The following is a 70,161-nucleotide window of genomic DNA, read 5'->3' as shown; positions in this document are numbered from 1 at the left end:
TGTGTGTGTGTGTGTGTGTGAGAGATAGTGTGTTTTCTGGAACCTGAACTGTGCAGGACCACCTGTCTGTGTAATAACAATTATTGCACTAGAACTTGAAGAAAGCCAGAAAAGCTCCTGAAAGTGAATCAGCATAACGAACATCAGAACATTTTCAGCATCTTATTGAATCATCTTGTCTCTTTGTTGCAGCAAGTGAAATATGTATAAATGTGTGTTTTATGGCTGCGTCCATCAGATGGAAATATTCTGGATATCTTGTGTTTCTGTCCCCAAACTTCAGCCTGACAGATTTGGTCATTTTATGAGTGAAATTCTGTGAATTTGAGCAAAGTTTAATGGTTTCATGTCATCAGAGAGGTTAAACATCATTTAGTTATTTGTTCAGTGTTTTGTTCTTTTCTGTCTTTTCTGTCTTTAGATGTTTCATCAAAACTTATCTCAAAGGACAGTTTTCTTTTACATAATGTTACTTTTGGAATAAGCTGCATGTGATAACGTGCAATACAACGAGTTGTGGGTAAATAATAATTAACTTTATTTTAAGGACGATAAATCCATGAGATGCAACACAAAGTACTCTGCATAAAAGTAAATGACAAGAAAAACAAGCAATCGTGACATCATAGCAACGAAGCCGCTGCAAACGTGTGTTTCTGACGTCAGCGTTGCAGTTCAGAGACGCTGCTGAGTCCTTTTCTTAAAGGGTTTTTGTATAAATCCTGGCAGAAGCCGTTCGATCACTCTACTGATTCAACTGACCAGTTTCATTTTCAAACCATGTTTATTGTAAATCTGCTTTCTCTGCTTTTGCCAAACATGACCTCATCAGTCATGTTTTATTGATCAGCTGAAGAGAAACGAAGGTCTCTGCACTGAGTGAGAGAATAATGAGCTCTGATGAACCAGAGTCCATCTTAAAAACAGGATTTTCCAGTAGAAATCATTGTGAAGAGCTTTCTGTCAGCGAGCAGGAGGATTCCTCCGAAACAAACCTCCACTGCGCCGAACCCCCTCCTCCTCCACCTCCTCCACCTCCTCCTCCCTCTGCCCTGCTGGACCAATCACAGCCCAACATCCCTGTCGGCCAATCAGATCGCTCCTGGGTGATGTCATGCAGCAGGCTGCTTTTTGGTGCTGATGCTGCTGAGCTGCAGATCTTCAGTCTGAACAGAGAGAGCGAGCATCACTGCAGGGTGAGTACACACACACACACACACACACACACCCACACACACACACACACACACACATCTATATCCTCATGTCTTCATGTCTTTGTGATTATTGTTTGTTATTTTTGAGCTTTCTGCATGTTTGCAGCTCAGACGGCTGCAGCCTGCAGCAGAAACGTGAACAGATGAAATCCGGTTTCACTCATCTGATTCTTTCTTCTTCTTCATTCTTTTGTCCGTCTGCAGATTCTGTTCATCTTTTGATCTTTTCTTTCTTTCTGTCTTTGTTTCCTGCGTCTTTCCTCCGTCTTCATGATTACTTTAGTGTTTGAGCTGCGTGCTCGACTCGCTCTTCTCTGCAGAACGTGATGTGCTTATTGGCAACAATGACATCATCGCTTAGTGCCTGCACACACACACACACACACACACACACAAAGTTTTAACATTGTGTTTGCATGATTATAAAACTAGGTGGCCATTCTGATAACAGATTGATGTTTTGTAGTCTTTTCCTGCAGAAAAACTGTAAATCTAATCCGGTTTCTGTTCCTCCAGAGTGAAGATTTTCTGTTTGTAATCTGAATCTCTTTGTGTTTTTGTGACTGAAACCATTTAAGTTTGTCAGTTTAGATTTTGAGACCTCAACATGGATATTTGGCTTCATTTTGGACTTTTCAGAGATTAAACAATAATGGAAAATATGCTTGATAATTGAATAGATGATAGAAAACTATCTTAAGCTGCAGCTCTAGCGTTTGTGTAGGAAGGATTTGTTTTATCTTTAAATTAATGTTTCTCTGAAGTTCCTTTGTATTCTGCTCTAAATGAGGAAACTGAAGGTTCATGATGAGGGAGAAGCTGCTGCTGCTGTTAGAGTGTTTGTGCAGCAGCTGGATGATCTGTAACATGAGAAGAGTTTGAACTCCTGCAGCGCGTCATGTCTCTGTGTTTGTTGCTGCTAAAACTCATATTGGTACGAATGACTCAACCTGCTTCAAACAAGCTGGCAAAATCTGATGATGATATTCTTTCAGAGGTGAATAATATAATATAATATCATTGTTTAACATGAAAAGGGTCCAGGGAGCTGCAGATGAAACAGGCAAAATTGACCAAATGACCAAATGATGCATTAAAGATAAACAAAAATGACATCTTCATCTGAAACAAATGCCAAAAGAAGTTGAAGTGACCTTAAAGTCCAGAAGGTTAAGATCTCATGTTTAGGTGGGAGTTTCTCCTCTTTCTTCCACTTTTCTTTTATTGTCTTTTGTTTCATATTTGTCCTTTTGTTTAGCTTCTTCAGTTTTCTGAACACATTCCTCCCTGCATGGGTTAGGGTTAGGGTTAGGAGACTAACTCTACTGAACTGATCCACTGGATTTACTTTGATTTGACTCCTCTGTCTCTCTATGTCCTCAGGAACAGACTCTACCTCACCACAGTGTCTTTGGCAGGAAACAACAGCAGCAGCAGAATGACTCTAGCAGGTAAAAATTCAGTGATTATTATTAATGTGGTTTTTGGTTCTGTGATGTGTTCGTTTGACTGAATCTTTTTTTCTCTCTTTCTGAATGTTCCAGCATACAGAGAGAAGATGAGAGAGCTCCCCCTGGTGTCTCTCTTCTGCTCCTGCATCCTCCCTGAACTCAGAGACACCGCAGCCGACAAGAAGGAAGGTCAGCAGCACTCTTTCATCCTGTGGTTTCCAAACGGGAGACGCACTTAATTGCTGCATTACAGAACAGTAGTTGCTACAGAGCCATCATTCATGTTATTAGTTCCAGCTGTGAAGTCAAAAAGAATCATCATTTGGAAAGAACCGAAAACCACACTGACGTTGTCAGGATTCAGAGAGATAACTGACAGAAACAGATGATTGATCAAACATGTCATTATGTTCAGGTTTACTGTGTCGATACAGCAGGAAAGCCTTTGGTGTGTAAAAACTCTGGCAGTTTGGACAAGATTTTTAATTTGAACAACCAAAGAATACTACTTTCCCAATATTGTTGTGGTATTATTGGGGCTTCTGTTTGTTTATTGGTCCAACACATTGTCATGGTTATTGATTTAGAATAACCATGAAATCTAGTATCTTCGTGGTCTTCCTCAGAATATGCATCCTACTGACATGTGTCAGCCTATCCCAGCATGCATTGGAGATGGTGGGATAGGCTGACAGTATCTAAAACCCACACAGACATGATTCAAACCATCAAAATCAAAGTTTCCTGCTGCAGAAGAAACAGAAGAACGAGTTTGTGGTAATTATATGGTCTCGTGTTCTTCTTGCAGCGGGCGTGGTGGACTTGAACCTGTGCAACATCCGGGACATGGAGGTGATCGAGCTGAGCAAGCGGACGAGCGGCCAGGCCTTCGAGGTCATCCTGAAGCCACCCACCTTCGATGGTGGCCCCGAACTGAGGGCGACCACACCGCCCCGCCAGAAACCCTCACTGGAAGAGATCCAGAAGAAACTGGACGCCGCCCAGGAGAGGAGGAAGGTGTGTGGGATGTTGGGGTGGATTTCAAGAAAATTAAGGCAACGGCGGTCAACAGTTTTAATTGTTGTTGTAAGGTCACACTAGTTGATGATGGTTCTCACATGAGCGACACCTTTCACGTTACACACAGTCTTTTGATCTACGGCAGCTAGCAGCTCTGTGAGGCTGCACTAAGGCAGCGCTTTCAGGTAAATGCTAACATCGCCATGCTAACATGCTCACAAAGACAATGCTAACATGCAGATGTTTAGCAGCATTACCCTTAGGTTAACGTGTTAGCATGCTAACATTAGCTAACTAGCAGTAAACACAGAGTCCAGCTGAGGCTGATGAACGTCATCAGTTCTGCAGATATTTGGTCATAAACCAAAGTATTGGACACATGAACATGTTGACCTGATGATGGCGCTGATGAAGAGTCAGAGGATCACCAGAGTTCATCCTGAGGGGACCATGAATGTTTAAACAAAATTTCATGGAAACCTAATAGTTGTTGAGATATTTAAGTCTGGATCAAAGTGGTGGACCGGCCGACCTACTGAAGGTTATTTTACAGTGTTATGAGTGACGATTGTCTATTGAGACATAAACTTTCAAAGAATTCATGTAAATATGGCCACAGCGCTCTTTTAGCCAGATTTTCTGACCATCAGAATTAAGTCTGCCACCTAGTTTGATTGGAGAAGATCTTTTGAGTTTTTATTGGCATTCAAATCGACCAATCACATTTTTTGTGACATCATGCAGTGGTCCAAGAAAATAAGAACACCAAGAAACTAGTGTTTATGCTCAACAGACTCATAATGACACAGTAGAGAGTAAATTGGCCTCTGTTCTGTAAAATCTGAAAAAAAAAGACTATTGCTATTGGAAAGGCATAATTAAAAACATGCACACACAGTAAAAGCTCACTGTCTCCCTCTAGTGTCAGGAGGCAGAGCTGCTGAAGCACCTGGCCGAGAGGAGGGAGCACGAGCGTGAAGTCGCTCAGAAAGCTCTGACCAAAGAGCGTAAGGAGCAGCGGCAGATGCACCTGAACGCCTCTCAGGAGCGGCTGCAGGAGGAGGTGAGGACGCTGGTTTTATTGTCAGGCTTCACTTTCATTTACTGAGACGATTCACATTCAGGTGTCGTGGAAATGAAACACTAAAGGGAGTTTGTGATGTTTCTGTCTTTCAGGACAAGCACAGTGTGGAGGTGAGGACGAGCTGGAGGAGGAGGAGGAGGAGGAGGGGTAGATGTACTGAGACAAAACATGATGACATGGTGCAATAACAAATATACCAAGGGTTTAACAAAAAGATGTTAAATGGAGTCAGATCGATATCAATGTCATGTCTGTGTTTTAAGTACAGAGCTGGAGTCAGGATGTGGTTAGCCTAGCTTAGCATAAAGACTGGAAACAGGGGGAAACAGCTAGCCTGGCTATACTCCTACCAGCACCTCTAAAGATCACTGATTAACACATTATATCCTGTTTGTTAAATCTGTACAAACTGAATTGTAAAAAATAGTTTACGTTACGTGCTGGAACTATTTCTTGTCAAACAACAGTCGGCTCAGACTTTGCACAGATTTTATCGTCATAGTGAGGTCGCCAGGTTTTGTACCATTGTGCCTGTACAGAGACCAAAAACAAAACCTGCACTCACCAGCCGCATCTGGCAACCAGAATTATACTGGGAAGTACTGGGCGGATGGATACACTGTTGTTTGTCAAGAAATAGTTCCAGTACATAACTCCTCCTATTACCACAAATTGTTGCTTTTACATTTCTGTTTCTGTCCAGATTAAACAAACAGGATATGAGATGTTAATCAGTGATCTTTAGACATGCTGGTAAGTGTATTTTTGAACTTTGCACAGAGGCTGGCTTGCTGTTTCCCACAGCTCCCAGTCTTTCTCTAACAGCAATACACCTACCAGCATCTCTAAAGCTCACTGATTAACACGTTACATCTTGTTTGTTTAAGTTATACAAAAACCAAAGTGTAACAATGGAAAATTCCATTATGTTCCAGACTTGTTCTCGTCTTGGTGGTAGATTCATATTTACAGACATGAGAACGGTGTCCTCTCATAACTCTCGAAAAAGTATGCAAACAAGCGTAAATTCAAAACTTTCCCTTTAGATTTATAGATCTCACTTTGAACGTTTCAAACAGAATAAGATAAAATGGGTCTCCTCCCAGAGTATCTGACAGTTTGCTCTTTAGAGAACTTTAGAGTTCTCAATTTACAAATAACAAACAATGTGAATTAAAGCACACACCATTATAGTTTCCACTGTTTTAGTTTCAGTCTTTCCATCCAATGTTGGAACCTGTGCTCTGCTTTGAAACAGTAAAGGGTTTCCCCCAAACTATTGCCACCATGTTGGAAACTCGCTCTTGTCTAAAATGATGTTGCATCAAGATTTCCCGACTCAGACCAGGAAAAACTTGAGTGCTCCACATACTTTTGGCCTCAAATGTATAATCATGTTTACACTTCTATTGAGTGTAAGCATGATAATTGCGTCATTATCCTGAAAGTGCTAAATTGTCATTGGTGCGCAAACCAACCATTTCAGCATGATCCACAGAGAGTCAGGTAGTCTCAACTTCTTCTGCTGTGTGTATGAGTTAGCATGTGTTAGCACTGTGCTAACTCCACCCCCATTTTTCTGCTTCCAGGTGTCTTGATGGCCTGATCACAACACAAGCTGAACTTTATTTGGAAGCCATTTTGGAGGGCTGATGAGCTGAGGATTGTTGTGCCGGCAACCGGGCGCTGCTCCGACTGGGAGACTGACAGGAAGAGACTCTGACAAGAGCGAGAGAAGAAGAGGAGGAGGAGGACTGAGGGCGAGTCCGACTGCTCGACCTCCTCTGTACAACCAGGACTCTTCTTAATGAGATAAACTCTTTATGACAAGAAAAACTTGTGGAACTGAAGGACGCTGCAGATTCAGTCATCATTAGATGTTCACGGGGTTTTACTGTGCTTTGTTGCCATGCCAACAGTGCCAATGTGTTCATGTGTGTGTGATTGTGTACATATCAAGGATTCAACATATTCACAAGTTGGAAAAGTTGTACCCCACCCAACCAAACCAGACCTACCAGAAACCGGACCTGAACCCAAAGGAAACGCTGCAGGTTTTGCACTGGTCCTCTTCTACTACGTGGATATGGAGCAGTCTCTGCTACCTGAATATACAGCTAATCTCAGTTAAACAGCTCCATCTGCTGGACAGTTTATAATATTACATTTACTGTTAAACAGTACAATGTGGCTCTTTAATGACATCTACTGGCAGCTGTGGGAAAGCAAACGTGCCTCTTTCTCACAGGACTGTAGTCAAGACCACTTGAGGTGAGTCCAAGACAAGTCCAAGTCGTTTCGAGTCAAGACCGCGTCCTAACAAAGGTCAAGATCAAGTCGAGAACAATACCAGGAAAGACAAAAACAAAGTCAACTGGACTTGGTCGAGACCAAAGACTGTTATAGACTAGAATAGAGTTTGTCGAAAGTCAAAATGCAGAGCAGACAAAGACAAGTCTGGCTCAAAACACCCCTGAAACCCTGAACAAGTCCGGTTGAAAACACCCACAAGATTGAGACAAGTTCGAGTCAAAACTCAGATGACAAGAGACAAGAGGCAAGTCCAAACATCCACGAGACAGAGACGAGTCAAAAATCCCTCGGATTAGACTACTGCAGCACTGTTTTTCACAGCCCTCAAATGCTATTTTTCACATTCTACATTTGGATAATGTTTCTTTCTGAATATCAAGACAATGTACTAAAATTAGCATGCTAGCATTATGCTACCGTTTGAAGCTACATTTCTGTATTTCCTTCCTGTGTTAACTGGATGAGCAGGCGCAGCACACTGAGAGTCCTGCTGGATGTTTGTAAGACGTTAGCGAATGACACTCTTGCTGTTACAACAACAACAAACAGCTAGGTAGCTCATGTGGCTAACATTAGCTACATCACAGGATACCTACCTGTCCAACAATCATTATACCATGAATGAGTTTTACTGATAATCGATTGTACACTGTTTACAGCTGCAATGGTGTGCATGTGTGTGTATGTGTGTGTGTGTGTGTCCGTCTGTTTCCCTGGCAACGTCAATGTAAAGGAGTCAGGGTGAGATGATGATGATGATGATGATGATGATGATGATAATGTACAGAAATCACATTATATTTTAAATTCCAGAATAAAACATTGACACTTTACTTCTTTGTTCAGTCTTTTTATTGAGTCACCACATTCAGCCTCTGAACTATAAATACATCAACATTAATATAACATCACCAATAAATACCCACGGAAGATCAAGACACTTAAATAAAAAGTAATTTAAATAATCGAACCATAAATAGAACATAAAATATGAAACACATCCAATAATAATCTGACAGCTCCAGGGTGTAGTTGTTTAGTTTCTCCACTTCTATGTTTGTTATTTCGATACAAATTTAAAAAGTAAACAAAAAAATGGAATATTGAAAAAAATGTATTGAATATGCAGCAGGTCACAGAGCAGCAGGGCGACAAAAATAAATGCACAAACTCACTGAGCAGAGGAAAACTGTCACCAGACATCACATCAAATACACTGAAAATAAGGAGTTACTTATGAGTTTCTGATCATTGAGTCTAAATCATGAGAGAACAACTACTAATTCTAACTTACAACGCGTCATTATCTTAACTTACTAAGTTACGAGATACTAAGTTATATCTTTGGTATAATGTCGTAATTATGAGACTCTCAACTCAACCTATTCGATAAGAAGAAATAATTTATGACTTACAGTCTTAATTAGGATGGATATGTACTTAGTCCTCTTATTATTCTCTATGTGTCCTACATTTAGGTTCCATATATCAAAGAACAATATCGGTTTCCGTTTCTATGCAGATGACTCCCAGATCTATCTCTCCTTTGATTCCAGCAATATAATTCTTCAAATGAACTCAGTGTTTAATGAAAAGCTTAATTTTGATGCGATTCCTTATTCTGATCAAGATTATTTTTTTAAAAAATGGAAACTTCCCAAATAGATTTCTGCGTCTCCTGTGTGAGACAGTCCAAACTTCAACTGATTCAGAATGCAGCTGCAAGACTCCTTTATTAAAGTTTATTATTGATTCAATCTTTTTTTCTTCCACTGTGATTCATGCATTTATTTATATATATATATATATATTCATCCATTGAAAAGCACTTTGTAACGTGTTCTTGTTCTGCTATATAAATTAAGTTATTATTAGTATGTTGTAATAATTATACTACTATGATATTCTCTCTCTTAATTTTGACATATAAATTCATTAAGAGGAGATAGAAAATAATAGTTTCTACTTATTTCCTAGCAGTACTTCAAGCTTCTGTTTGTGTCAGACTGACCCAGCAACCGGTCTGGTCTCTGCTGGTCTTCATTGTTGGTGTTGGACGATGGGTCGTACGCAGGTGCAGCCCACAGCGATGAGGCGGGACTCCAGCCGGTAGTGGTAGCTGAGTCCCGACTTGACCCGGCGCAGCAGCAGCACCTGGTGCATTATGGGTCTGGATTCAAGGTTCAGGTCCTCCTGGCCCTCCTTGTCCAGACAGCCGCGCAGCAAACAACGAGCCTCCGACAGCATTGGAGGGAACAGAGAGTCATCGTGGGAGACGCTGAGGACGGAGAGACAGAAGGGACAAAATACTGTCAATATCCTTAATATTAAATAACCACGCGGCTGTTTACTTTTTTATTTTAGTTCACGAGAGACGGGTTTCAGTGTGTGTGTGTGTGTGTGTGTGTTTCCTTACTTGTATGCCCACGGGGAGACGGAGGCGTTCTCCAGCGGCCTGATGTTTCTGGTTGGAACCAAAGCGCTGGGGTCAAGCTGCAGGGGGACCGTTTCTACCGCTGCACCATCGGAAGACTTCCTGTGCGTCTTTGAGTGTTTTGATTGGCCACCAGCTTTCGGCATGGCTGCCACCTCCGTTATCATCATCATCATCACCATCAACACCACACAGGCAGCCTGAGGAAGAGGAGGAGAAATTAACCTTCCTTTACTTTTACATGTTTAAGTTTTAATATAATATCTGTTTTTCTTCTTTCTGAGTTATATTTTCCCACTTTCACTTTTTTCACAATCCTTTCAAAAATATTGAATAAATACATCTGATGAACTAAGAGAAATTAAATAATAATGATGATAATAACAGCATTTTAAGGATTTAAGGATATATGGAGACCAAAAGCTGTCAATATTGTAAAATAAATCAATAAGACATAAAGCATTTCATCGTTCTTCTTGTTTCCATAGTAACAAAGTTTTATTTAATAATGTCACTTTTGATGCCCCCTCGTCTTTCAGCCAATCACATGCAGCCTCTCAGATTTAAAGACAAACTCCCATTAAGTCAGAATGATGAAATAACATTTCATGAGTTTTCACAGTTTATTTGTTAATTTATAAATTTTAATCTTTGTATTGATGACTGATTTATTTGTTTATGCTGAGAAGTCCAGACCTGATCCTGAACTCAAAATGATTTGCACAGATTTAATAAGATGATAGAAATCAAAGCTGCTCTCACCGTCACTTTGGAAGAGTTTGATGTTGAAAACATGCTGACAGTTTGGACTCTTTGAGTGTCCTCGTTGTTCGATCTTTGTCTTTTTGCAGATCTTTCGGACTTCACTGTGTCCTGCTCTTCAGGGTCCTCAGGCTCTGCTGGAGGTTCAGGTCAGAAGCTGTAACCTGGAGGTCCGGTGGTGCTCGACGTACAGACCTGGACTGTGTCCTCTGCTGGTGTTTGTGGAGTTGCAAGTGGTCTTCTTCTTCTTCGCTGGTGTTCTGCTGGATGTCGGTTCGGCTCTGACTTTTATCCTGATCAGAGCGTCAGAGTCAGCGCTGCTGTCGGACTTCCTCTGATGATGTCACCATATTTCTTTCTTTCTTTCTTTCTCTGTGTCTTTTATCCGCCTCTCCAAACCACACAAACCAGCCTGCATGACAAGGCCTGATGGTCGACCCACTTTCACAGTCGATGTCGAGGTAAAATTATTCTGCACACAAACGTTGCAGCAGGTTTTCTAGGTCAACTTGTCCTCTACATCGTGAAGTCTGCACCTTAAAACATGACGTTATATAAATGTACTTCATCACTGGGAAACCTCGCGGGGAAACTTTCTTGGACAGCTCAACAGACAACAACAGACTTCTCCTCATACTTTAATGCACTTTTGCTCTGGATCTGTTCAACCAAGGGAACTCTTAATGCCACAACTACAAAGATATTTCAGACAACAGTGTTCCTCCATCTTTGTGTTCGTCTCTTTACTGTTTCAACACGACAACGTCCTCGAGCACCAAGCAGCTCCAGAGGGAAATGCTTTTCCCAGTTTGTTGAAAGAACGTGACCTCGACCCCATCCAGAACAAACTGATGAACTGGAACTTGAGCTGAAACGATTAGTCGATTAATCGATTAGTGGATCAACAGAAAATGAATTGGCAACTATTTTGATAATCAACAAATCGTTTCTGTAATATTTCAAGCAAAAAATGCCAAACATTTGGGAGTTCCAGCTCCTCAGACGTGAGGATTTGATACTTTCTTTGTCATATATGAAAGTGAACGTCATATTTTTGTCTTTTGGACTGTTGGTCGGAGAAAACAAGAACTCTGAAGACGTCACATTCGTCTGTGGGAAATTATAATGAGCATTTTGAACTACTTTGTGTCCTTTGTAGACAGATAGATGAATCCATAATGGAAATAATTGTTAGCTGATTGGAACTCCGACTGTGAGCCAGACCTGATCACCGACATCAGGGTTGGACCTCATGATGCTCTGGTGTCTGAATGCAGCTGGTTCAACATCTGGAGGAAAGACTGAAACCAGGAGCAGCACGTTCATGAACACGGTCACAACATCACATGTTTAATTCATGTTGCTTGTTATTTGAAGGTAAATTTAGAATTCTAAAGTTCTGTGTGAGGAATTCTGGGTGGATACTGATTTTTACTAAATTTACTCAAAATGGAAAAACTTGAAAGAGTCCACTGATCAAAATCGATGCAGCAGAAACAGAGATATCCTCTTTTTCATTCCACACTTTCTTCTCATACACACACAGAAAGCAACAGGTGTAGGAAAGGTGTCTCTGAACCATCAGCTGAGTCTTCATAGTGACTCTCAGCTCCTGGTTTATCTGTTCTGGTTCTCTCAGCTCCTGGTCTATCTGTCCTGGTTTACTCTCAGCTCCTGGTTTATCTGTTCTGGTTCTCTCAGCTCCTGGTCTATCTGTCCTGGTTTACTCTCAGCTCCTGGTTTATCTGTTCTGGTTCTCTCAGCTCCTGGTCTATCTGTCCTGGTTTACTCTCAGCTCCTGGTTTATTTGTTCTGGTTCTCTCAGCTCCTGGTCTATCTGTCCTGGTTCACTCTCGGCTCAGCTCCCGGTTTATCTGTCCTGGTTCCCTCTCGGCTTCTGGTCTATCTGTCCTGGTTCACTCTCGGCTTCTGGTCTATCTGTCCTGGTTTACTCTCGGCTCCTGGTCTATCTGTCCTGGTTCTCTCTCGGCTCCTGGTCTATCTGTCCTGGTTCACTCTCTGCTTCTGGTCTATCTGTCCTGGTTTACTCTCGGCTCCTGGTCTATCCGTCCTGGTTCTCTCGGCTCCTGGTCTATCTGTCCTGGTTCACTCTCGGCTTCTGGTCTATCTGTCCTGGTTTACTCTTGGCTCCTGGTCTATCTGTCCTGGTACTCTCTCGGCTCCTGGTCTATCTGTTCTGGTTCACTCAGCTCCTGGTCTATCTGTTCTGGTTCACTCTCGGCTCCTGGTCTATCTGTTCTGGTTCACTCAGCTCCTGGTCTATCTGTTCTGGTTCACTCAGCTCCTGGTCTATCTGTTCTGGTTCACTCTCGGCTCCTGGTCTATCTGTTCTGGTTCACTCTCGGCTCCTGGTCTATCTGTCCTGGTTCACAGACAGCAGACAGACTCAGTCAGAGACCAGCTGCTGAACATAGTGCAGCATTTAGCAGCTACAGAGCCAGATGTTTGGTGACGATATGTTAACGTTGAGTTCACAACTTGTTTCTGCTGAAAACAAGAACCAGGTTTAAAGGTATTTATTCTTGCATCTTGTTCTCAAATATGTACACACCGTATGTTTAATGCATCCTAATATTTTGAAAGCAGGAAGTTCTTTTTTAAAAAAGAGGAAGGTCAAATCAAGTGTTCACAGTCATGAAACCTGTCATGGCACTTGCAGTGCTGGGACTGGTGAAAACATACTGGGATCATTTGACCAGATGACACGTGTTCGAGTCACATTATGACCTCACGTCACGTCACATCTTGCATCGCAGTTGCTTTGATGTTGTCCGTCTGATGCAACGTGAGAAACTTCCCAACGTGACTGTATTCTGGTCACGTCCTGGGGCCCCTGGTCACTGTGGGGGCCCCTGCATCACTCAGGGCCGCACCTGTCGGAGTGTTTTAGGTTTGCTGAGTTGCCTCTGCAGCAGCGGCCACATGATGCAGGATGCGAGCGCGTTGCAGAGTCTGACCTGGTTTACGGTCGTGTTGTGACTCAGGTCGGTCCGGACTGCAGCATCATCACTATCAGGTCTGTTGTGTGTTTCAGCCCACGCTGCCAGCTCGGCTCTGACCTGGTTAGACTGACGGCTCGATGCTTATCAGGATCTGAGAGACTTCCTGCTTCCTGCCAGTTCACAGTCTCCAAACGTCTCACTGCGCTTTTCTTTGGTCGTCCACTCGTCTTCAGAGCGCTTACAGGACATTTAGGGAAACACACACACACACACACTGACATGCACTACACACACACACACACACACACACACACACACTGACATGCACTACACACACACACACACACACACACACACACACACACACACACTGACATGCACTACACACACACACACACACACAAACACACTGACATGCACTACACACTACACACACACACACACACACACACACACACACACTGACATGCACTACACACACACACACACACACACACACAAACACACTGACATGCACTACACACACACACACACACACACTGACATGCACTACACACACACACACACACACACACACACACACTGACATGCACTACACACACACACACACACACACACAAACACACTGACATGCACTACACACACACACACACACACACACACACACTGACATGCACTACACACACACACACACACACACACACAAACACACTGACATGCACTACACACACACACACACACACACACACACACACACACACACTGACATGCACTACACACACACACACACACACACACACAAACACACTGACATGCACTACACACACACACACTGACATGCACTACACACACACACACTGACATGCACTACACACTACACACACACACACACACACTGACATGCACTACACACTACACACACACACACACACACACACACTGACATGCACTACACACTACACACACACACACACTGACATGCACTACACACTACACACACACACACACACACACACTGACATGCACTACACACTACACACACACACACACACACACACACGCACACACTGACATGCACTACACACTACACACACACACACACACACACTGACATGCACTACACACTACACACACTACACACACACACACACACACACACTGACATGCACTACACACACACACACACACACACACACACTGGCATGCACTACACACACACACACACACACACACACACACTGACATGCACTACACACACACACACACTGACATGCACTACACACTACACACACACACACACACACACACACACACACACTGACATGCACTACACACTACACACACACACACACACACACACACACACACACTGACATGCACTACACACACACTACACACACACACACACTGACATGCACTACACACTACACACTACACACACACACACTACACACACACACACTCTACACACACACTACACACACACTACACACACACACACTCTACACACACTACACACACACACACACTACACTACACACACGCTACACTACACTACACTACACACACGCTACACTACACTACACACACACTACACTACACTACACTACACACACGCTACACTACACTACACACACACTACACTACACTACACTACACACACGCTACACTACACTACATTACACTACACACACTACACATATACACAATATTCAAATATTTTGAATTAGAATAAAGTATATAAAAGTAGCACTGAAGGAAGAAATGAATACTACATTATAATATATTATATAGGAAGATATACAGTCACATATATAGTTAAATATGTGTGTGTGTGTGTGTGTGTGTTTACACAAACACATGCACAACATGAGTGAAATATGCAAGTTATAGTAAAACTCGAGGACGTGGGGATGATTAAAAGAAGATAAAGAAGTACTGAGAATGAATGAAGTACCATGTTAAAGTAAAAGTACTGATAATGCAGCAGAATGGCTCCTGTCAGTGTTCTATTATTATATATTATAGTATATAATATAATATAATATATATATATATATATATATATATATATATATATATATATATATATATACATACACTATGTGTAAGCAGCACTTTACTGTTGTAGCTGATTTGGACTCTTATGAACTGTATGAAGTCGCACAAAATGGAAATACTCAAGTAAAGTACGTCAGAACTGTACTTAGTACAAGTACTTTCTCTCCACAGGATGAAGTTTACCTCTCAGCATCCCATCACAGTTTGATTCAAACATTTCCACCCCCCCATCAAAGTCAAGAGTTTCCACAGAGACCAGAGGAGGCCGCTCGTTGTGGTTCAGATCTACGTGATCAGGTTCATGATGTGAATGTGTGTCACCCTCAGGGGGGGTGTTGGTCTGTGTTGGTCTGTCTAGGACTGCTGCTGCTGCTGTGACTGGAAACGCCTTCGTACAGGCAGGTGAAGGCGAAGCAGCAGCAGGGGGTTTCTGAACAAACCGGAGTCTCTGCTGTGGTCTGTGTGAACCACAAACCCTCTGACTGACTGTGGTGGAGGGAGTATTCGGATCCTTTACTTCAGTAAAAGTACTAAAACCACACTGTAAAAATCCTGCATTGAAAACGTTATTTAAAGATCCCTCCAGACATGTTTTAAAACATATGTCTGCGTGGACAATAATGTCTTATTAACGTCCTTAAAAGGGCATCTACTCCTTCTAGCTCATTAACAATTCAAAAAGTCATGAATATGCAAACAATGTTCATTCCTAAAGTTTTCCTGCTGGACACAAGATGTCTCCTGCTTCACTGTGAAGTCCAGTCTCAGTCACAAACCATGCTCGTAGGCCCGCCCCCCTCCTCTGATTGTCAATGAGCGCAGAGAAACGTTGAGACGTCTGGAGTCAAACATCGTCCTGCAGAGTGAAGCTCAGACATCAGGACCAAGAAGAGAAACATGTTCATCAGTAAATGTCCTTAAAGTCTTCCAGCAGTCAGATGTCCCCTGTGTCTGTCCTCCTGTGTCTGACTGTCCTCCTGTGTCTGTCCTCCTGTGTCTGTCCTCCTGTGTCTGACTGTCCCCCTGTGACTGTCCTCCTGTGTCTGTCTGTCCTCCTGTGTCTGTCCTCCTGTGTCTGACTGTCCTCCTGTCTCTGTCCTCCTGTGTCTGTCCTCCTGTGTCTGACTGTCCCCCTGTGACTGTCCTCCTGTGTCTGTCTGTCCTCCTGTCTCTGTCCTCCTGTGTCTGTCCTCCTGTGTCTGACTGTCCCCCTGTGTCTGTCCTCCTGTGTCTGTCCTCCTGTGTCTGTCCTCCTGTGTCTGACTGTCCCCCCGTGACTGTCCTCCTGTCTCTGTCCTCCTGTGTCTGTCCTCCTGTGTCTGACTGTCCCCCTGTGACTGTCCTCCTGTGTCTGTCTGTCCTCCTGTCTCTGTCCTCCTGTGTCTGTCCTCCTGTGTCTGACTGTCCCCCTGTGTCTGTCCTCCTGTGTCTGTCCTCCTGTGTCTGTCCTCCTGTGTCTGACTGTCCCCCCGTGACTGTCCTCCTGTGTCTGTCCTCCTGTGTCTGTCCTCCTGTTGTAGATTCTGTCATTAGAGGATTATTCCTCCTCATTAATGTGAAGCAGGATGTTGCTGTTGGAGTTGAGGTGGAGCTCATTCTGAACTATCAGCTAATGATTATTAGTTCATTGCGGATGAATCAGCTGATTATTTTCTCCATTAATGGATCGATCGTTTGGTCACAATGAGCCAGAGCCCAAAGTGACGCCTTCACAAAGCTCCACATTATTAACAAGACGTTACAGTTATTAACAGCATTCAGAGGGAAAGCAGCACATCTGCATCTGAACAGCTGGAACCAGGAAATGGTTTCACACCATCAGTTCACTTCCTGTCAGTCCACTGATCCATTAATGGACTGATCCATTAATGGACTGATCGATTCAGCTGGACTTAATAAACTGTTGGGGAGTTTAATTTATAACAAAACACCATATTCCATGAACTCTTCCTGTGTTTTGTGTGTAAGTGTGTAATGTAGTTACTACAGCTGTCAGATTAATGTAGAGAAGTAAAAAGTGAAATATTTCTCTTTGAGATGTGGTGGAGGAGAAGTAGAGAGACTCAAGTAAAGTACAAGTACCTCAAATTTGTACTTAAGTACAGTACTTCTGCCACCACTGCTGACTGAGGAACAAAACATTTGATTCACAGAGAATCTGACATGTTGACGATCCCTCTGTAACTCCTCATTTCCTTTCCTACTTCCTCCACCTCCTCCTTCCCTCCTCCACCTCCTCCACCTCCTGCAGGCACACAGGTGAGCAGCTGAAGAACAACTGATTTTATAGTTTTCTAGGTACAACATGAAGTTTCCTCTGGCGCCACCCTCAGGACAAACTTCACATTTTTGACCCACTAGAGGCAAAATATAATATACCCATATATCATATTATTGTAATTCATTCATTCATCACATTTTGTAAGTAACTAAAGTATATTTAAAAAGTATATTTCCCTCTGAGATGCACTGACTCGTTGTTCGGATGTCTGTTCAGTTTTCTGGATCCTTGACGTCGACTTCAGCCTGCTGGTGTCGCTGCTGAGGCTGCGGACGTTTCCTGGTGTGAAAAGTGCTGACGGCCGTGACGGTAACCTGCAGCGGCTTGAAATCTGGTGATTTATCAGATGAATCCCCGTTGTTTCCTCTCTGCAGTCAAATCAGGTCAGAACGAAGCTGCTGACGGCTCTGACAGAAACCACTCAGTTCAAACCTTGTCGACGCCCCCGCTGTGATGTCACAGTGAGGGGCGGGGCCACAGCACATTACCATATATGGAAACAGGAAGCTGAACTCAGGCTGCTGTCTGCATGACGGGTTTAGTTAGGGGAATTATTTATATGACTTTCATGGGTGATAATTATTAGAAATAAATAATTATTTTAATCATAAGAATCCTCTTTGAAACACTATAACTTGTTTTGAAAATTGCTGGATTAAAGGTGCAGATCGTTTTGTTGCTGCTTTCAGTTCATTCTGTGCAGATCCAGACAACCACTGGGGGAGCAAAGATGAACATTTTCACATTCTGTGCTTTCACACAGAAATAAATGAAGAACATTTGTTTGAAATAGTCTGAATAAAATAGTCTGAATATTGTGTTCAGTGCTCTCAGATGTTGCTCAGCTACCAAGATGCTGCATCATAATGAAGGTGGAAAATGTAAATGTTCATTTTCTACAGTTGTGGAAGAAGTTTTCAGATCCTTTACTTCACTAAAAGTACCAATACAACTTGTAAAAATACTCCAAGTCCAGAATTCAAAATCTACGTCAGTAAAAACACAAAAGCATCATCAAAATATACTTAAAGCTACTTTAGTCCAGTGGTTCCAACCACTGGCTCAGCAGATCAATCTGAAGAAGAAGAAACTAAGTTCTGATTCTGAAATCTGACTGTGTTTCTGTGTCGGATCATTTCAGAGGGGAAATGTCTCTTTTGTGGAACTGCTGACAACTCATAGACGTACGTTGGGAATAAGTAGTTTAATCTTTAACAATGTGTTGTATTTTATAAACTTATCATGTGTTTAATCTGTGAAGTAACTGAAGCTCCCAGAAATGTAGTGAAATAAGAAGTACAATATTTCCCTCTGAGATGTGGAGGAGGGCAAGTAGAAAGTAGCATAAAATGGAAATACTTCAGTAAAGAACTTAAGAATTGTACAGTACAGTGTTTGAGTAAATGTACTTTGTTACTTACCTCCATCCTCTCAGGTATTTTCTGCCATGCTGGAGAGTGAAAACGAGGATCGTTGAGCTCAGAGACACAAAATGAGTTTCTCCATGTCTTCAGTGTGAGGTTGAACACCTCCTCACGGCTCACCAGGCAGCTGACGTCGAGCTGTTTTCTGATTTTAAAGTTGCAGAGAGTGAAGGTGAACGTCATGGTAACAAGGTTTTTGACCTGTGACCTTTGACCTCAGCAGCCGGAAGACACTGTTAGAAGCTCCCAAAGGCTTGAATAACATATATTTCACATTTTGACATCAATGTGTTGAAATAAAAATTTAATTTAAGGCTGAGAAAACATATATTTCATGATCTGAGCTTTAACTCAACATGTTTGAGCAGAGATCATAACACTCGTATCATCCTGCGGTACGTTTCCTCTCAGTTCTGTCAGTTATTTGTCATTCAGGTTGTCCTCCGACAGTAAAACTGCAGTAATTCATGTATTCTCCTTTTTATAAAACAGCACTTACATCAACATGTGAAGAGGAGAAACGGGGAATCGAACCAGAAACTTCTCGACCACCATATATCACATATTCACATTGGTCACTCGGACTTCAGAAGCCAAACTGTAAAACAGACGTGTTTTCATCTGAAAATATCAGATTTATGTTAAAAGACATCCAGACACCTTCTGTGGTCCTGAGGTTTGTTTACAACAAATATCTATGTTCATTAAATATACTTATTAGACAAAAGAGCTGATTATTGAGGTGTTTCAAAAATAAACAATCAGTTTCACAAAAACAAATGTAGAAAATAGAAAACAGACTCAATTCCATCCAAAATTCAACTTTTGAAAATACAATTTATTTTTTTGAAATAAAAAATGTGAATTTGTGAATCATCCAAATAAAATCTGCAACCGATCTTAACCTCCTAAGACCCAAGCTCTATCTTAATTTCTCTTTGCTATTTGGGCTTATTGGGACCTGATAAGTATAAAAACTAAGCATCATCTGTTGACATGATGTGGTTCCGCATATGGGGACAGTTTTGAATTTCCATATAAGCAGAATTAAGTATTATGGTATAACCCAAAATGTGATGTCCACGCATGTGGATGCCAGGTCTTAGGAGGTTAAAGACAGAAATTGTTTTACATTTTTATATTTCTTGTAATTACAAATTGAATACAAAACCTCCTTTTTAATGTTTCTGTCTAATGTGGTTTAATAGGAAATAAGATAAGATAAAAAAAAAAAGAAACAGAATTTAAATCACTTTGAAGATAAAAGCATGAAAGCATGAAAGGCTGACAGAAGAAGATAACTGATAACTGAGATAACAACTTTATCGATCCCACGCAGAGAAACCGAAGTGACAAGACAGCAACAGGAAGTGGACAGATGCTTAGTACAGATAAGAAACTGCTGCTTCATGAGCATCCACAATACGCAATATGAAGCAAGACAGATAAAAGCAGTAGGTGGTGGAGTTCATACACCTGTAGAGTGATGAGATAAGGAGCTTTTACTTCGGGTCGACGGCACAGTGTCTCTTATCTGCAGAGAGAAGCGGGAAATAGATTTTTCTGGAGGCATTTTATGCCTTTATTGACAGGAAATGAAGGCAGAAAGAGATGGGGAGGAAACTTCAGAACGTCTCTGAAACTTCAGAACGACCACACAAGCAGCAAAGTTTGAATAAAAGAAGCGACTGCAGGTACATTCAGCACTCAGTAGAAAAATCATCTTGAAATGGTTCAAAACGCAGATTTTAACTGGAACATTGAGAAGAAAACTCATTAGCCCAATCTCAGCATCCCTTCAGTGGCTTCAAGAACACACTTCAGTTCTATTCATCACGTTCTACGTTCTACAATGACTTCACACTAAATCTCTCTATATTGATCCCATATGAACAAAGTCGCTCACATCAATTCAAACTGCCTTTTTATTATCATTCTGTAAACAGTGAAGCTGGGTTCTGACACCAGATGTTTGGGGGGGGGGGGGGGGGGCTACTACAGTCAACATGAAGAAGAGTCTAATAAGTCTCTAATGAGTCCTTTCCTTCCTTACATCCCTCCTTCCCTCCTTCCCGGGAGCTCTTCATTACAGCTTCATGATTCTCGCACTGTGAATCTCTCTGACCGTCAGATGGAAGTATTCTCTACGTGTACAGTGAAAAGTATTTAGTATCTTTGGAAACCTTGGGACTGAAAACAGAATGAAGTGAATATGTTTCTGAGTCAATCGCAGACTTTCATCAGATGGGCTGCAGAGATAACAGGAATCTCCCGTCTCATGTCACCGCCTGGTTATCAGCTGAGAGATCTGCTGCGATCAGATCCTCATAAATACACCTGAGCTCAGAGCCGTCGCTCACAGAAGCTGGACGGGACCACGCGGACGACATGGAGCTGAGACGCAGCGTCTGCACTCTGCTGGTGAGCATCGACCTTATTAACAATACGAACCGATGACACACTGATCGATGAACCAATCATCTCCCATAATTCAAACAGGACACATGAACAATATGCGACCAATTCAGTCTGATGATCAGCTAATCTGAATGAGACAAAACTAAAGTAAGTTCACAAATGAACCACTGCACCTCGACGAGCGCTCGGATTCAAACTCACAGAACTTTAATTTAACCTCTAACCACATTTACATCTTTACATAGTGTTTATATAAGACACACTTTTTCAAATCTAAAAAAGAAGTGCATTTAAATGAATACATGAATAAAATGAATACATCATGAACTTGAGGAGGAGTGAAATGTCAAAACAAGTGTAATTTCTAGCTCAGTGATGAGACGTCGCCCTGCGAGCAGTTTCCTCTCTGAAATGTGTCTGAATGTTCTTACGATATACTTCTCTCGTAGTCAGATTAATAACTTGTGTTCTGTGTCTTTAACTGCGCTGATGAAATAATAAATGAACTAATCATCTTCACTGACTGCATAACCACACTTATTCAACTTATTGTATTAATTCTCCTGCAGCCATCCGGCATCCTGTATGATACTTTTTTACATGTCTTCATGAATCAAGTATTTGTTGCAGCGGTCAGATCAGTGTGTTTGTGGAAACATGGACACGGTGTGAAGGTCTGAGGGACTAAAGAACTTCCTGTGGCCTGTTGGAGACCCGACTCGAGGCTAAACAAACACAACATCTGCACACAAACTGATTAAACGTCTCAACCATTTGTACATGTTATACTATTGGATTATTATTAATAAATGAACATGCAAACAGTATTTAAATATTGTAACCGCCTGAGGTGGAGTTGATTTTATAAACTGACCCGGACCTGGACCTGGACCTGGACCTGAGACTCCAATCTGACTTGTCAACAATGTGACCAACAAGCTGATCTTGTTTTTGAAGAAATAGCGTCTAATGTTCTGCATAATAAGCCTTCATCGTACAGTAATCATCTCTCCGCTCCTCAGGTATGTTGCATTGCATTGTGGGTCGTCTCCTCCTCCTCCAGGGTTGAAGCTCCTCCTCCTCCTGGTTGTGACTCCATGTTGGCGTTCTCCTCAGAGGTGTCCTCCTCCTCTGAAGGAAACGGGAACATCCACAGCAGGTCTCTGTCTCCATGGAGCTGGAGGTCAGTGTGACAACATGAACGAGTCTGTGAGTGAGTGAACAAGTTAGTGAGTTAATGAACGAGTCGGTGAGTGAGTGAATGAACGAGTCTGTGAGTGAGTGAACAAGTCAGTGAGCAAATGAACGAGTCGGTGAGCGAATGAACGAGTCGGTGAGCGAATGAACGAGTCGGTGAGCGAATGAACGAGTCTGTGAGTGAATGAACGAGTCGGTGAGTGAGTGAACGAGTCTGTGAGCGAATGAACGAGTCGGTGAGTGAATGAACGAGTCTGTGAGTGAGTGAACAAGTCAGTGAGTGAATGAACGAGTCGGTGAGTGAGTGGATGAACGAGTCGGTGAGTGGATGAACGAGTCGGTGAGTGAATGAACGAGTCGGTGAGTGAGTGGATGAACGAGTCGGTGAGTGAACTAGTCTGTGAGTGAATGAACGAGTCTGTGAGTGAGTGGATGAACGAGTCGGTGAGTGAATGAACGAGTCGGTGAGTGAGTGGATGAACGAGTCGGTGAGTGAACGAGTCTGTGAGTGAGTGAATGAACGAGTCGGTGAGTGAGTGAATGAACGAGTCGGTGAGTGAGTGAATGAACTGCCTGGACCTTTAATAAACATCCAGCTGATGATTTTAAAGTGAAACTAAAATTAAATCTGTCATGAGCGACTCTGCCTTTAGTTATTCTAAATTTCAGTGGATCCTATTTTAATTTCTTCATCTTCAACTTCAGCTGAACAGAATTTAATTGATCTTTTTTGTTCCTCGTTTAGTTAAAAATATATAAAACTGAAGACTGAAAAAAACACAAATCAATGAGTAAATGTCCAAAACAGAAACATTAAATCATGTGAACCTGACACAAATAAAAAAAGGAAGCTGTTGTTCTTTGAATAAAATCTCAAATAACAACTTAAATTCACTTTTTTTCTTAATTGATAAACTTTTTGTTTCTGGTGAGACGTCTTTTTAAAGGCATTTTGTTAATTTTTTTAAATAATTTTTGCTCCTTTAATGTAATGCAGGCTAAAACAGTGAACAGAGGGAACAAATAAACAGATGAATAATGATATCCAGAGTTATAGTGGTTGGGGGGAGGCTCACCGACGGTCCACCCTCAATCCTCGTGTACAAACCCTCGACTCCATCGCTGTTGTTTGTTCAGGTCGTCTACGGTGAAGAACCGGATCCCCTCCACCCTCTGGGAGGCCGAGTGCAGCTTCAGCTTCTGTTCCAGTCCCAAGCCCGGACAGAAAGGCAGAGACAACCTGAACTCAGTCCCCATCTACCAGAACGTCCTGGTCCTGAACCGGCAGGAGGGGGGGCGCTGCTACACCGCATCATACCGCTCTGTGGCTGTCGGCTGTACCTGCGTCTGGGCCAAGACCAACCAAAACTGAACCACCTCAACCCCAACCACCTCAACCTGAACCAACAGCTTGGAATGGAAACAAAAGGGACTAAATAAAGAAAAAACTGGAATCAAAATATTATTTGTTGATTTAACTCTGAGCTTGTTGTTAATTGGATGGTGTCATATTGTATCTGCATCAGCCCTGTGTGTGTGTGTGTGTTCAGATAAAAACAAATATAATGTGAAGAGGGACATTTGTACTAATAAAAAGACACTTCAAACTGTTGTTGCCTAAATCCAACGTGTTGTCTTCTGCATGGTGAGCAGATCTTTTCTCCACTCCTCTTCATGCAGTGGTGGAAGAAGTACTCAGATCCTTTACTTAAGTAAAGTAACAATACCACCGTGTAGAAATACTCTCTTTCAAGTAAAAGATCCTGCATTCGACACGTAAATCAACAAAGTAGAACCTGCGTTTCTTTATATGTTTGCCTCTAAAACACTTCTATGTGGTCATTTTAGTGGAGTAGGTGAACAGAGTGTAACAGCCTGTATTCTGCAGGGAAGTGTGTGTGTGTGTGTGTGTGTGTGTGTGTGTGTGTGTGTGTGTGTGTGTCAACTGTGTGTGTGTGTGTGTGTGTGTGTGTGTGTGTGTCAGCTGTGTGTTGGGTCTCATGACGTCTCAAATCCTCTGCAGAGAAAAACTCATTCAGACTGAAATCAGCTCGAATTAGCGGAAAACAAGAACACATTGTGGAGGTTAGACGTGTGTGTGTGTGTGTGTGTGTGTGTGTGTGTGTGTGTGTGTGTGTGTGTGTGTCACCATGCATGTGACAGTGGCCGGTCTGCAGGACTGAACAGTGAACAGGTCAGTGACTCTCACAGAATATCGACGCTGACAAACCGGACAGAACAGAACAGGAATGCCTCCTGCGGTGCAGCAGCTCCCATCCTGAAGCCCACAGGTCGGTCTGTTTCCTCTGTTGTCTGTCGGGGGCTGTGACCTCTGACCTCTGACCTTCTTACTGTTGGTTGTGATTTTGCATTTTTCGACAGTTTTTTCTCTGATCCTCTTAAAGGTTTGTTTATAGCGTCAGCAGGAAACGGGCTAATATTCTTAATTTCCATCACATGAGAAACACACAGAACATCTGAAACTCTCATTTTGTGTCGCTGTCTCGTCGCCTTCTTTTTCTTCATCAACTAATCAGATGACCATCTAAAAGTTACCTGGCGGGAGCTGAAGGAGCAGCTGCAGGTGGATGATGTAACCAGACTGTACGGTTTTATTCTGACGTCACTTCAAATGAGTTCAACTTCCTTTCTGATGAATCGCTTTCTTTCTGTCAGTCGGGTGGACGGCTCTAAATACTACGATACCCATGAGCCTCAGCAGCTGTTGCTGTGCAGAAGAAGCCAGTGAGAGGTGAGAATCAGAGAGCTGCTTCCATCAACACACCTGTCTCACCAATACACCTGTCTAACCATCAACACACCTGTCTCACCAACACACCTGTCTAACCATCAACACACCTGTCTAACCATCAACACACCTGTCTCACCAACACACCTGTCTAACCATCAACACACCTGTCTAACCATCAACACACCTGTCTCACCATCAACACACCTGTCTAACCATCAACACACCTGTCTCACCAACACACCTGTCTAACCATCAACACACCTGTCTAACCATCAACACACCTGTCTCACCAACACACCTGTCTAACCAACACACCTGTCTCACCAACACACCTGTCTAACTATCAACACACCTGTCTCACCAATACACCTGTCTAACCATCAACACACCTGTCTCACCAACACACCTGTCTAACCATCAACACACCTGTCTCACCAACACACCTGTCTAACCATCAACACACCTGTCTCACCAACACACCTGTCTAACCATCAACACACCTGTCTAACCATCAACACACCTGTCTCACCAACACACCTGTCTAACCAACACACCTGTCTAACTATCAACACACCTGTCTCACCAACACACCTGTCTAACTATCAACACACCTGTCTCACCAATACACCTGTCTAACCATCAACACACCTGTCTCACCAACACACCTGTCTAACCAACACACCTGACTAACTATCAACACACCTGTCTCACCAACACACCTGTCTAACCATCAACACGCCTGTCTAACCATCAACACACCTGTCTCCCCAACACACCTGTCTAACCATCAACACACCTGTCTCACCAACACACCTGTATAACCATCAACACACCTGTCTAACCATCAACACACCTGTCTAACCAACACACCTGTCTCACCAACACACCTGTATAACCATCAACACACCTGTCTCACCAACACACCTGTCTAACCAACACACCTGTCTAACTATCAACACACCTGTCTCACCAACACACCTGTCTAACCATCAACACACCTGTCTAACCATCAACACACCTGTCTCACCAACACACCTGTCTAACCAACACACCTGTCTAACTATCAACACGCCTGTCTCACCAACACACCTGTCTCACCAACACACCTGTCTAACCATCAACACGCCTGTCTAACCATCAACACACCTGTCTCACCAACACACCTGTCTAACCATCAACACACCTGTCTCACCAACACACCTGTATAACCATCAACACACCTGTCTAACCAACACACCTGTCTAAACATCAACACACCTGTCTCACCAACACACCTGTCTAACCATCAACACACCTGTCTAACCAACACACCTGTCTCACTAACAAACCTGTCTGACCCTCTACACACCTGTCTCACCAACACACCTGTCTAACCATCAACACACCTGTCTCACCAACACACCTGTCTAACCATCAACACACCTGTCTAACCAACACACCTGTCTCACTAACACACCTGTCTGACCCTCTACACACCTGTCTCACCAACACACCTGTCTAACCATCAACACACCTGTCTCACCAACACACCTGTCTAACCAACACAGCTGTCTCACCAACACACCTGTCTGACCCTCTACACACCTGTCTAACCATTAACACACCTGTCTCACCAACACACCTGTCTGACCCTCTACACACCTGTCTAACCACCCACCCACCTGACTGTAGGATTTCTTTTAATTGTTTCAGCTTCGTACAGAACAAGGAGTTGAACTCAGGATCCTCTCCCATCATGCCTTGGGTGTCGTTCGCCCCTCCCTCTCTGTGCCTCACCTTCCTCCCTCTGCTGGACCGCCTCCTCCCCTCCCTCCCCCCCACCGTCCGAGACGTGGACGTCCCCCCTCTGTTTCGGGAGCGGTTCATCCTGTCTGGGTACCGTCCTCCGGGCCTGTCGTGGCGTAGTTACGTCCTCAGCCTCTTCCAGATCCACAATGAGACTCTGAACGTGTGGAGCCACCTGTTGGCCGCCGCCTGCGTGGTGATGAGGTTCATGATCTTCACCGTCCTGCAGGGAGGGGTACTAAACTGTTACCGTCCTGTTTGACCTCCTGGAGTTGGAAAGCTACATGTTTAACCTCCTGCTGTTTGACCTTTGACCTCCTCAGGGGATCCTGGGTTTTCGGCTGCAGGGTCCCGAAGGTCAGGGCTTTTCTGTGGACGTCTCCTCGCTGCCTCTGGTCCTCTACGTTCTCTCTGCCGTCACATACCTGAGCTGCAGGTGAGCCAACAAAACAGCTTTAAATGTAAATATTTTCTTTGTTGATGTACTGTGCTTTAGTGCAGCCTAACAGAGCTGCTAGCTTGTTTAAATCTAACTTTATCATTGACAGTTGTACTTTCTTTCTCTCTATGGGCGTCACTTTGAATAATTACGGCAGAAGAGCAGAAAAGTCCTGCGAGGACCCTTTTGTTTTTGCTCAGATTATTATTATTACACACACACCAGAAGTGGAGAAAAATTGTATATTTTGTGGGTCTTGAGCATGGGTGTGGCGAAGTAGCTCTATAGCGCCCCCTACAAAATTTCAACGAAGCTGCATTCATAGATTGTTTTGGCCACTTGGGGGCAGCAGAACAAGCTTCTTGACATAATATCACTGTATTGAGTTGTTATCAAACAGCTGACAACATGCTCGTCTCGTTGGAGTCGTGTTTGTGTCCACTTGATGAATCTAAGTTGAATATTAACTAATCACCTAAGTTGCATGTTGCAGTGCTGCGGCTCACCTGTTGCAGTCCCACTCGGAGCAGGCGCATTACTCGCTGTTCTTCCTGGATTACGTGGGCGTGGCCGTCTACCAGTACGGCTGCGCTCTGGCTCTGTGCCTGTACAGCTCGGACAGCTCCTGGACACAAAGCATGCTGGGACAGGTCAGTTGATGTGTGTTACATCGATCCTCAGCGATGCGTTCAGATGTACTGATGATGCCATTTCTTGCAGGTCTTCCTCCCGGCCGCCGCAATCCTCGCCTGGTTCTCCTGCTCTGCCTGCTGTTATGCGAAACTTCGTTTCCGGCGGCCATACCCGCTCCACAGGAAGCTCTGCCAGGTGGTGCCGATGGGCATGGCCTACCTGCTGGACATCAGCCCTCTCGCCCACCGTCTCGTCACCGGCAGCTGGACAAGCAACTCTGCACTGCCACTGCACGGCCTGCAGGTGGTGCTTCTTACTCAGTTTATTGACTTTAACTGATTTTGGGTCCCAATATCTATGAATCAGTTAGTATGTGTACACGCACTTCAGTAACCAGGTTACTCAGAGATCTCGCAGGCAATCAGAGAGCGTGTTTATGTGCACCGTAGTAACCTGGGTACTGTAAACAGGGGCGGGGTCAGGGTGTTCTTACCCTGAAAAAACTTAAAAACTAAACAGTTTATTATTGCCTAGAAACAGATTTTAACTGTCTTCTACCATTTCTCCTCCAGGTGGTGCTGTTTCTGCTGTCAGCCTTCTTCTTCTCTTGCCCCATACCTGAGCGCTTCTCCCCGGGCCGCTTTGACATCGTCGGCCACGGCCACCAGCTCTTCCACATCCTGCTGTCCTTCTGCACGCTGGTCCAGCAGGAGGCGCTGTTCCAGGACTTTCTGTGGCGGCGGCCAGCCCTGGTCAGGGAGTTCGGAGAGGAGCGCCTCCTGCTGGCCTGCGCCTCCTTCCCCTGCCTGGCGCTCTGCTGCACGATGACGGCGCTCGGCATGAGGAGGCGAGCTCAAGCTCAGCTGATGAAAGAGCAAAGATAGAAGAAGAAGAAGAAGCTGTGAGGGATTTGCTTTGCATTAGACTTTTCTGCGGACAAACATGAGCTGTCTGTAAATGTGTGTGAGTGTATTTGCGTCGGCTCCTCAGGGCAGAAGATCATCTTCATGTTCAGCACTGGTCTTCTGGATTTTCTGGTTTCTGCTTTTTTACATTTTACCAACTCAGTAACACACAGATGGACAGACACTGTAAAAATTCAAACTGAAGTTTAGGAAAATCAACTGACCTTTTAAGAGTTCTATTCACTTTCTGTGTAAAGAAATACAAACTACAATAGTACTACAGCTATTGTGCATGTTTTTTTTATTTTTCAAAACAGTTTTTGGACATATTTGTGGAAGCTTCAAGCCTCCAAAGTTTCCTATGGCAGCGGTGGACCGACAACTGACAGCTATCAACTTCCGTGGTGCGTTACCGACAGTGCTTTTGAGTTTGTATTCCACTCAGAAGGTGGACGCTAGTTAGCCTAGCTTTCTAAGAACAGCACTGAGATGTTATTTTTCACTCTGAGTCATGTGCAGCTTTCTGACACTCAGTGTTCATCCTGTATTATGAAGGCGGGGGTTACCTGGAAAATCCAGCCTTGGAACCGCAGTATTCTATTTGTGCTGTATGTTTAGATCAGGATGGTAGAGTTTTTAAAAACAATTTAATATCATTGTTTATTTAAAATTAAGCACCATTTCCCTGAGACCAGACCTTTGTGGGCTAAACATCGCAGCTCAAAGAAAAGTCCGAGGACAAGTCGAGTGTCTGCGGTTAGTTCAGGTGTCTGTAACAACAGTGGGACAGTCGAGTGTGGTTAGTTCAGGTGTCTGTGACAGAGACGACTGAATGCTGAGATTAAAAAAAATGACTTTAGAGGAGTGTGTTTGTGAGTGTAATGAATATTAAAGTAAGAACCTGTGCTGCTTGTAAATTTTAGTTTCTTGTTTTTTCTGTGATCACAAAGAAATCATTGTTTGACTTGAAGTGCGTCACTCTGTGACCTGAACATGACGGAGTCATGTACGGTGAAATGTGGGAAATAAAACAGCTGATTCCAGTGTGTTCGAAACTGCCTGTTAGACTGTTGGAATTAAGTTGTACACTGAAAACTATGTTAGTGCCCATCCACACAGATATCGTGTTTAAAACTCAAAACTTGGACCCCATGGAGAACACTATAATAGGTGGTGCTGTCACCACCACCACTGTACTGATTTTGAAACGTAACTTTTAAATGCTGTGAGCTGTGTTTGGGCGGAGGCGCAGATCTCCAAACATCTGCACACGAAACTGAAACTATTCTCATGACCAGAAACTACAGGGATAAGATTCATTTTGTTAACTACACTTTAACTGCACAGATGTTGTTATCTCTCTCTCACAGTTCTCTGCAGGCCTCGCTCCACCAGTCAAGCGCTAAGTGTCAGTTGCAGTGTTTGGGTGGAGCTGCAGATAATGTTGCAGTTACAGTTTGATTTGGGATTTAATAAGCTTATCAGTCCCAGCTGCCTGTGGTCAGAAAACTGCCATAAAAAACTACAAAGCCTCTCTCTGTGTTTTATTATTCGAGGAGAATATGTGACGGCCGAGCGAGCTAAATGTGACACTGACAGTTCAGTGCAGTGTTGTAAACTGTCTGGCTCCAAATTCTCTGTTTTGACATCTTCATTCTGCAGAGAAAAAGAATCAGACAAGACTCAAAGAAGAAAAACACCTGGAAAATATTCATTACAGCCACAATACAGTCTTAAAGTACTGTACAGAACAAACAACATTCTGATGATTGAACTTCTTTTAGAGACTTACATGTAGAGGAGCTAGAAATGTAAAGTTTGTCCTGAGGGTGGCGCTAGAGGAAATGTCATGGGGGGTTCATCTGAGCTGGAATGCGGTCCGGACATTTTTTCAGTCAATCAATCAAACTATTTATATGGGACCTTCATAAAAGTTAGTGCAGTTCAAAGTCCTTTACAAATGACTAACTAATAAAACAGACATGCACTAAAACAATGAATGCATACAGGGTTGCTAACTACAGTCAGGGGTCAAGATCCTGAAGATATTCTAAACAGGACCTTGACGCTATCACAGATTCTTCACAAACTTCAAATTCAACTTCAAATTTTTATCAATAAAAGATGACGGTTCTGAACCATGTGCTTTTCAAAACTACAAAACAGAATTATCTCATTGCCTGAAAGAACATTAGGACATTTTGGGAATTACTCCGTGTCCATTCCAGGAAAGATCCGGAATGTGTTTAGCCTAGCTTAGCACGAAGACTGGAAGCAAGGGGGAAACTGCTAGCCTAGTTCCATAGAAAGAGAAAAAACTGTCTGATGTACATGTTGTGTCCACCAGTCCATCCTGTAGTCAGCTGGGTTTACTTGACAGTTTATATCCACAGCTGTTCAATAAACAGCTGTTCAATAAACATGTTTTGTTTTGATGCAAGCATGAGAGATTGTTCCTTTTCCAGCTAGAAATGGCTTAGCATCTCCTGCATCCATATCATTTAATACATTCTAAAAAACCCTGTGCTAGTTGCACTATTGCTAGCAGGCCAGCAAGCTAGCCTGCTAGCAATCAAAATGTCTAGCTAGCAAGTGAGCTGGCTTGTAGCTGGATGAGAAACTGTTTAAACAAATTCATGACAGAAACTCTACGATCCATCGGTAGGTTTTATTCACTTTGCAGCAACTCATTAATCAGACAAACTTGTTGCTGTTGGAAGGTGGAGTGGCGCTAAGCTAGCAGTTAACCCTAATTAATGAAATAATTGTTTTTTTTGTCTTTGAGAAACGTGTTTGTAGCTCATCTGTCTTTAGTTCTAAAAAAAGCTATTAAGGTAACTCCCAGGTCCCGTTAGTCGACAAAGCCTAGCTGAATGTTTTCTCTTTTAATTGAGCTAGGCTAGCAGATTCCCCCTGCTTCCAGTCTTTCTGCTAAGCTAGGCTAAAGATCTCTGTACATCCAGTACAGAGAAACTGATATCCATCCTCTCATGTGACTCTGAGGAAGACAGAGAACAATATATATTTACAACAGCAAAATCACAATTATTCTGTTTATGTACATGTTTTTTTTTTACACTTGCTTAAACGTCTGTTTCCAATGACAATAAAGTCCCTTTGAATTTGAATTTGAACAAGAGGGTGGTGGTGATGGTGTCTCCTGCCTGTCCATCAGTCTCACATGTGTGTGTGTGTGTCTTTAAGCAGCTGAGCGTGTCCGTGTTTGTTCAGTCTGTCAATGAGTAAACCTGCAGCAGGAACAACTCCTCACATACAGTATCTGAAGCTGAACTCACAGCTGTCCAGGGACACAGGTAGGCTTCACAACTAGTTAATAACGAGTCGACTTGGATATTGTTCTTTATATTTCTGTTAGATCTAGAAGTCTTTAACAGTCAGAGGTTCAGGATCGTTCTCCCGTCCTTCAGCTGTCTGCAGTTATCAAAACATGTCAATGTTAAAATGTTAAGAGTCATAAAACTAGTCTGAGACTAATTGCATGAATTTTTTTTTGAAACTGTTATTTATTTTATACAATATCAGAAATAACACAGAAATAAAGATGACAAGAAGTACCGACAAGTCACATGTAAGTCTATACTGCTGACACAACTTATATATTTGTGGGAATTATTAAACAATAATATAAATTCTGTAGGAGGAAATATCAGACATATATACAATATACAGTATATATGTATATATATAAGTATTTTAACAATGTATTAGGCTCCTGTGTGTGATGCAGACGGTCACATACAAACAGCGGTCCGGTGTCAGTCTGTCTGCAGCTCAGCTGTTGTTGTGGAGATGGTTCAGTTTTCATTACGTGTTTGTCTCAAGTGTTTATTGACATTTAGAAACATCTTCACGTGAAAATCTGCATTTTGTCTCTATGTGTAAATACGCTTCTATTTTGGTTCATATTTGTGTATTTATCTATTGTTTATTTATTTGTTGTTTGTTTTTAAACCTCTCCAAGCTAATTGATGGAATGTATTGTGAATGCTGTTTCCATCTGTTTCCAGTCTTTATGCTAAGCTAAGCTAACCAGCTGCTGGCTGGAGCCTTATATTTAATCGATCTTGTCATCTAACTCTCTCCCCTGAAAGAGAATACTTTTCCCTGTATGCCAAACTATCCCTTTGAACACTTCAATAAATCATAATTACGTCGGACACACCTGTCCAGCCTCAGCTGCTTGTTTGTTCTGATGGTCTTGTGTTTGTCTGACAGGAGTCAGTCAGGATGATTAAACTGCTGCTGCTTCAAGTCTCGCTGAGCTGGAAGTGAGAGAACAAGGTAAACCTCCACACAGCTTCTCCATCTTGGTCTGTAAACAGGAACTGACATCACACGACACACACAGCATGTGTGTTCTGTTATTGCTCGTGACTCAAGGCCTTTGCACACATTGTCTGCTGTGGTGGTGTGATGATGTTAAAAGGTAAATATTACCTCATGTGTAGTCGGTTGTGTTTACACACCGGTTTCAAAACTTCTGTCGTGACTAGTTTTGGAACATTCTCATGTTTCTGTGTTTTTTGGCGTCTGAGGTGAAGCTCAGAGGAGCTGTAAGAAAGACGTGAGCCTTCAGTCATCCTCAGTTTGTTCACATTCCTACTTTTAAGTATTTAAGAGAATACCGGCTCTGACCGTTGACCTTCCACATATCATTGCTCATGTTAATGATCAGAGAAACTGTAGCTTGTTTACATGTAGCAGTCATTAGCTCTCCAATATAAACCACTAAAATGTAAATGTATTCATAAAGTCTCTGAGTCACTGTGAATGTTGTACTTTTCACTGGCTCGTCGACAGAAACTGAAACTAAACGGCACATTTTCATTTACTGTGTGATGTTTGTGCGCAGCTGAACGTGAAGCTGTTAACATCAGGACAGCTGTTCTGTAACGGGATCAGATTTATTCATTTATGTCATTTATTTAAACTGTTATGAGTCACTGCTGATTTAAACCTGCTTTATGATGTGACAATGCTATGCTGAAGGAAAGATTATGGTTTGGTTTATAATTCTGTAAGGCTGGGGGACCTTCGTCGTCATGGTTACAGTATTAACCAGGTGGCTAAGGTTGGTGAACGATGGCGGTCATGGTTAAAAGAAACAACACTGACTGTGGGTAGGAAACAGGAAGTGAACAGCGGCCTCTGTTGATAAACCAAATATTAATACAAAGAACAACACAGCAGAAACTACGTCCATGTAGTTACAGAGAAGACACAAGACCGTAATAACCTGCACAGTATTCACACACCATAACAAAAAATACACATTTAATAAAAAGTATAGAATCAATACTACAGACTTTCAGACGTCTGCAGCTAGCTGCCCTGTGAGGCTGAACTTAGACACAGCAGTGCTTTGAGCTAAATGCTAACATCAGCTGCTAACGTTTAGCAGGTATAATGTTCACCATGTTCACCATCTTAGTTTAGCATGCTAACATGAGCTAACTAGCAGTAAACATAGAGTCCAGCTGAGGCTGATGAACGTCATCAGCTCTGCAGGTATTTGGTCATAAAGTGTTGGACACATGAACATGTTGACCTGATGGTGGCGCTGATGAAGAGTCAGAGGATCACCACAGTTACTACAGTTCATCCTGAGGGGACCATGAAGGTCTGAACCACATCTCATCATAATGATTCATTCATTTATCCGTTGCTGTGGTCCGTGCAGGTCTCAGGTGTGTTGAGGAAGTCGGCCATCGGGACATTTCAACTGTCTCAGACAGAGAGGTCGCACAGACTCGCTTCCTGTTCTCTCAGCACACCTGGACACCTGTCTCTCTCTCTCTGTGTCAGTGATCATGGCTGCAGTCGGAGCTGAGGTCGCCGGGTCGTGGTTCCTCTCGGCAGGAGTCTTCAGTTTCTTCATCCTCCTCCTCCTCTCCATCTTCCTCACAGCTCTCTGCAGTGAATGCAGCAGGTCAGCTGGTTCAGTTCTCTACATGACTGAAGTTTATCATTTATATTTATATTACTGTTAACAAATGTGCAAACCAACAAGCCAAAGTCTGATATATCTTCTTCCTCTGAGCCTTAACAACATTAAAACACATCGATGAGCCGCATTGTGTCACTGGGTGACATGGATGGGAACACACGTGTTGTATCAGCAACCAAATCAATCCAGGTTTATATTACTGTAACTTGTCGTTGTGCAATCAACTCACTTCAAACTGCAGCTGGGACTTTATGAGCTGCTCTTACTTCTGAATGTAAACTGTGAATCTGCGACAGCATTTGAACAAACACAAGTTTGTTCAGACGGAGGAGGATCATCTCCCAGTTCATTTGACTGGACATATTTGAACATGTAAAACTAGAACTTGCCCAGAGTGAGACTGTCAGTGCAGTTGTACTGACGACTGAAGGACCGCCGACAAAATGTCAATGTGGCATCATGGAAGTCTTTTGTAATAGTTTAGTCTCACTGTAATACTGCAGTTTTATTACAAATACAAGTGTACTGCATGCATACATTAGGAAAATCACACGCATCAAAAAATATTGTGAATCTTGCAGAAGGACCGAGATGCAGCAGCCTCACAAAGTTCAATAAATAAATAAAGTTTTTTGGTTTTCCAGACGCTCATTTGAGCTGCAAGAGCCTGAAGACAAAAACCCTTCCGCTCTGGTCCGAGTGGTAAGAGACCTTTGACCTGTGAGATGGAGACTTTTCATCTCTTCATTTCAAACTCTAAATCCTCTGAGAGGTGGAACATATCTTTAATGTCTCGTTGACTGACAGGTGAAGCTGGAGGAAGCCATGGTGGCGAGAGAGAATCCGATGATCAAAGAGATCCGAAACGATGAGAAAGGTGAGTGAACGTGGCTTTGACAGGAAAAGATGACCAGTGATTTTCTGTCTCTTATCCATGTGTGTGTGTGTGTGTGTGTGTGTGTGTGTGTGTTTAGAGTTTAACTCTGCAGAAGCCAACACAGCTCCCTTCACTCCCTGGAGGAGCCACTTGGCGGCGCCACAGAGCCACCACGGTCAGAGTGGGTTTATTATGTCCAAAGTGTGTTTGTATTCAGTTTAACATCGTGGTTCAGTCAGTTCCACCAGCCTGAAGCATCAGTACTGTTGCTATGGTTACCTACAGCACTGATTTAGGTTAGACAGCTGCCAGCCAATCAGAAACTAAGATTTTTTTTTTTACTGTCCAGCCCCAATATAACATGCACATACTCTCATCACTCTCCACTATTTTAGATTGAATATTATTATAATATAATATATTATTATACTATCTAAAGTTAAATACTTCTTAACGCCCATTCTCGATCACTCAGAATAAAAACCAACAGACGATCTGTTGCTTTACAGATTAATATTTACCTATAAACAATGAATTCAACCAAATTTAAATATGTTAAATATTTTTCTTCAAAATTAAAATGTACTCATTTTTAAGGTGGACTAAAACAGAAAGAGGTTGCAGGCATTTGAATGGGACACTTGAGGCTGCTGTTGATGTGTGTGTGTGTGTGTGTGTGTGTGTGTGTGTGTGTGTGTGTGTGTGTGTGTGTGTGTGTACTCAGAAGTTCAGACCAATGGCAGCGAAGCAGTGATGAAGACGCCAACAAGAGATCCTGAAACTGCTGGAGGTATTTTATGTCTTTTTTTTTACTGATGACACTAAAACATATCAGAGACTTGGTTACGATATTTCCCATGATGCTCGCTTGTGTGTGTGTGTGTGTGTGTGTGTGTGTGTGTGTGTGTGTGTGTTCAGAGTCAAAACCTGAAGAGGAAAGCTCCGCCCCGTTCAGCCCATGGAGGAGCCACCTGAGGGCGCCACAGAGCCAAGGTCAGTTTATGTTTTCAGTGACATAATAAGTAGATAAGCAGAGAAACTCAGTTGTTGCAGCAGCACAAAGACAAAATACGTCCAGATGAAAATTACAACATTAAATTGGAGGTTTATAAAACACAAATAAGAACAGAAGTAAAAATAGAAACTATACAATGTGACAGTGTGGTTAATAATTATTGGTGAGAGCAGAAAGTCTTTGCGTCATAAGGTGTGAAAGAGCTGAGGAGGTGGGATTGTTGGGATACAGTGATACAAGGAAGAAGACGATGAAAAGAGAGGAGAGGAAGAAAGAAAGAGACATCTTTTAGTAATACTAATAATCAGTAAATATATTCTTATATAATGTCTCTGTCTACAGATCTGAACAGCTCCACCCCTCCAGGCTCCGCCCACATCTACCACACCATCGGAGGAGGGCAGAGCTGCATCGCCGGTGATGCTGATGTGTTATCACCACCGACCAATCACGAGCCAGGGGAGGAGCACAGCGCTCGCTCTGACCTCGACAGGAATTCAGTGTACGCTCGAGTCAGCAAGAAGGTGAGACTGACCACGCCCCCTGATCACACACCTGAGGAGGTGCAGGTGGAGGAGGAGGAGGAGAAGGAGTCTTCACCTCCACTGCCTGACAGGAAGGAGTAACGATGAAGGACAAATGATGAAGGATGAAAGGACGAATGATGAGAGATGAAAGATGAGTTACAAAAGATAAAGACAAACAAAGACGGAGGACGGAGGACGTCTCTTCAACATTTAGCTCATAAACCACAGATCGTACTGATGTTTGTACTCAAGAAATCAAGAGATAATCCATCACATTATTTATACTTTTTATATTATGTATATTAATGAAACTAATCTGAACTTCCCGTTTATTAGATTTCATAATGTTTATGATGTTTTTGTGTGCAAGTAGAGGTTTTGTCCTGATGGTGGCGCTAGAGGAAAGATCAGGGGTCTTTAAATCATCAGGATTCATCTTCTGTAAAGAGTCAGTCACAATATCTCCTGCTGCTTCCCTCCACTTTCTCTCATTCGTTTTAGTATTTTGTTCAATAAAAAGTTATTTAAGGAAATAAAAGCTCCCTGATCTCATTAGCTTAGCTCAGTCGCTAACAGGACAACTAGTGTCCACCGTGTGTTAACAGCTGAATCAGTCCGATGTCCTCCTGTCTCTGTGTGAACCAGGTCTCTGTTGACGGAGGAGACTCTGCTTTGTTTGTAGATATATTTTCCATCGTTCTGTAAGAAAAGCAATTCAAAAAGAGAGAGCGGCCCTGGTGTGTCATCAGGTTTATAACTGGTGGATGCAAGTTTGGAATAAAGTTGCAGCATTCAGAAACTCATGGTGAGTCAGATGATGTTGCTGTGTCATGATGACGTCCAACTGTAACTGACAGTGCTGTGTGTGTGTGTGTGTGTGTGTGTGTGTGTGTGTGTGTGTGTGCGTGTGTGTGTGTGTGTGTGTGTGTGTGCGTGTGTGTGTGTGTGTTGGTAACGTCCTGCTATGATTAACTGAGTTCAGCTGAAGGGTTTTGGTGGATGAATAAGATTCTGGAAAATGTGTCAACAGGCACGTTCACCCTGTCGATCAGCTGACATGTACTTTCTAACAGCTCCCAGTAAGAAAAGCAACTCCAGTTCATCCCACAGGTGGTGGATGGGGCTGAGATCAGGACCGCAGACCAGTCGAGTTCCTCCACACCAAACTGGGAGAAGCGTTTCTCCATGGAGCTGCTTTGTGCTCAGAGACGTTGTCATGACGAAACTGTTGTCTAAAGCAGAGCAAACACAAAGACACGATACCGTCTGTATGTTTACCATAAACGTCGGGGGGGGAACTAAGACACAGCATGACCTGAAAGACGCCCCCCACCTTCTCATGTGAAAGACTGGCAGGAAACAGGTGAGCATGAGCCATCAGGTTTGTGATTGGATGAGTGGTTTCCTCTTCATCTAACAGCTGCCGGTTTGCACCAACACTGTTCGAACAAAGCTGCAACGTTTGATTTAGCTGTTAATGTGAAACAACAGCCGCAGGAAGTGATTAGCAGTAACTCAGAGCTTCACTTCCGTAATGAGACAGATTATAATAAATGTGTAGCCTCCAAACCCAAACTATGTCCCTTCAGTTCTTTTCTCAAAGCGCACAAAGCTGTTTTCAACAGTTTCCACTGACCGAACAGAAGGACGAAGGACGGACTGTGAGGCGTCCATGTTTGTCTGGTCTCACTTCTGTTGTTTTAACTATCAGAGCTCTCAGAAAGTTTCCAGCTTTCCAACGACTAATGCAGTGCATCATGGGAAACTGAGGATCCACTTTCAGGCTGAAAGGAGGATGCTCATGTAATAACAACAGTACAAACTTTGAACAGGCCAGGGGGGTCCATGAAGTCCATGAAGACCATGAAGTCCATGAAGGCCATGAAGTCCATGAAGACCATGAAGTCCATAAAGACCATGAAGTCCATGAAGACCATGAGGACCAAGAAGTCCATGAAGACCATGAAGTCCATGAAGACCATGAAGTCCATGAACACCATGAAGACCATGAAGTCCATGAAGACCATGAAGACCATGAAGTCCATGAAGACCATGAAGTCCATGAAGACCATGAAGACCATGAAGTCCATGAACACCATGAAGACCATGAAGTCCATGAAGACCATGAAGTCCATGAACACCATGAAGACCATGAAGTCCCTGAAGACCATGAAGACCATGAAGTCCATGAACACCATGAAGACCATGAAGTCCATGAAGTCCATGAAAACCATGAAGTCCATGAAGACCATGAGGACCATGAAGTCCATGAAGACCATGAAGTCCATGAAGTCCATGAAAACCATGAAGTCCATGAAGACCATGAGGACCATGAAGTCCATGAACACCATGAAGACCATGAAGTCCCTGAAGACCATGAAGACCATGAAGTCCATGAAAACCATGAAGTCCATGAAGACCATGAGGACCATGAAGTCCATGAAGTCCATGAAAACCATGAAGTCCATGAAGACCATGAAGTCCATGAAGCCCATGAAGTCCATGAAGACCATGAGGACCATGAAGTCCATGAAGACCATGAAGTCCATGAAAACCATGAAGTCCATGAAGTCCATGAAGACCATGAAGTCCATGAACACCATGAAGACCATGAAAACCATGAAGACCATGAAGTCCATAAAGACCATGAAGTCCATGAAGACCATGAGGACCATGAAGTCCATGAAGACCATGAAGACCATGAAGTCCATGAAAACCATGAAGTCCATGAAAACCATGAAGTCCATGAAAACCATGAAGTCCATGAAGACCATGAGGACCATGAAGTCCATGAACACCATGAAGTCCATGAAGCCCATGAGGACCATGAGGACCATGAAGCCCATTTAAAGTTCAGATTAAACTTGTTTAAAATATTGAATGTCTCTTTTGTTCTTCACGTTTGAGTTTGATAATAAAACAATTTGCATTGAAATGAATGAATGTGAAATTTATCAACCAGTAGAAACTGGTTCCCAGTATGGAGTCTCCATGTGGACACACTGCAGTTGATCCTCTCAGAGCTGCTCCATCTGTAGATTCACACTCGTTATTAACTAATCAGGATTAAACAACAGCATCAGCTGGATGAGTCACTGCAGCAGAACTAATACTAATAATCAATAATAATAACACTGATAATAATCTGACACAACAACATGAACTCTGGGTCCATCAGACAAACCGACTGACTGAAGTACAAGAAGTACAAAAGTGTTAGCATCAAAATATACTTAAAGTACCAAAAGTAAAAGTACGTATTATGCTGAATGGCCCATTTCAGAAAAATGATAATTAATGATGCATTAGTGTGTTCATAACTACTAACTGCTTCATATACTGCTGTGTTTATTAATCTATAATAACACTTATTATTAATCTGAATCTGTAAAATAACTGAAGCTGTTAAATAACTGTAGTGAAGTAAAAAGTATTTCCCTCTACATATACAGTATAAATAGATATAATTACTTGTTCTTTAAATTTGGTGTATCGAGTTACATTTTCTTTCTTTATGATTCACTTGTTGTTTTTTCATTATTATTATTATTATTATCACTGTAATGTATGGAAGTGGGTCAAACACACATTAACATGTTCCTTTAAAAACAGTATCAGCACGTAGCTCACGAGTGTGAAGCGGCGGTGTGTTGTTGCTACGTGCAGCTCCACACACACACACACACATACACGCACACGCACACGCACGCTGAGGACACGGGGGGGGGGGGGGGGGGTAGAGAGGTAGAGTCAGACTGGGTTATGTAATCAGTGAGGGACTGATCTCCGCCTACAAGCTGCTCTTTGTTGTCCTCATACACAGTACAACTACACACAGTACTGCAGTAGTACTATGAAACATCACATCACATGGAGATAAATACTACAAAGCTCACATTACATTGGGGTACTTCTTGTGTAATATTACTGTAATGCAGATTACTTCATGGTATTTGCAGAGTACTTCTGTCCAGCATGCATCAGGCTGCTCTGCACTTCTGCTGGAGTGCAGAAAAAGTCAGTAAACAACAGACCTCAGTGGGGTGTGTTGCTGCACGGCTGAGCTCCACCAATCAGCAGCCAGCTCCTCCCCACGTGGTTCGCTTGTTTACTACGAGGCTGGAGAGCCACCGCGGGGGCTGCTGGGAAAACCCGGAGCGGATCCGCTGGTCGGACCTGAGGAGTCACTGCAGAGAAGATGAGCAGCATTAACAGCTCATAAATAACACGTTGATGTCGGAATATATATGTATGTATATATATATATATATATACATACATATATATATGTATATATATGTGTATATATACACACATACACACGGACAGGATACATACAGTATTTGCAGTATCAGTGTATTGTGTTGTAGTTCACCAGGACTTTATGACATGAGGCTGAAGAAGTGGAGGACACTTCAACACTGTACTTCTGTCACATATTGATCACTGATCACTCGAGAACTAAAGCACGGACTGGAGCATCTGGGCCTCCGTAGAAAGTCTGCAGGAAGTCTTGCTTCAGATTCAGTGTTTTATTGAGCTCTGCACACAGATCTCACACCCTGTTGGCTCTACTGTGTTAACACAAAGATTATATTCATTATTGATTAATCTGTCTGTCATTTTAATCGTTTGGTCTAAAAGTGGAAAATGTACAAAACAAGTTCCTAAAACTCTTCAAGTTGTTTGTTTGTTTTTCCAACCGACAGACAACAAACATATCAGATATAGATTTGAACAAGTTGATGAAATCCTGAATGAAGCATGAATCCATTAAAGTCACTGATCACATATTGATCACATATCGATCACATGTCAGAACCACGAGGCGTCTTCTGACGTTAACTTCTGAGCGCCTCTTTCACCAGAAACTGGTTTGTGTTGATGCAACATCGAGAACAGAAGAGCTCCAGTCCAGACGTCCCAGTGTGCTCCAGTCCACGTGTTGTGAGACTCCCCCCCCCCCCCCCCCTCCCTGACAGGGTGCAGACTGGCTGCAGCCTGCAGCAGCTCTCACTCGGCCCCCATTGAACAGCAGTGGACACGCTCCGAGCTGCTGGAAGTGTCCTTGTTGTTGTTGTGCTGGAGCTTCTGACCCTGCAGGTATGTGACACCTGATGCATGCTGTCTGTCCCACGTCCCTCGGGTCTGCCGTCTTTCTGTTGTTGGCTGACAGTGTGAGTGAACGAGCAGTGAGCTGCTGCTGAAGTTCACCAAGACTTCACCTGCTGTCCCTCCTTCTGCTCTGCCTTCCTTCACTGTGTCTTCTCACTTCAGGGAGGAATCATTTCCAGCCATTTCTGCAGTAAAACCAGTGTAACCCGACTGTTGTTGTTCAGACTGGACTACCAGCGTGGAGAGTTTCTCAACTAAAGATCCTGGTTTTATTTTTGACGTGTTAGAGCGTAAACTAAAAGACTCAGAGAGGCACTGATAATGGAAGTACTGGTTAGCTGTTTTTGTGTTCAGTGAGGACTCTTATTGTGAAGGGTGTGAACTTGGCACTGAAGGAATCTGATTGGTTCAGAGCTGCAGACAGACAGGGGGTGTGTTTGTACAGTACATCTGTGTGTGTGTGTTCATGTTGTTTTATTCTAGTATATATTTGTTTCATTGTTTTACGTCTGTAAACTGAAGTTACTGGATCTAAACTGGGTAAACATACAGGACGACGTGTTTGTCTCTTTCCTGTTCCAACACGACCTGGCTGATGTTGAAGAACTTGACCTCGACCCCATCCAGCACCTGTGGGATGAACTGGAACCTGGGCTGAAATGATTAATTGATCGATGAGTGGATTGACAGAAAATTAATTGCCAGCAATCTGATAATCAACGAATCGTCTGTGTAATATTTCAAGCAAAAACATTCAGAGTTCCAGCTCCTCAAACGTGAGGATATATTAGATGCTGTACGTGTTTCTGAGTAACTCTGGTTACTCTGAGTCACTGATTAACGGGAAACCTTGAATGTGGGGGGGTGGGGGGGTGTCATCATGTTTCATCCTGTTGCCACGGTGATACAGTTTAGTAATGAAGGTGTTATAATAATCATCAGTATTAGCAGATGTTTAACAGTTGAGGCCATCTGTTCCGTTGATTTTAATCCTCAGTTAGTTACTGTTGTCCTGCAGGCTCTTTAAGCTGGTAATGGGTAACACACACACACACACACACACAGGCCTGACTGTAAATGACACTGCAGCCTGTGAGTCACTGTGATTTCACTCAGATCTCTCAGATCCGTGAAACATAGAACAGATCTGACCGTCAACAGTTAATCCAGAACTTTTCCCAGCAGCCACTGCTCAGGTCGCGTTGTATCAGGGTGCAATACTGACCGAAGTGTGTCTCTTACAGTGAGTATCAAAAACTTTAACCAGATTTAAATCACAATTTGCCAATTTCAGATTGTATGTCTGATCAAGTTATTCATGCAAAGTTGTTGTGAATGAAAATATCGTTTTATACTTTCAGTAGTGAAAGTCCAGTATCGTGTCGGCACTAGTGTCCTGAGTCAGCTGACTGAAAACAGTCAGACAGAAGAGAGCTGACCAGAGATCTGCAGCTGCTGCTCCTCTCGGCTGCAGGCCGCAGGCTCCAGGCTACGTTAGCCGCTAATAGCATAACACACCTCAGTCTCTGATGGAACTGTCAGCTGTCGGGTTGCATTGTGGGTAATGTAGGCACCAGGTTTTGACAAGGAAGCTGATGTGGAATAAAAAGGACGATATCTCTGGTTCTGCTGCATCGAATTTGATCTTTTTTTGTTTTTTAACTGTCCGTCATGAGTCGGACACAATTGAATGAAGTGAATGAATGAAAAATTAGTGGAGGAATCTTTTAAGGCACCCCAGGGTGCCACAGCACCCACTTTGGGAACCACTGGCCCAGAGGCTGCAGGGATCATTTGACCCTAAAATAATTTAGGCTTTATTAGCCGTCAGTCAGAGATCTGTGGGCTTTGGCAGCCTCACAGTCAGAACAGCACTATTACTATAACTCCTCTGTGTTTCAGATTCCAGACAGACATGTTGCCAAAGACTCGTCTGGGGAAGCGTTCTCCTCTCGGGGCGCTGGTGAGCTCCACCTGCCCTGCAGCAGGATCACAAACAGGCCAGGAGACGGGTGAGACCGGCGTAACCATGGCAACAGTAGCAGGACAACAGCCCTTCACCAGATTCAGAGGTCATCCTGGGCTGAAGGTGAGATTATTTTTAGTCACGTTCAACAACCTCGAGCCACATTAATGCTCATCAACCTCATCAGTGTTTTAGTTAGTCTTAGTTAAAATAAGGAGGCGTTCACATTTTTCTGTCCTGTTCAGCAGCAGATTCTTTTAGAATATGGACAGAAAATCCAAGTTTCCTGTTTCAGTTCTTCAGAAAGAGCGAGGACAGAACCCCCCTGTGGGAAAATACACAGTCAGAGATAAAAAAGAAATTATATTCGGGGAAAGTTTGCCTTGATTGACAGGTGTCTCAGCCTATCACAGTGAGCCGTGGTTGTTTTCTCTCTCTCAGGTGTATTTTCAGTGTGGAGGAGGAGGTGAATCTTCAGGTGTGGTGGATCAGCTGGACCTCATGCAGAGTGATGTTTCTGTCTGGTCTTCGTCTCGTCCCTCCTCCTCAGTGGCTCCGTCCTGCAGCAGATCTGTCTCCTCCTGCATCGACGTCCCCAGAAGGTCAGACGTCCTCTCTGTCTCTGTGTTTTGTGATGTTTCTCTAAATCTCTGCACAAACTCTCCAATACATGAACTCTACCTCGTCTCGTCCTGCAGCCAGAGGAGTCCAGAGGAGGTGGAGATGGATGAGCTGATGGCAGCGATGGTTCTCAGCAGTTTGTCCTGCAGCCCTCTGCTGCACAGCCCCGCCCACCCAACAGGTACTACAACAACAAACAGCAACAAACAACAACAACAATCAAAAGCAATCAATAACACAAAATGACAACTACAAACGACAACAACAAAAATGACAAAAAATGATTGTTGTCATTAGTGACAATAAAGACAAATCAATAACAAACAACAACAACTACAAGTGAAAGCAGCCTTTACAGTGGTGGTGTTAGTTAAAGCAGCAGTATTAATATCAGCTGTAGTCACGAGAGCTTGACCTTCTCACCTCAGATCCTTCCTCCATCAGCATGACGAACGTGTCAGACAGAGTTTGTTTCACACTCAGTCTGTATCTCTGTCACTATTCTTTAAAAAATGAATTTAAAGGATTGTAAACAGACATGTTGATGTTATTAAGAGTTAGGATTAGGCATGTAGTGTCAAGGTCAGGTTAACTGAATATACAGTATTTTCAATTACTGCACGTGTACTTTATGTGTTTCAGCTCCTCCGATGGACTGTGGTGGCGGCGAGCTCTCCGACAGCGGCAGCAGCGGCTACTGGAGCGTCGGCCACGGCAACGGGAGCCCAGCCCCCTCCCCACCAATCGCAGAGCCCGCCGTCAGCCCGGCCACGCCCCCTGACGAAGGACTGGACATGGAGCTGGAGCAGGTGCTGTTGGACGTGCCGGCGCCACGCAAACGCAGGGTGAGCAGGTGTCGCGGTTGTCGTGGGACAAATGAAACAGCGACTCGGCGGAGTGTTGACGTGTGTTTCCTCCTGCAGAACTCAGTGAAGGCGGCCTACAGGTGTCTGTGGCCGAGCTGTGGGAAGGTGCTGACATCAGTGGTGGGAATCAAACGTCACATCCGGACAACGCACCTGTGGTGAGACTCACCTGACAGACGGAGCGTCTTTCTTTTCTGCTTCCATTAAACTTTGTGTTTTATATGGAAGCTTGACCCTGACAGGAAAATAAAAGAGTTGAAGTTGAAGAATATTCAATATTCAAAATATTAATTGTTGAAGACATTTTGTACAGCTTCTCCAGTGTGACGATTTGCATCTTTCCTCTGTTGAATATCACAGTAAACTGAATATGTTTGGGGTTGTGGACTCAACAAGACACCTGCAGAGCTTTAGAGAATTGTGATGGATATTTTTCACTATTGTAGCATCATTAGCATCATGACAAGATAAAGATTATTCATTCATTATTTTCTAAGTTATGATCAGACTGAACACCTTTGACCTCTGACCTCTCACAGCCGCGGCGGCGAACACGAGCGTTGTTCCCGCAGCGAGGAGGATTTTTACTACACTGAGATTAACCAATGGGACCAGCAGCAGCAGCAGTCTCCTCCCCTTCCTCTCCTCTGTGGCCCCGCCCCCGCCTCCCCCACATCCTCCTCCTCCCCCTCCTCCTCACCTCCCAGCCCTCCCCCTCCCTCCCCTCCCTCCCCCCCTCCTCCAGCCTGCAGCGCTCTGAGTCGCTCCGCCCCCTCCTCCTCCGGCAGCTTAATGCAGGTCCAATCAGAGCACTCCTACCAGGTAGGGCGGGGCTTATCAACAGCGATTGTTTTTTTTAAAAACATAAACAAGGCACTATTATATTATTTACTGGATTTTTTTTAGATGACTAAAATGTCATATAGAAGTATAAAAATGAGTGTGTAATATTTTGTTTTTTTTTAGGCTCCACCTCCCAGTCATGTGATGTCAGCAGCAGCTGCGGACACACCCTCCTGTCGTTGGACGGCCCCGCCCACCAGCTGTGTCAGACAGGTAAATCCTTAAAGCAGCTATAATCAACATTTTTATGTTAACAACGGATGCCATGACTACTTGTCTGTGAAAGATGTCGTTTGACTTACCTCCAGCTTTGTAGCCTCTTTTAACTGCTAGCAGTGGTAGAAAGTAACGAAGTACATTTACCTGAGTACTGTTGAAAAAGCCAAAGTGACAGTACCTCTAAACTTCTTTCAGTATTAACAATCTTATAATGTCATAATAATATAATGCACTAATGCAGGCAAAACGAGTATATTTAGTTTTTATACTTGAAATGATTTTTAATGTTGCTGAGAATAAGTGGGATTTGGAACACAGGACTTTCACTTGTAATGTATTTTGAACCACTGGCTCCTGGTTTTGGTTTTGCAGCACATTTCCAGTCTGGTTCAGTCTCAGCAGCTGTTTGATAAACCTGCTGTACAAATAAATTCTCAGCTCCAAACAGCAAGGTTTAGTCTTTTCATTGGATGTGTTAAGAGTGAGAAAAGTGCAGAATAACACCTGACTGGTGCTTAAAGAAGTGAGCAGTACTGCAGCTGTATGTTGAACTGCTGCTGTGAGTCGGCGTCCGAAAACAAAAAGACTTAAAATGCTCCGTAATCTGTGGACTGAAACTCTGCAGATTCTCTGTAACTTGGTGGTACTTTATTGTTGCTTCTCTACAGTTTTGGACTTTCCCTGAGAATATTAGGTTAGATTTTAGAATTTTCACTAACTACTGTGCATCCCCTTAAAGCCAACCTCACCCCCCCTGCTCATTAACAGACAAACACTTCTCTAATTCAGTTCTGTTTTCTCTCTCGGTCTGGATCCTGTACAGCAGCCTATTGTTTATTTCCTCCTCCAGCCCAGAGAAGCCTGTTAAAACTGGTTTTATACTGGAGGGGGGTGAAGGCTGTGTGTGTGTGTGTGCTCCTCCCTGATGGTTTTCATTCAGCAGGAAAATCCCCTCTTGGATGGTTTGTGGTCACATTTTCCATCAGTCTGCCACAGTGCAGTGCTGCCACCTGTAGGCTGACAGAGGCAACTGCAGAATGTTTTTACACCAGACAGGACACCAACACAAAGGACATGAACACCGCCGAGACAGACAGCATGATCTGTCACAGAATGATGAAGATGAAACAGAACAACTTGCTGCTGCTTTAGTTTCTGCTCCCAAAATGAAAACCTCACACAGACTTCTTCCTCCTCCTCCTCCTCCTCAGGGGTTGGCGTTTCGGGTGCGTTCGGTCAGTGTAGGAGAGCAGTGGCTGCAGCATCACAGCGCCCCCTGCAGGTCAGTATGTGCATGTACACACTCACACACACACACACACCATGTCCATGTGGTAATGCTCTCGTATGAATCACCAACCAGGAACCTGTCTTTACTCAAGTACTGTACTTAAGTACAAATATGAGTTACTTGTACTTTACTCAAGTCTTTCTACTTCAACTCCACAACATCTCAGAGAGAAATATTGTACTTTGGACTTCTCTACATTTATCTGACAGCTTTAGTTGGTAGTTACTTTACAAATGAAGATGAAAACATAAGAAGATTTGATAAAATATGATGTTTTGTTATAAATGAAACGACCCAACAGTTTCCAGTGCATCCGGAAAGTATTCACGGCGCTTCACTTTTTCCACATTTTGTTATGTTACACCCTTATTCCAAAATGGATTAAATTAATTTTTTTCCTCAAAATTCTACACACAACACCCCATAATGACACCGTGAAAAAAGTTTTTTTGAAACTTTTGCAAATTTATTAAAAATAAAAAACTAAGAAATCACATGTACATAAGTATTCACAGCCTTTGCCATGAAGCTCAAAATTGAGCTCAGGTGCATCCTGTTTCCACTGATCATCCTTGAGATGTTTCTGCAGCTTAATTGGAGTCCACCTGTGGTAAATTCAGTTGATTGGACATGATTTGGAAAGGCACACACCTGTCTATATAAGGTCCCACAGTTGACAGTGCATGTCAGAGCACAAACCAAGCATGAAGTCAAAGGAATTGTCTGTAGACCTCCGAGACAGGATTGTCTCGAGGCACAAATCTGGGGAAGGTTACAGAAACATTTCTGCTGCTTTGAAGGTCCCAATGAGCACAGTGGCCTCCATCATCCGTTAGTGGAAGAAGTTCGGAACCACCAGGACTCTTCCTAGAGCTGGCCGGCCATCTAAACTGAGTAATCGGGGGAGAAGGGCCTTAGTCAGGGAGGTGACCAAGAACCCGATGGTCACTCTGTCAGAGCTCCAGAGTTCCTCTGTGGAGAGAGGAGAACCTTCCAGAAGGACAACCATCTCTGCAGCAATCCACCAATCAGGCCTGTATGGTAGAGTGGCCAGACGGAAGCCCCTCCTTAGTAAAAGGCACATAGCAGCCCGCCTGGAGTTTGCCAAAAGGCACCTGAAGGACTCTCAGACCATGAGAAACAAAATTCTCTGGTCTGATGAGACAAAGATTGAACTCTTTGGTGTGAATGCCAGGCGTCACGTTTGGAGGAAACCAGGCACCGCTCATCACCAGGCCAATACCATCCCTACAGTGAAGCATGGTGGTGGCAGCATCATGCTGTGGGGATGTTTTTCAGCGGCAGGAACTGGGAGACTAGTCAGGATAGAGGGAAAGATGAATGCAGCAAAGTACAGAGACATCCTGGATGAAAACCTGCTCCAGAGCGCTCTTGACCTCAGACTGGGGCGACGGTTTATCTTTCAGCAGGACAACGACCCTAAGCACACAGCCAAGATATCAAAGGAGTGGCTTCAGGACAACTCTGTGAATGTCCTTGAGTGGCCCAGCCAGAGCCCAGACTTGAATCCGATTGAACATCTCTGGAGAGATGTGAAAATGGCTGTGCACCGACGCTTCCCATCCAACCTGATGGAGCTTGAGAGGTGCTGCAAAGAGGAATGGGTGAAACTGCCCAAAGATAGGTGTGCCAAGCTTGTGGCATCATATTCAAAAAGACTTGAGGCTGTAATTGCTGCCAAAGGTGCATCAACAAAGTATTGAGCAAAGGCTGTGAATACTTATGTACATGTGATTTCTCAGGTTTTTTTATTTTTAATAAATTTGCAAAAATCTCAAATAAACTTTTTTCACGTTGTCATTATGGGGTGTTGTGTGTAGAATTTTGAGGAAAAAAATGAATTTAATCCATTTTGGTATAAGGCTGCAACATAACAAAATGTGGAAAAAGTGAAGCGCTGTGAATACTTTCCGGATGCACTGTATATATTAAGTATTGATTAGAAAATGAATCGTCAGCTATGTTGCAGGTTGAAGTGATTCTTGGTGTGAAACCATTTCCTGGTTCCAGCTTCTCAGATGCTGATGTGCTGCTTTTCCTCTGAATGCTGTTAATGATTGTTGTAGTATTTTTACAGTGTGGTGTTTGTACTTTTCCTGAAGTGAAGGATCTGAATACTTCAGATATTAGCCGTTACATAACGTTCACAGTAGTCTCGGTGTTTCTGTGTCTGTCAGGAGGATTCGTGGTGAAGCCAAGAAATGCCGTAAAGTTTACGGCATCGAGCACAGAGACCAGTGGTGTACGGCCTGCCGCTGGAAGAAAGCCTGCCAGCGCTTCCTCGACTGAACGGAGGACAAAGGAGAGGAAGAGGAGGAAAAACAAGGACTGAAGCAGGCTGTAAACTTCAGCCTCACCTGGTGGAAGTTTTCTACTTTCTTATATCTGAAACCAGAGATATTTTTTTGTTTTTATACTCTTTCTACATTTGCTAGAAGTGTCTTTTTTATTTGAATGTATGTTGTAGATGTCGTGTCCTGTCAGTGCTTTTCGATGAACAGATTGGGGCAGCTATGACGTGACCGTTGACCTTGAAGCAGCCGACTCTCCTCAGGTGATCTTAACAAAACCAGCCTCTGTGCCGGGATCCGTGTGCGCTCCAGTTTGTTAGCCGACTCGTGTAATTATTCAGTTACCATGGAAACGCTCGGCTCGGGATTTGTCGTGATGAAGGGTGGAGGGCTAGCTGGCTAACTTTGGGCTTAACTCTGAATTTGAGTTCTCATAAAGCTGGTTCAGGTTCAGATAGTTCTGACTAACACCAGATTAATGGGTCAAAACATATGAGTCACCATAACTATGGGATGCCAACAGGGACAAACATAGTGTATCCCTGTTCAAAGGAGCACAGAGTGACTTCACTCTCCAGTATTCCTGTTGTGATTTTGTCAGAAACAAGGTCATCGAGGGTCTTGTTGGTGCTGTACAGGCCCCTGGATTAATCTGCAGTTTGAACCCAGACACACCAAACTGGCCACCAGACGCCGTATCTGAGTATCTGTAGTTACTGCGGGGGCCGGTCTGAAGTTGGTTTAGAGTCGGATGTACTGCAGAATGGACTCGGACACCTCTGGTTTATTCTTCATCGCATGTGTTCACACTTTGTCACGTGAATCTTTGCAGAAACAGAAGCAGGTCTAAACAGAACCAGAACACAGTGTCATGATGCTGAGGTCACAGCCAGCGTCAACATTTTACTGACACGTTATGTTAAAACATGATCCTGTCGGCACGACGATCCTGTCGGCACGACGTGTCCTTCTTAACGTAGTTGTTTGTATATAAATGTAACTTCGAGGAGCCTGTTGTTCTTTCACCGACTGTGTTTACTGCCGTTCCTCCGCTGACGTATTAAAGGGTCACTTCACCACCTCTACACATCAGTGTCAGTTAAGACAAGATAATCCTTTACTGGTGGGTCATGGTTAGTATCAGTTAACCCCCCCCCCCAGGCAGGGAGGCTCTAATGAGAAATGCTCTCCCGGTGCATACTGGGAAATGTAGGATCCAGTGTTTTTGGAGTTTGACTCATTTTTATCAGTGTCATCATCCTCCAACCTTAAAGAAGTGCAACACTAAATCACTTCACACATACTCTGTTTGTATTTTAACTGTTTATTTCCTTAAATGGAAGTTTGTTGTGTCTTTTCAAACATGCTGATTGGTGGAGACGGTTAAAGGGACAGGAAAGCAGAAAAAACATGATCTTCATCTTTTCAGACTTTCCTCCAAATGTGGCTTTCTTTCTTATGAATCAGTGAATACGTTCACCCCTTCATTCAGCAACACTTAACTTCCTGTCCACCTTCATTCATAAGCAGCATAAAAACCGTTTGTAACACACTGTAATAAGATTCAAGGGTTCATTCATGTATTTGTCAACAACTATAAACACAGCTGTAATATAAACTGTCTTCATGAGAGAAGTTATAATTGTTGGCTAATATACTTTAATAAACACAAAAACTGCCCTTATATCTGTTTACAGCTACATTACAGTGTGTGAGAAACCATTGATCATGTTTATATTCTGCTTCAAGACTGTAGTCTTTGTGATGCGTTCAAGTGCAACGTCATGATGTGTGGTGTTTGACCAGTCAGCCTTTGTCTCTTTAACGGCTCCACAGATGTTTTATTTTAAGGCCATCAATCGTATCAGGTGTCAAAATGTTCGCCTTGTTCGTCTCAGCAGATTTCCAGCATCAGACAGTTCACTCTGGTCCTCCCCTTTTAATTTCCCATCAGCCCTTTCTTCTTGTGAGCTTCAGTCCAGTTGTTTGTTTGGAAACAGAAGCCATTTCCACATGCAGTATTGATCAAGAGGTCTGTTTAATGTCAAATAAAAATACACAATGTTTTACACTGAATTATATATATTTTATAATATCTACTTCTTCCTGGTGTTAGTATACAGATATATAAGTATCGTATATCGTACGTATATATCCAGCAACAACTCTTCCTGAGACCTTTTTAATGTTCAGATTTCAGATGTTAAACGCTTCTTTGCTGTAAACTGAGAGAAAGATTCTTCTCTATTTATATTCTCTATATGTCCTGTTTGTTTCTGCTGATGATTGTAATCATATCAGTTTTCAGATGCACTCTTTTATACATGATGTGAAATCCTGATGTTATAATAAACTGTAAAAGTTGATTCTGATTTGTTTTTACTGATGATGTTACAATCAAAGCAGACGCATCGCAGCCGGATCAGCTTTAGTTTCAAGACCCCAAAGTGATTCTTCAAACTGCTTATTTAGTTATTTAGTTTAAACGGAAGTCCAGAACATGATCGTTTTGTTTTGTCTTAACTGTAGTAAAATATTTATTATCAATACGCCTATCCACTTATTTTCTGTCCATCAACTTATTAATAAATCCCCTGATAGTTTCAGAGAGCACAGAACCTCTCTTGTGTTTTAAATAAAGTTTTTATTAAAGATGATCCAGCTCAATAATAACAGCAAACTGAACACAAGCCTCCTGTAAACTGATAATAAAAAAAACTGCTGCAGATACAGTGACTGGTCCACCCGACACACACACTCACACACACACACTCACACACACTCACACACACACACACACACACACTCACACACACACACACACACACACACACACACACACACACACACACACACACACACACACAGACACACACACACACACACTCACACACACACACACACACTCACTTCTCAGCTGTGACTCTGCTGTAATAAATTATATGTACAGTCCAGGTCCATCTGTGACTCCATCTGACACCAACACACAGGAGGAGAGCGCAGAGTCTGCAGACAGAAGACACAAACAACAACGTTAACTACAGAGAAGAACAAACCGGGAGAATATAATACATATATGATATGTGATGTTATATTACGATAGTGATACATCTTGATAGAATACATTTTCTGCAAACTGAAAAACTGTTTGTGGATAAAATACACTGAAGGTTCTTTAGCAGATTCAACCAGAGACACTAAATATCTACTGTGACCACCAGGTGGAGCCACAGCACAGACAGACAGTGGAGTCTGTCAGTGTGAGACGTGGTCGTTTTCTACTCACCATTTATCCGTTTTGTTCTGGGTCGACTCGCTCTTTCCATCACATGCAACAATCTTGACCTTGTCGACCTTCACGAGGTCCGTCACCTCCCTGAACTCCACATCGTTCAGGACAAACGTCCACACGTTGTCACAGAACCTGTAGGTGTTCAGGGAGCCCTGGAGGACAGAAAGACAACAACACCTGAGTGACTGAAGACAGCTGAAACACAACACAGACACAGACTGAGACACAGACAACGGACAGGGTTTAACTGTCCAACACAACCTGACAGTGGTGCAGTGTAACTACGTATACGCAGTAAGTACAAACACAATTCAGGGTACTTGTACTTAACTTGATTACTTCTATTTGATGCAGCGTTATACTTCTACTCCACTACATCTCAGACGGAAATATATAGAATACATTTGTCCGACAGCTTCAGGTACTTTAGAGATGATGATGATCATCATCATCATCATCCCCTTCCTGTCCAGTGAAAACCTTGTATCTCCATATGTCTGTGATGAACCTCGTATCTCCAGATGTTTGTGATTAACCTCATGTCTCCAGATGTTTGTGATGAATCTCGTATCTCCAGATGTTTGTCATGAACCTCGTATCTCCAGATGTTTGTCATGTACCTCGTATCTCCAGATGTTTGTGATGAAGAAGGATGAAGAGTTCCTTCATATGTTGAGCTAAATAAACTATTTAAAGCCTCCTTGCATCAGCTGGAACACGCTGATCTTACAGAATATGATGCATCGCTGCAGATTAAACTAGCCAACAGTACATAAAGTCGTTCACATGAGCTCAACCTGAAACATCTACAGCAGGAAAATGACACATGAATGCAGCAGAAATATGAATCCAGAAACATCAGAGAGAACAGAAACACTGACAAACTACTGACTCATAATGTGAAGAAGGCGAATGTTTGCTGTGTTTGGCCTTCAAGCCTCAGGCTCATATCGGTGTAAAGGGTTAGGTCTGAGGGGCAGAGGTCAGAGGTCACAGGAGGTGGAAGTGGACTCACCCTGAAGTTGACTCTGTTGCGGACCCGGTTGGCGAGCGCCGTGTTGATTGCTTTATCAAACTGAAGGAGGACCTGAAGAGCCAGCTGAGGAGTGATCTGCTGAGTCTGAACACACAAAACCAACAGAAATGTAAAAAACACAGTTTGTGGATTCAGAGGGAATCTCGTGCTGGAACTATTTCTTGTACAGCGACTGTGTGCAGCTTCGCGAGGGTCCCGTTTGGTGCCTGTTCAGAGCTCACTGGCCGTAGTTCCAGCTCATCACTCCCCCTAATACCAACATGTCTGATTGTGTACAGATTAAACAAAGGAGACGGCCTCCAGTCTTTATGCTACGCTAGGCTAACAGACTCCAGCTCTGTGCTGAACACACAGACATGAGCATCAAGTGAATACTGAACTATTCCTTTAATGAATCTAAACAATTCTGTGGGGCACTTTGTGGGAGATGAGCTGGTCCTACTCTTAAGGACCATCTGTTTTTCTGCACCACGATGGAATTTACCTGAAGTTGACTATTCATTTATATAAAATATATAAATATCCTGAGATTAGGTATGTCAATCAGTACTGACAGGAAAAAAAGGATCAGTGCCTCTCTAGTTTCACCTGCTGTGATTGTTGTTGTTGCCTGACTTATTGTCATGTCATGTGTCAGCTCAGCCAGGCTGCAAGACATGTTTCCCATGCAGACGATACAGACTGAACTGAAGTAGTCAATCAAAGTAAATGAAATAAAATATGAATCCCTGAACTGGACCTTCTCAGACCATGGACCACTTCTCCTTCTGGTTCTTGTTTGTGTTTCCACTGTACTGAAGAACCACGATGGTTAGGAGACGCAACATAACAGAAATCCTCGTTATCATTAATCACCATCACATCTGTCTAATAATAAAGACGCCATCAGGAGGATGCAAAAGTAAAGCTGACGATTGATACTACTGTTAAAGCCACGGGTAAACAGTCATTAATAAATCTCTGTTTCACCTACATGCTCTTATTTCAAAGCTTTCGCTAATTAGCTGCACTAGATAATAACTGCAGCATTTTAACACTATATGCTAAAAGACATATTTACTTCTGCCTGGAACAAATCAGTCCTGAAGCAACACGCAGCTAACAAGCTAAAGTTAGCCCGCTTCGAGCTAACTGGCGTCAGTGACTGCCGCCGCTGAAGTTAGCAACATGCTAATGTGGGCTAGCTGAACAGTCGATGTATTAGATTCGTGTCACCTGTATGAGCTCGTCCAGACTCTCCTGCAGGCTGTTTCCCAGAGTGGTGTTCCTGTACAGCTGGTACGCCATGATGGAAACTACTGGAAGAACAAATAACTACAGTAAACTATCCTTCAAACACACACAGAGCTAACGGAGCTAACTGAGCTAACCGAGCTAGCCGCTTCCCTCCACAACAAACGAGCGGAGCTACTGCTCAGCAACATCAAGCTAACAACAGACCGACGGCTTCCGGTTAGACATTTCAAAATAAAAATCGATCCAGCTATTAATACTACTACACAATTCTACTGATACCACTGTTGCTACTTGTACTACTAATTCAGATTCTGTCCTGATGAAAATATTATTAATAATATGATAAAAAAAATACAACCTCTGAGAAATTTAAAGCATATAAAATGCCACATACATAAAATAAACAATATAAAAAATACTACATAATTAAGCAAGCATGACACATAATGATATAAGAAATATGGCATACAAAAGTTTTTATATATAGCCTATATATGTACATGCTAAAATATTTTATATTTTACATATATGTTTATGTATCATGTGAGAAGTTTAGAGAGTACAGATTGGAACTACTGGTTTAATCTTTCACACTGCGTTGTATTTTATAAACATATATGTCATACATTGGAAATACTCAATATAAGGTATAAGTACCTCAAAAATGTACAATACCTGAGTATATGTACATTCAACCACAGGAAATATCACATAATAAACATACAGAGGGATGTGAATTTAATGCAACAGCAAATCATCATCATTAGATTTACAATAATATTACTATTTTATATCAAACTGACAGACAAAGAGCTGCTTCACTGTCGAACAGAGAAGAGAAGATTTATATATTATTTCTGTGGTTTGTTTGTTTTTGTCCTCTAGCTATCTTTCTAACGGTGAGTTGGTTTCTGCCTTTATTTTGAAGGATAGGTGTCCTTCTTTTCCTGTTTTGATTTGTAACTTGATGGAGGCTACGGAAGGTGGGAAGGACCAAAACGTTGTCACTAATGTTTCTTTCACTGTTATTTTTGTATTTCGCTGATGTATCACAGAGTTTTACATTTTAGTTTTATTGTCTTTTCCATTTCTAATCTCTGCTTTTATTATTGGAGTTTCTGAACTTTTGATTTTAATTAATTTAACGCTCAGTGACAGTTCTGATGTTGAGCATCAGCCTGTAATTCATTGATTTATTCATCTCTATTTAAACTGCAGCTGATGAGAATCTGTGAAACCAGACTGTGTGAAGGCCACCAGATGGCAGCAAAACACAGTAAAACCATCATCACTGATGAAGAAGATGATTCTGCTCTCTGTTGACATTTTAGCTTTTTTCATTGGTTCCCAGAAAGTTTTAGGATTTATTTAAGATCTTATTGAGGAAGTATTCAGATCCTTCACTTCAAAGCAGAAATACCACACTGTGAAAATACTATTATTACAGAATACTATGTTATCACAAGAGCATTTTAATGTTGCAGTTCACCAATGTAGAGCCAATTTTAGATACTTTGAATTCTACTGGGTAGATTAGTAGTGTAGTACTGCATCACACCATGTTAGCTTACCATATTTATTATGTAGAAAGTACATGTAGTGGAGTAAAAAGTACAATATATCTAACTGAGATGTAGAGGAGTAGAAAGTAGCATAGAATGGAGATAAAGTATAAGTATGTCAAAATTGTACTTAAGAACAGTACTTGAGTAAATGAGTTACATTCCACGATTGGTTATTGATTACCGTCAAGGCTCTTCAGTTTGGTTTCATTGGGGAATGCTACAGGATCTCCAGCCCTGAGTAGTGTCTGCAGACTTTTATCTCAAGGGCCTGATTTACTCCAAAATGGACGCCCCTGTGAGTCGGTTTATACTGCAGTTTGGTTTGGACGTTCAAGGTTCAGCTTTACTGTCTTTATACAACACAGTGAACAGCAGCTGCAGCTCCTCCACGCTACACAGAACATGTATAAACAGATACTGAAATATCTAAGTTAGAATAGAACAGTATATGTATAAAACCCCCACACATTTAACCCTCTCATGGCCACACACACACACACACACACACACCTGCTGGCGGCTTCAGTTTGTGTGTGAAGGCGACACACTGGAGTTGAACCAGCTCGCTGCTGCTGCTGTAAGCGTTTCTGTGTGATGGATGTTGTCGCTGAGCGTTGTGAGCGGCTGTTTGCTAATGAACAGATCTGTTTAGCCAGCCGCTCCGCTGACCTCTGACCCCGCTCAGTCTCCACGCTGACGGAAAATACAGCACAGCGGCGCTCGGTAAATATGGACCAGGACGGAAAACACAATTATTGGGAGGGAGTGTTGGCTCAACATAAAGTGAAATGATTAAAAATGATGCATGAATTTGGAGCCTGAGAGGGAAAATAAACGGATGTGTTTTAGATCTTCAGTCTGTGTTAGAGCGGGAAGGACTGATGATGATTCACCAAACAGGAAGTGAATTAACACAGCCAATCAGCTTCGTCCACTCAGTCTTCCTTTTTATTCAAAGACAAACCTGAGAGGCCGAGTGGACTGGTTAGACTGGGACAGAGAGGCCAACAGGACTGGTTATACTGGGACAGGGTGTGTAAAAACTGTGCAGCTCTCTTTCTATGTTTTATACTTTTGTGATGTTTTATTCTGTTGTTGATTCTATAAGAAGCGTCACGTCATTTAATTTCCAAGGCCTAATATCTCTTGCTGCACCCCCCCTGGTGTCTATGGACACCAAGGGGGGGTGCAGCAAGAGATAGTTATTCCCTTATTTAATACCACTGTTAATTATTTCATGCCCTTCATATGAACCAACATGAGGTCAACCGGCTCGGCTGGAGAAGGACTTTATAGTTTACATGATCGATGAGCCCAAAAACTCAGACACCTTTAAAAGCGTTTTAGTATATGAACCACAGACTGTATATAAAGATGGACGATATGACAGCTCCCTGAAAGTGAAGCCAAAACATCTCGATCGCCCCCTGCTGGCTGGCTGCAGTATAGGTCATAAGCCCCGCCCCCTCCATGTTAGCGGATGGGACATGGGCCAAACTAAAAAATCAGTACATGTCAAATACATTTTAGGTTCTTATCATCTGATGTTTGTTCAAGTGTTAATTTTTCTGAGTTATTTGACAGGGTTTTTATATCACTACTGCGCAGACTCTGCTTCCAAATGACGTCACCAGCGCAGATGGCAGCGTCATGAACAGTGTCGGCCATCTTTATATACAGTCTATATGACCCATTGTAATTAAACTGATAGACCATCCAGTTCCAGTGAGCGCGTCGTTACCTGCAGGAGGTCTCGGCTGTAGTGTTCAGCTGTGTATATTTGCAGCTTCTGAGAGCATTTTAAGAGCTCCAGGTGACAAAAGATAAAAACAAAATAAAAACAAATCAAGAAATCAGAGCACAAACAAAAACCAGGTAAACCAGTGAATAATCACAGCTTCACCTCAACTCATCTCCTGGGATCTCTCTCACACCATCATACAAACAATCAGCAGCACAAACGGACTCAACCTTCATCCTGAGTGTTCAGCTGCGGGTTAGTGATCAGCCACGGGGACATCACTAACACCCCCGGAAAGGTTTCTGCAGAAGGTGTTTCCCATCAGACAGCCGGGTGGTGACCTCTGACCGGCCGGGTGATACGTCAGCAAACATCCGACTGTCAAACCATTTCATTGTTTCCAACTGAGGAGGAGGAGGAGGAGGAGGAGGAGGAGGTAACCTAACCGTACTGTAGTTGTCATAGAAAAATAGCTGATATCTTAAAAAGATTGTCACTAGATGTAAAAACAAAATGTCATTGAACATAATCTGTGTTTTTGCAGAATCGGCCAACATCTTTTTTTGTTGTGTTTGATAAAGAGAAAGCGTGAGAGAAGGACTCAAAACAACGTATATCACTGCGAGCTGCGTGAGTCCAAAGCAAACACAGGAAGTAGCTCACTGCATAGAAATCTACATCAGGTCAGTTTGTCTGATGTGGGATCAGTGGGTCCGGGAGCACGTCGAACCAGCTGCTGGTGTTTAGGACGACAGGGGGAGGGGTTTTAAAGTTACCTTTAAAGGTACTTAACAGGACGTTTAAAACGGGAGCCAATAAATCACAACAAAATCAATCAATAAATACTTAATCTCATTTAAATTTGAACTGAAGGCAGCACAACAGATTCATATTTAAATATGTAAATATGTAAAAGAAACATAAGATGAACGGAGATGAAAATACTTTATTTCAGGAGCAGCCCTTCACTGATACCTGTGAGTTTTGGAATTGATTTTAAGATTTTACTGCTTGTTTTTAAAGCCTTACATGGTCGGGCTCCTGCCTGTATTTGGGATCTGTTGACTCCCTATGAGCCTGGTAGTTGCCTGAGATCCTCCAGCAGGACTACAAGGACCCCCCAATGGTTCCAAAATCTCCACTTGTCACTAAAGGTGACCTTTGCTGTTCGGGCCTCTCAGCTGTGGAGATCTCAGACATCCTCTTTAAAATCTCTCCACGCAGACTTTTATCTTACGGCCTTTTCTTCACTGGCTTGTTGTGCTTTTATATTATTATTAATATTATATATATTCTTTATCCTGTTTCTTGTATCTTTAGTTGGATCTTATTTATCTGTTGCTTGTTTTTATTGTGAAGCACAACGTTCACATGTCAGCCAGGAGACACACCTCAGTCAAGATACTCTGTTTTATAAAACAGGTGCACAGAAACATACGCATGAAAAACGTTTACAGGTGGATGCTTTATGTGACTAGATGAGAAAAATGAGTGAAGTGTTGTTGAGTATTTATCTGGTTAAACAGCTGATTAATAAGCGGCTCCTGCAGCTCCGCTCCGTCTCTCACTGTTATGATAATGAGCTCATTCAATATGCAGATTCTGTCCTCAGAGGCTTCACGCAATTAATTGTTCTCGTTGACTCGAGTAATTATTTGTTTGCAGATTTAATTTGGAGATTTAGAAAGTGTTGATGCCACATGATTTGTATGAGCCGTGTGTGTGTGTGTGTGTGTGTACATCACATTATGTAATCCAGACCTGCTGCAGAAATAATGCAACAGCTGATCATGTGAACAAGAACATCCTGACTTTTTGTTTTGAAGACACAAAGAGAATAAATTTAGTGAAGTCAGCTGTTTGAAGGGACATTTTCCTGCTGTAGATGTTTCAGGTTGAGCTCATGTGAACGGCTTTATGTACTGTTGATGCATCATATTCTGTAAAATCAGCGTGTTCCAGCTGATGCAAGGAGGCTTTAAATAGTTTATTTAGCTCAACACATGAAGGAACTCTTCATCCTTCACTTCATCACAGACACCTGGAGATACGAGGTTCATCACAGACATCTGGAGGCGTCACGTTGTAGAAATGGAGGACACAGACACGGTCACACTCGGTCCTGATGGTTTCGGGATCCTGAACCTGTCAAACCGCGACTTCACTGTCACACAACCTGCTGAATATCCTGCAGAATATAGTGAAGTTGGACGTGTTGGTGTCTTTGTGGACGTGTGGACGTGTGTTTACTGACAGAAACCTCCAATATTTCCTCAGAGGACGACAAACAGACTGTAGTCTGTGTAATTTGGGTGGATTACTCCTTCAATCACGCAGCTCTCTGATCTCACAGAACAAACATCAGAGCCCTAATTAGTGGCATTAGTGTTAATTAGCTCTCAGTAATCTGAAGTTAATCCCACTGAACTGTCTGTGACGTGTTTCTGAGTCTCTGTTTGTTCATGAGGTCCAGAATGTAAACGTCTGATCTCAGCAGCTCTGGAGGTTCACTGACGTCTCCGCAGCATTTTAAATATAAGACCTCCTTTGTGAATTCAGACTGTATTAACTGAGGAATGTCTTTAGTGGCGTCTCAGGCAGCAGGACTGACCGTGAACATATCCGCCGCTACAGCTGCGCGATCACTCTCAAACTCTGCTGTGTGTGTTTCTGTTGTCGGCTGATGTTCCCGAGTGTTTGTTCAACTTTCCATCGTCCAAAAGTTCGACCTTTTCATATTTGTTCAAATCTGAATCTGACTTTTTTACATTTGTTTTGTCAAATAAAAGGCGATTATTCCCTGTGAATGTTTCATTCTTTACAAAATGTAGAATTAGCAAACTGCAGCTCATGAGCCTGAACCTGAGCTCCAGAGTCCTCTTCCAAAGGAGACTCCTGTTGAACGGCCTTCACTCGCCTGCTTTTTACAGCCTGTTCCACTTATTGCAAGTCTGGTTCTGGTTCATGAGTTTAAATGGAGCTGAAACTCGTCTTCCTCTTCCTCACTGGGTCTGTTTGTACAGGCGTCTTCACAGCAGCGTCACTGGTCAACGGTGTCATGTGACTGGTCAGGTGTGTTGTACGTTGTACGTACCACAAGAAACAGGAAGGGATTTTATTTTTTACTCACAGCGCCCCCATCAGGAAAACCAGTGTGTGTGTGTGTGTGTGTGTGTGTGTGTGCGTGTGTGTGTGTGTGTATGAAAATTAATTATCAGAATCCAGATTTTTAAAACGTGCCAGTTAATAAGAGCTGAGACATAATTAAATTTGCGGCTGAGCGACCTTGGGAGAGTTAAAACATGAAGTGATGGATGGACCACACACACACACACACACACACACACACTGTCACTGCTGAGCAGCTGACTGAAAGTTACTGTACTGAATATTTCAGTGAAACAACTCATTTGTTGTCAATATTTACTCACTGACACACCGTCAGACAGCAGTGATGAGGTCAGAGGTCAAAGGGTGAGGGAAACAAAGATGGAGGACAGTTAACACTGAAGAAGACACATTAGACTCATTAGCAAACTCATTTTGCCACATATATGTCTGCAAATATGTGAGTTAAATTCAGAGCTTTTTAAAACCTCTTTAAGCTTCAAAGCTCTCTTTTTTTGCAGATCTTGAAATCAATTTTCAGAAGACGTGAACATTGATTTCAAGATCTGCAAAAAAATTATTTTATTTTGAATGAGGAAAAATATCTTTAGAGATTTATCCAGAAACGTCTTCCAGAGGGCCATTTGTTTCTCTTAAAGAGGACACAGAAATAAGAAATTGTGACATTTATTTGAAGCCTGACGAAGATCTCTGAGATCTTTAATCTGACACACTTCATATATGAGCCTACTGAAGTCTAAATGCAGTCAGGGATGAGTTTACTGTCAATAATCAACAGTGTAATGTGTTTATCTTTAAGGCAGGCGGGTGTCATCAGCCTGACATGATGAATCTGTAAAGGTTCTCTCAGGTTTAAAGGACGGACCGACTGTATTTCTTCCGTGTTTGAGTTGTGGTCACCTAACAAACCGCAGCAAATTACATATTAACTTTCTTTTACGCTACGCTCGGCTTTGGTCTGCGCTGCACCGCCGGAGACTACAGGCGCTGTAAGTCATCTCTTCATACATGACACGAGCGACCTCCTCTCAGAGTATTTTATGAACGTAATCGGACGCATCAATCACAGCGAGGCGGCGAGGCCCGTGTTAATCCTCTCTGTGTGGAGTTAAATGGCCCTAAAGACTAATGAAGGAGCAGCCTGAGGAATTAATCTCCTCTGTCGCTGCTCAGTCAGTGTTGAGCACATCCAATCATCATTCAGCTCACTATCAAATCACTTTCAACTCAGAACCTGTTTCCATGAAAAGTTATCAGGCTGAAAGCAATAAGTTCTGCAGTTTAAGCAGCGCGGCTGGAACATGAAACATGGTAGAATATTCCTTTAATCAGAGGAGGAAGACCATCACTGCTGCTCCCATCACTGCACTAACAAGTAAACAAGTCAACAAGTAAACAAGTATCAGCAGTAAAAGTACACACGCTGCCAACAAACAGCAGATTTCTATGAAAACAAAAAATATGCTCTGGAACTTTCAGTCACATTACATGACATTCCTCAGCAGAGTTCACGCTTTCCTCTGTGCACTTTAACTTTGTGTGTTTGCTCCTCAGAGAGATGAAGAGGCCACCGATGTTTACGACAGTTTGGGTCATAATTCATAACACACCTTTTTCTAAGCTGCTGCTTTGTGTCGTCTGACTTCTGTTTGTTTCTGTGACTTTCTTCTTTCACTTCAAACTTCTGGAATCTCTCTGTACATTTCTCTTTGTTTCTTTCCTTAATTATTGACTGTAATTACCCCCTCATCTGTTCAAACACACAGACTCCCTCCTGTTGTCTCCTGTGTGAATATAAATATGAAATATAAACACAGTCGGCGTCTCTGAACTGTGTTCTGCAGCGGACATGTCATCACACGCAGACTGTCTGTCTTCGTCTGAAGCGGCGCTCTAGAGAGAGGCCGATCAGCACCAGCCCAGACTCCAACATGTGAGCAGCAGGAAGCGTCTGATTGGTCAGAGGGACGGGAGACGTCCTGAAGAAAACCCCAACCTGGTGTACTTGTGCCGATCTGAAACGAGGACAACAAGTCCACACTCGAGTTTGTTAGCGCACCAACATTAGCTAAGGGCTAACATGTGTTCTCTGTTCTGTGCTAAAGTTAGCTTGGTGATGTAGGTGTTTCCAGGTGTTTCCAGGTGTTTCCAGGTGTTCTCCTGCATGTCTTAAAGTAGTATAAAGCCTTCAGTGTCTCGGAGGGAGCTGTGAGACGTCGGTGGAAGACAACAAGTTAGAAAGTGAAAACAGTCTGTTGGTTCAGCTCATTACAGACATAATAAAGCAGAAGACCAACGAGAGTGTGTGTGTGTGTGTGTTTGTGTGTGTGTGTGTGTGTGTGTGTGTGTTTGTGTGTGTTTGTGCGTGTGTGTGTTTGTGTGTGTGTGTGTGTGTGTGTGTGTGTGTGTGTGTGTGTGACGGATGGACGGCTCTAAACGATCTGTTCACTAACAGGAGGCGACACAATAATCTGCTCGTTTGTCGGCTTAACTGGAACGTCAATACAGTATCGACTGACTGTCAGCCACACACACACACACACACACACACACACACACACACACACACTCAGCGTGAGGTGTGTGTGTGTGTGTGTGTGTGTGTGTGTGTGTGTGTGTGAGACCATGATGGAGACCAATGAACATGAAACTCAGCTGTTTCAAATCACCGCCTCATACCTGCAGCGTTGTTTATGTTGATGTCACCATGACAACAAGCTCCTCCTCCTGAACTCCACTGACACCTCTCTGTCTCACCTCACCTGTCTGTCTCACCGGTCTCTCCTCACCTGTCTGTCTCACTCCTCACCTTTCTGTCTCACCTGTCTGTCTCTCCTCACCTGTCTGTCTCACTCCTCACCTGTCTGTCTCACCGGTCTCTCCTCACCTGTCTGTCTCACTCCTCACCTTTCTGTCTCACCTGTCTGTCTCTCCTCACCTGTCTGTCTCACTCCTCACCTGTCTGTCTCACCTGTCTGTCTCTCCTCACCTGTCTGTCTCACCTCACCTGTCTGTCTCACTCCTCACCTGTCTGTCTCACCTGTCTGTCTCTCTTCACCTGTCTGTCTCTCCTCACCTGTCTGTCTCTCCTCACCTGTCTGTCTCACTCCTCACCTTTCTGTCTCTCCTCACCTGTCTGTCTCACTCCTCACTTGTCTGTCTCACCTGTCTGTCTCTCCTCACCTGTCTGTCTCACTCCTCACCTTTCCGTCTCTCCTCACCTGTCTGTCTCACCTCGCCTGTCTGTCTCACTGTGATGCAGTTTTTTGAAAAGACACGAAGAAGAAGAGATGTCGATCAGTCGTCGTGCCGTTCAGGCATCTGTTTTTCAGATAGTGGTCTTGGTGTGAACGTGTCTTATGTGACTGAACCTGAAGCAGATCTAACTGTACGGTGAAAGTCTCTTGTCTGTGGTTTTTAAAAAGTTTGGGACCCGCCGGCTCCTGGACTCGTCTTCAGGGATCTGTCCTCTCCATCTTATTTAACAACCACAGGGCCGATTTGGTTCCACCGCTGCACTTTGGTCCCACGTTCCCTGAACACATCAGAGCAGTAATGTTGGCAGATTGTCTCACTAACAGTTCAGGTCCGACCCCCCCCACCCCCTCTCCTGGCTCTGCACACACCTTGTTAAATCCCACTTTGTTTGCGGCCCTCGTCCTCTGACAGTTAAAGAAGTGACGAATGGCCATTATTATGGAAAGAAGGTTACTTTTATACACGGCTCGCGGCGCTGAGGGGGGGCCACGGCGGCTGCTCCATCACTGTCAGGGAAACTAATGATAAGATATCATAAGACACAGGACGGCCATGTTAAGATGGAGTGGCCTCCCGCCGGGTTTCCATCAGCCGCCGTCTGTCTGCGCTCAGCATTCATCTTGATTCTGCATCCACTCGCACTTATTTTGCTTCACACCTGCAAAAATACATCAAACACTCGCAGCTTCTGTAGATTCATAAGTGGAAGAATCTGCTCGCACGATTCAAATGGATAATGATGATAAAAGTGTCGTTTTCACTCTTTATTTCTTAAAACTTCACAGTAAACGTTGAAGCTGCTGCGAGTCTGCAGATCAAACTGTGACAGCTGAACGCTGCAGACGCACACAACATGATATAAAGTCCGAAGTCACAACAAACACAATGAAGCAGAGAACAACTGCAGCTCTCTGGAAAGTTGATGATCCCGAGTAGAAACACAGCGCTCGTGTTACAACGTCATCAGGAATGTTTGCTTCCACGTATTTGATGACGTCACGTTGAGCTGGACGAGCCTGAGCTGTCTTTCAGGACGCTCCTGTTGTCTTTCTGCCTCCGTTCTCCGTCTTTTCTCTTCCTGCTGATTCACAGTAGCTCCTCTTTTGTGCACTTCAGTTTCTAATAAATGTGGTCAGCCGTCAAAGTGAAATGACTCCCGATCGTCCACGAGATAATCCACCATGTCTTTTAGCTTTTCGAGTTTTAGAAGAAGAATAACTGCCGTGACAGTCGGCCTCATATATGTAGACAAACGGGTGGTTCGGTCAGCGGGCCTGCAGTTAGCCAACATGGCCGCTCCGTGTGGCTACTTTCAATCAGGCTCAAAGAGACCAGCGTTTGTTGTTGTAGGATGCTTCTGTTCACAGAGGTGGATAAGTTAGGATGACCCAAAGAGACACAATGGACACATTCCAGATTGAAATACACCAGAAGGTTCAGGAAAGGTGGTGGTCAACAAAGACTTGAAGCACAAGACACGACGTGTTTTCTTTACTAACATCAACTGAAACCCTGATCTCTCTTGACCAAAGTGTTTTTGTTACTTAAACTAAACCTCACGCAGGACTCAGGATGTGAACCCGGTCTCTGAGTCTTTCACTCTGACGTCCATCATCCACCTGAATGTAAAGACTGAAGGACAGAGCGTCTGAGGTCAAACTGGTCCTCGTCAGGACGATCAGACGTGGAGCTCCATGAGACACTAAAGAGGAAAAGCTGACGAGAAATTTGGGAAACTTTTAATCAGAGTGAAGTAGACGACGGTAAGCTGTTAGTCCAGGGAGCCGTGCTGCATTCAGGGTCTGTAAAAAAGAACCGGGGTCTCAGGATCCTCCTCTGTGATGGACGGATTAGAGGCTCAGATTGTTTTCTGCTGCAGTTTCATTGAAGTTTCCTGTGAATTAATTGAGAGTGTGTGCTGGTTAAGCCCTGAAAAAACACTTTCAAACACGGAGTCTCGGAGTTTTCACCGGACGATTCCCAAATCTGAGTCTGTGGTTTGTGATGTGTTTGAGGAGGATTTTGATTTAATTACAGGAGCGAGACGGAGCTGTGCTGCTTTTACATCAAAGTTAATATCAAAACAAAATCACACGCTAATCTTTTCATAATTGAATCCTTATTTATTAGCCAGCTTTTATTTGTTTAATGAGCAGCGAGGGAAATGAAGTTCTGCTGCAAATATATGCACAGACAAAGACAAAATAAAAGCTCATGTTCTTTGACCATGAAACAAAATGAACTAATAAGTGTTAACAGAAAGTATACAAGTAGACAGAGAGCGCGACGACTCACTTCCTGTAGCATCCATCGAAATATTTAGAGTTTATTCCCAAAGAATCATTTCTCATATTCCTTCTTTCTTCTATGGTAATAAGAGAGCTGCTGTATATATACGTACATATATGAGTACAGGCCACTGATTGGTCCAATGCAGGGACGGCCATGAACACTCTGTAAATCTGTCAAAATAAAAGACAAGACAAGATAAAATAAGATTAAATAAGCTATTATTGATCCTCAGATCAAAGCAGCACAAAGACAGAAATAAGTCCAGATAAATAGAGAAGGTAAAAAAATAAAGAATTAGAAGTTTATAAAACACTAATAAGAACAGAAATAAAAACAGAAACTATAAAAGACCAATTAAACTCAAAATGACATGGCAGCAGTACAAATACACATGAAATATAGTAAGCGTAACATTCAGTAAAGATTATAAGATACAATACAGTGAGTATAATGAATACATGTTACAAGCGTCTGAAGCGTTGGTTCGTGCTCACATTGTTGCTTGTTTCCTGGTCTGACGAAGGCGGGAAGTCGTCATCAGTCAGCGCCGTCCTGTTAAACGTGAATCATACAATCTGGTTTCAGTCCGGTTATGTTTAGACACAGAAGTACTCGATCAGGTCGAGCCTGACCTTCGAAAACAGTCTCAACTCAGCTGCTGATCCCCAACCAGCTATAACGTTAAAATGCTGCTGACACATCAATGCATCAGTAATAATAGCCCATTAATGAAATATGTAACAATAAAACACGTACACGAGCCATTCACATAATTAGTACATTTCCTTTCAGTACTTGTACTTTAAGTACATTTTGCTGATAATACTACTGTGCTTTTAGGAAGTATTTATACTTAAGTAAAGGATCTGAATACTTCTGCCACCACTGATTCTTCTTGTTCAAAACCAAGGAAAGTTTTAACATCTGCATTTCAAACTGCTGATGAAGACCACATGATACAGTCGAAAGTTGGAAAAGCTGTGTAAGTGGACCTTGAGTTGAGACCATTTTGCCAGCTGCTTGTTTAAGGTTGGGGGGGTGATCGTGGTCATGGTCATACTGAACTGCCTCTCTGATTAGCTCCAGCTCAGCTCTGCATCTGACTTACAACATGAATCAAGCTCTCAAACTGATCTGAGGTCAGCTGGTTTCAGCACTAAGACGTGGGATCCTAAAAGGTTTCAACCCCACCAACCCCCTAACAAACAGGTCTGGACACGCCCCTGATGTGGGAGGCCTTTATTTAAATTATCAAGGAGAGTTCATTTAATTTGTGAAAACAAGTGATTGAACTTTGGAACAAGATGAAACTGTATGATGCCACGTTTCCATCACGTCCTCTGGAGAACTACACTGTTAAAATTCTGCCTGACAAAGTTTGAGATGTCCGCTATGATTTCAAACGAAGTTGTGTGAGTTTGAACATTGTTTTGGGTTTGTAGAGACAGAGACCCCGGAGGGTCCAGCAGAGTCTAAGAGCTGAACAAACACTGGAACATAAATACTTTCATAATCTCATCTGTGCTGCTTTGTTTTCTCGTGTTGAAGACAGATTCGTCTGCAGGCCGAGACTCTAACAGCGTCTCTGACTCTCGCTGCTGTGTAAAGACCATCATTTCCGTTTGTCCCGCGCCGTATTCTGTCTTTATTATTGCATAACAGAGGAGTAAATACAACAGATTCATCCTCTCTAATGACTTCCTTGTCGGCCGTCTCCTCCCTCGACACCGAGCTCCGGTTTGATGAATGGCGGCGAGTCCGAGCTGGAACCCGAGGGAGGAGGAGGAATGTGACAAAACAACAACAGGAAGAAAACAAGACGGTTGTGGAGAGATCACGGGAGGATTGTACAA

At 43.0% G+C, this 70,161-nt stretch overlaps 7 protein-coding genes across 8 annotated transcripts; 5 read left to right on the top strand and 2 right to left on the bottom strand.

The window, feature by feature from the left end:
• Positions 1–2,607: 2,607 nt before the first annotated feature.
• LOC139284983 (stathmin-4-like) lies at positions 2,608–6,370 on the top strand. Its single transcript, XM_070905396.1, has 6 exons — positions 2,608–2,668; positions 2,762–2,857; positions 3,477–3,685; positions 4,611–4,751; positions 4,865–4,882; positions 6,362–6,370. Exons 1-6 carry the CDS (start codon positions 2,656–2,658, stop codon positions 6,368–6,370), a joined length of 486 nt encoding a protein of 161 aa, XP_070761497.1. The 5' UTR covers positions 2,608–2,655.
• A 2,755-nt stretch (positions 6,371–9,125) lies between these two features.
• il17a/f1 (interleukin 17a/f1) lies at positions 9,126–10,314 on the bottom strand. Its single transcript, XM_070908685.1, has 3 exons — positions 10,282–10,314; positions 9,502–9,719; positions 9,126–9,363 (listed from the first exon to the last, which is right to left on the bottom strand). Exons 1-3 carry the CDS (start codon positions 10,312–10,314, stop codon positions 9,126–9,128), a joined length of 489 nt encoding a protein of 162 aa, XP_070764786.1.
• Positions 10,315–21,398: 11,084 nt separating this feature from the next.
• On the top strand, positions 21,399–24,160 carry il17a/f2 (interleukin 17a/f2). The gene is made up of 3 exons (XM_070909445.1): positions 21,399–21,431; positions 22,451–22,611; positions 23,763–24,160. Exons 1-3 carry the CDS (start codon positions 21,399–21,401, stop codon positions 23,995–23,997), a joined length of 429 nt encoding a protein of 142 aa, XP_070765546.1. The 3' UTR covers positions 23,998–24,160.
• Positions 24,161–27,112: 2,952 nt separating this feature from the next.
• LOC139284034 (membrane progestin receptor beta-like) lies at positions 27,113–29,118 on the top strand. Its single transcript, XM_070904189.1, has 5 exons — positions 27,113–27,397; positions 27,486–27,598; positions 28,095–28,251; positions 28,322–28,537; positions 28,807–29,118. The coding sequence occupies exons 1-5, from the start codon at positions 27,113–27,115 to the stop codon at positions 29,116–29,118; spliced, it is 1,083 nt and encodes a 360-aa protein (XP_070760290.1).
• A 5,852-nt stretch (positions 29,119–34,970) lies between these two features.
• LOC139284975 (teneurin-2) lies at positions 34,971–38,298 on the top strand. Its single transcript, XM_070905383.1, has 7 exons — positions 34,971–35,089; positions 35,752–35,809; positions 35,915–35,984; positions 36,082–36,159; positions 36,709–36,774; positions 36,903–36,977; positions 37,342–38,298. Exons 1-7 carry the CDS (start codon positions 34,971–34,973, stop codon positions 37,623–37,625), a joined length of 750 nt encoding a protein of 249 aa, XP_070761484.1. The 3' UTR covers positions 37,626–38,298.
• Positions 38,299–42,551: 4,253 nt separating this feature from the next.
• Positions 42,552–53,119, top strand: LOC139286890 (zinc finger protein 395-like). Its single transcript, XM_070907828.1, has 10 exons — positions 42,552–42,629; positions 44,544–44,730; positions 45,049–45,209; positions 45,306–45,409; positions 45,871–46,073; positions 46,152–46,252; positions 46,634–46,916; positions 47,061–47,150; positions 48,368–48,438; positions 50,646–53,119. Exons 2-10 carry the CDS (start codon positions 44,557–44,559, stop codon positions 50,755–50,757), a joined length of 1,299 nt encoding a protein of 432 aa, XP_070763929.1. The 5' UTR covers positions 42,552–42,629; positions 44,544–44,556; the 3' UTR covers positions 50,758–53,119.
• On the bottom strand, positions 52,673–56,467 carry gtf2a2 (general transcription factor IIA, 2). 2 transcript variants are annotated; one of them, XR_011597390.1, is made up of 5 exons: positions 56,303–56,467; positions 55,067–55,171; positions 54,046–54,203; positions 53,670–53,765; positions 52,673–52,793 (listed from the first exon to the last, which is right to left on the bottom strand). XR_011597390.1 is itself a non-coding variant. In XM_070907840.1 (4 exons), coding segments are annotated over exons 1-4 (336 nt in total). In that variant the 5' UTR covers positions 56,375–56,467; the 3' UTR covers positions 52,806–53,764. The 2 variants fall into 2 exon arrangements, 1 of the variants encoding a protein (XP_070763941.1); XM_070907840.1 differs by lacking the exon at positions 52,673–52,793 and having other exon boundaries at positions 52,806–53,765.
• Between the last annotated feature and the right edge of the window lie 13,694 nt (positions 56,468–70,161).

Source organism: Enoplosus armatus, chromosome 1 (genome assembly GCF_043641665.1).
Source record: "Enoplosus armatus isolate fEnoArm2 chromosome 1, fEnoArm2.hap1, whole genome shotgun sequence".
Taxonomy (NCBI): domain Eukaryota; kingdom Metazoa; phylum Chordata; class Actinopteri; order Centrarchiformes; family Enoplosidae; genus Enoplosus; species Enoplosus armatus.
Note: the sequence above shows the minus strand (reverse complement) of the source record. Positions and strands in the feature narration are given on the sequence as shown.

What these genes read in the sequence shown, in the direction of transcription:
- LOC139284983 (XM_070905396.1), top strand. An exon ending in CGCAGCCGACAAGAAGGAAG is followed by an intron (nt 2,858 to 3,476) that starts GTCAGCAGCACT and finishes TTCTTCTTGCAG; the next exon opens with CGGGCGTGGTGGACTTGAAC. An exon ending in CCGCCCAGGAGAGGAGGAAG is followed by an intron (nt 3,686 to 4,610) that starts GTGTGTGGGATG and finishes GTCTCCCTCTAG; the next exon opens with TGTCAGGAGGCAGAGCTGCT.
- il17a/f1 (XM_070908685.1), bottom strand. Translation starts at nt 10,314, where the DNA reads ATGTTTTCAACATCAAACTCTTCCAAAGTGACG. An exon ending in CAAACTCTTCCAAAGTGACG is followed by an intron (nt 9,720 to 10,281) that starts GTGAGAGCAGCT and finishes CCTCTTCCTCAG; the next exon opens with GCTGCCTGTGTGGTGTTGAT. An exon ending in GTCTCCCCGTGGGCATACAA is followed by an intron (nt 9,364 to 9,501) that starts GTAAGGAAACAC and finishes CTCCGTCCTCAG; the next exon opens with CGTCTCCCACGATGACTCTC.
- il17a/f2 (XM_070909445.1), top strand. Translation starts at nt 21,399, where the DNA reads ATGGAGCTGAGACGCAGCGTCTGCACTCTGCTG. An exon ending in GCAGCGTCTGCACTCTGCTG is followed by an intron (nt 21,432 to 22,450) that starts GTGAGCATCGAC and finishes TCCGCTCCTCAG; the next exon opens with GTATGTTGCATTGCATTGTG. An exon ending in CTGTCTCCATGGAGCTGGAG is followed by an intron (nt 22,612 to 23,762) that starts GTCAGTGTGACA and finishes TTGTTTGTTCAG; the next exon opens with GTCGTCTACGGTGAAGAACC.
- LOC139284034 (XM_070904189.1), top strand. Translation starts at nt 27,113, where the DNA reads ATGCCTTGGGTGTCGTTCGCCCCTCCCTCTCTGTGCCTCACCTTCCTC. An exon ending in TCACCGTCCTGCAGGGAGGG is followed by an intron (nt 27,398 to 27,485) that starts GTACTAAACTGT and finishes TGACCTCCTCAG; the next exon opens with GGGATCCTGGGTTTTCGGCT. An exon ending in GTCACATACCTGAGCTGCAG is followed by an intron (nt 27,599 to 28,094) that starts GTGAGCCAACAA and finishes TGCATGTTGCAG; the next exon opens with TGCTGCGGCTCACCTGTTGC.
- LOC139284975 (XM_070905383.1), top strand. Translation starts at nt 34,971, where the DNA reads ATGGCTGCAGTCGGAGCTGAGGTCGCCGGGTCGTGGTTCCTCTCGGCA. An exon ending in AGATCCTGAAACTGCTGGAG is followed by an intron (nt 36,775 to 36,902) that starts GTATTTTATGTC and finishes GTGTGTGTTCAG; the next exon opens with AGTCAAAACCTGAAGAGGAA. An exon ending in GAGGGCGCCACAGAGCCAAG is followed by an intron (nt 36,978 to 37,341) that starts GTCAGTTTATGT and finishes CTCTGTCTACAG; the next exon opens with ATCTGAACAGCTCCACCCCT.
- LOC139286890 (XM_070907828.1), top strand. Translation starts at nt 44,557, where the DNA reads ATGTTGCCAAAGACTCGTCTGGGGAAGCGTTCTCCTCTCGGGGCGCTG. An exon ending in ATCCGGACAACGCACCTGTG is followed by an intron (nt 46,253 to 46,633) that starts GTGAGACTCACC and finishes GACCTCTCACAG; the next exon opens with CCGCGGCGGCGAACACGAGC. An exon ending in AATCAGAGCACTCCTACCAG is followed by an intron (nt 46,917 to 47,060) that starts GTAGGGCGGGGC and finishes GTTTTTTTTTAG; the next exon opens with GCTCCACCTCCCAGTCATGT.
- gtf2a2 (XM_070907840.1), bottom strand. Translation starts at nt 56,374, where the DNA reads ATGGCGTACCAGCTGTACAGGAACACCACTCTGGGAAACAGCCTGCAG. An exon ending in GTCTGGACGAGCTCATACAG is followed by an intron (nt 55,172 to 56,302) that starts GTGACACGAATC and finishes TTGTGTGTTCAG; the next exon opens with ACTCAGCAGATCACTCCTCA. An exon ending in GCAACAGAGTCAACTTCAGG is followed by an intron (nt 54,204 to 55,066) that starts GTGAGTCCACTT and finishes TCTGTCCTCCAG; the next exon opens with GGCTCCCTGAACACCTACAG.